The following is a 72089-nucleotide window of genomic DNA, read 5'->3' as shown; positions in this document are numbered from 1 at the left end:
AAGTAATGGATGATTGTTGATCTCAAACTGAGGTAAAATTAAAGGTAAAAAAACGCGACGGTCTCAACGGTGTAACGAACTCAGGAATCCGACGACTCTAGCCCTTGGATTTGATAACAATGAGAGAAGAAGAATCGGCGTTGCTTTGTTTTCTTTGGAAAAAGTTTAGAGAATAATAAGAGTAAAAGAAAAACGGAATTGTCGAAATAGGTTTATATATCTCTTTACGCATTACTATCAAACCCGGCTAAAAACCAGTAAAACACGACTTACTCGATCGAGTAACTAGCGTACTCGATCGAGTACCGCCTACTCGATCGAGTACCGACCAGGCAGAACTTACTCCAGAATGCAAAACTAACTTAATCGACAGAGTAAGCCCTACTCGATAGAGTACCCAACAGCTCATAAATCTGAGGTATTACAGTCTTCCCTCCTTAAAAACGAACTTCGTCTCCGAAGTTCAAACCCAACCTATAAAACATGAACTCCTAATATTAACTCCACCAACTATGGCTACCTCCACAACATGGCTCACGATATCGTATCAACTACATTATAGCCTCTCGACACTAATTCCATACACTACCGAATATCATCCACAAACGCGATAGCTCCATCTCACTAACAAATTATCCACTAGCAATTCCCATATCAAGACAATCTACCAAGCAAGATCAACCACCAAATGGAATGTTACATTCTACCACCCTTAAAATGAACTTCGTCCTCGAAGTTTACTCACACTAATAAACATCATCACCCAACTGTCAACACTATCGAAGTATTTTCACACTCATAAACGACATTACAAGCACTGCCATTACCTTTAATAGTATCAACCACAACATAAATCCATCCATTATTCTGCACCAAGGTTTAAACTTCCAAATATACCGCAACATGTACAACCATCAAACTCTCTTTCTTGTATCCTACTCCTCTTAAGATAAATGTTACGTTCTCGTAACTCACTAATACTAAATTCTTAGTTATATCTTCTCATTATCCTCATCACCACCGTATGTCAATGATAACCGCCTATAACCTCAACACCTACAACCATTCCTATATCCAGGGTTCTCTTTCTCTAACAGTTCTCATACCTCAAATCATTCTGCACTCTATCTAACCTATACCATAAAATCCTCAGCATAACCACTACCCCAACTCTTCAACATTACCGCAAGATGACATACTTCTTTTTACATGCACTTATTGTGACACCCCCATACTCTAAGTGCCTTACCAGGACCACTTAAGGTATGAGAACGTCACCATCTCGGTTATCCGAGGCAATGATAATCAAATGACAATAAAGAAACATACTTAAATAGTAATAAAGTTTAAAGTGATTACATGCCAACTCCAAAACTGTTTAAAGTAAATACAAATGTTCTCAAGCCAAAAGTACTAAACATCTAGTCCAAAAACAGCGGAAGACTCTAAGACTGCATCGTGGTGGCTCATCCCAGCTAACCCAAGCGCATCGTCATCATACCTGCTCAACAACTGCTCACCATCCCCGAATGGATCACCACAATTTTTAAAACATTTAACGGGGTCAGTACTAATTACATAAAACAATGCCACAATGAAACAAGAACACAAACAGCTCAACAAAACCCCAGTCTCCATCACCAATCTCCACATAAATGACTACACACTAAAGTGTGTAGCCCTGCCAGAGTACCCATCGCAACAAGTACTCCACGCCGCCAGTGGGGGACCGCAGCCATACCCACCAAAAACTCCGCTCATCTCCATTGAGCGATAAACCCAAGTTCATTAATGTGCACATCCCTTCTGTGGCAGGTTCCACAGAAGGCGAATCAAGGGCGTGAAGCCACTCCCGCAAGTGACTCCACTCAGCCAGGACGCGCCCCGAAGATCACAGACAGATACAAACCAATCAATAATATGAAGTCAACAACCGACAAGATCAACCAACAATATAATTAACCGTTAATCACAACAACAATCACCACACATTATGTAACTAATACTGAGTAGGGAAAACCCTAGCTGGAAATGCACACACCGACATACGATCAAGCAGCTAAATCAGAATCTCTCCTCAACGAATCCTCCTCCTATACATACATACATACATACAATCACAACCATATTCACATAAACCACCCAAAACCCCCAAATCACCCAATTAGGGTTTAACCAACTTTAACAAAACATTATAAAACTTATATGTAAAGCTTACCCTCGACACAAGAATCACAACGGTGCAAAGAACAATGAAATCCGACACTCCTAGCTTCGGGATTTGCTAATAATGCGGCGAGGATGATTCAACGTAACTTCTTAATCTTCTCTTGAAGGTTATTAGGTTGAAAAAAAAGTGTTTTAAGAAAAGTGACGAAAGTCTTAAATATCAATTCCGCATTATTAACAAACCCGTCAAAAATCACCCGTCAACTCACTTACTCGATCGAGTAAGTCACTTACTCGATCGAGTACCCTACATGCAGTCTACTGTTTTGCGTAAAAGGCTATTTACTCGACAGAGTAAGCCCTACTCGATAGAGTACCCTAAGACACATAAAACCGTAGTATTACAGTCTTCCCTCCTTAAAAAGAACTTCGTCCCCGAAGTTCAAACCACAAACAAAACAAAGCACACTAACACCATCCGGACACAACGACATAAACAAAACTCGATACAAAACTCCAAAACACACCTCCCAAAAAAAAAACTCAACCCGACTCAAGACAACGACTAACTATACCAAAACCAACATAAAACATGCAAAAACTCTATGCGACCATCTCCTACCCCTCTAAAAGAAACAAGGTTACGTCCCCATAACCACACATACCTGATCAAACAGAGACGGGTACCGCTCCCTCATAGCCTCTTCTGCCTCCCATGTAGCCTCCTCAACCTCATGGTTATACCAAAGAACCTTAAGCAACACTGTCTCACCATGTCTAGTTTTCCTAACCTTTCGATCAAGAATCTGTTTGGGTAACTCAAGATAAGACAACGACTCATCCAGCTCGATGTTCTCTACCTCTAACACATGTGATGGATCACTAACATACTTCCGCTGCTGAGATACATGAAACACATTATGCACTCTATCCAAGGCAGCCGGTAAAGCTAACTGATAAGCAACCTCACCCACACGATCCAAGATCTCATATGGTCCTATAAACTTCTGGCTTAGCTTACCTTTCTTACCAAATCTTATGACCCCACGCATAGGAGATACTTTCAAAAGAACCTTGTCCCCAACCTGAAACTCTATGTCTCGGCGATGTAGATCTGCATAACTCTTTTGTCGATCCTGGGCCGCTTTCATCCTTTGCCTAATCAGCTTAACCTGTTCAACCATCTCCTGTACCATCTGTGGTCCCAAAACAACTGCTTCAGCACTATCGTCCCAGCAAATCGGACTCCTAGATCTCCTCCCATACAAGGCCTCAAATGGTGCAATGCCAATACTGGTGTGATAGCTGTTGTTGTAAGAAAACTCAATCAAATCTAACCTCTGCTCCCAGCTACCACCAAAATCCATAACACAAGCTCGCAACATGTCCTCTAAAGTCTTGATGGTCCTCTCCGTCTGGCCATCTTTCGCAGGATAAAATGTAGTACTCATCTTTAAGGTAGTTCCCATCATCTCCTGCAACTCTTTCCAAAGCCGTGATATGAACCTCGCATCTCTATCGGACACTATATCCTTAGGCACCCCCATGAAAACGAACCACATGCTTCCTATAAGCCAAAGCCAACTGTATCTTGGTCCAATTATCTTTCATCGGCACAAAGTGAGCTGATTTCATTAGTCGGTCGACTATAACTCATATCATGTTATTACCCTGCTGACTCTTCGACAAACCAACTATAAAATCCATAGAAATTGACTCCCACTTCCACTCAGGTACCTCAAGAGACTGAATCTTACCTTGCGGTCGTCGCTGCTCCCCTTTCACTCTCTGACATGGCAAACAACGAGCCACGAACTCAGCTATTTCCTTCTTCATCCCCGGCCACCAGAAAGTCTTCTTCAAATCTTTATATAGCTTGTCACCACCTGGATGTACAGAATATGGTGTGCAATAAGCCTCTGTCATGATTATCTTTTCCAAGTCCTCATCACTAGGAACACACCATCTCCCATTAAATCTCACACTACCATCTGTATGAATAGGGAATCTGGACACTGTCCCTTTCTCTACTCCAGCTCTCCACTCCTCAATCTTGGGATCCGAAGCCTGTTTCCTGCGAATATCATCATAAAGGTCTGGCTCCACTGTCAAATCCCCTCTAGCATCCCCTTTTTGGATCATATGTATCCCCATCTTCCCCACCTCATCTCTCAGCCTCGTTAAAGACATAGCTGTGCATAGAGAGTGCACACTCTTCCTGCTCAGGGCATCTGCAACCACATTAGCTTTCCCTTCATGGTAAATGATATCCATGTCATAATCCCCAATCAGCTCCATCCACCTCCTTTGTCTCATGTTCAACTCCTTTTGAGTGAAGATGTATTTGAGACTCTTGTGATCTGAAAATACCTTAAAGGTAGTGCCTCCAAATCTTGAGAGCAAACACAACTGCACCCAACTCGAGATCATGTGTAGGGTAGTTCTCCTCATAAGGATTTAATTGCCTAGAAGCATAGGCAATCACTTTCCCATTCTGCATCAACACACATCCCAACCCATTCTTTGAAGCATCTGTATACACCTCAAAGTTCTCACTCCCTTCATGTAATGCTAAGATTGGAGCTGTGGTCAAACACTCCTTTAATGTCTGGAACGCCGTCTCACAACTTTCATCCCAATGAAACCTGTTCTCTTTCCTCATCAAAGCTATCATAGGTCTAGCTATCTTGGAGAAATCTTTCACGAACCGTCGATAGTACCCTGCTAAACCCAAGAAACTCCTGATCTCTGCCACATTCTTTGGTGCTTCCCACTTCGTAACTGCCTCAATCTTTGCAGGATCCACAGCTACCCCTTTCTTCGAAATCACATGCCCCAGAAAGGCAACCTCCTCTAACCAGAACTCACACTTGGACAACTTTGCATACAACTGATTTTCTCCCAAAGTCTGCAACACAATCCTCAAATGCTCCTCATGCTCCACCTTAGTCTTAGAAAAGACTAAGATATCATCTATAAAGACCACCACAAACCGATCCAAGAACTGACTGAAGACCCGGTTCATCAAATCCATAAACACTGCAGGTGCATTAGACAACCCTAACGGCATCACAACATACTCATAATGACCATACCTCGATGTAAAAGCTGTCTTTGATATGTCCTCTTCCCTAATATTAACCTGATGGTAACCCGACCTCAAATCAATCTTGGAAAAGACTGCTACACCGTTCAACTGATCAAACAAATCATCTATCCTTGGCAAAAGATACTTGTTCATTATTGTCACTCTGTTCAGCTCCCTATAATCGATGCACAACCTCAAGCTCCCATCTTTCTTCTACACAAACAAAACTGGTGCTCCCCACGGTGATAGTGTGATATACTAGGTCTAATGTATCCCTTCTCAATCAGATCATCCAGCTGCTTCTTTAGCTCGTCCAACTCCTTAGGACCCATACGGTACAGTGCCTTAGAGATTGGCCCCGTTCCCGGTTTCAGCTCAACACTGAAATCTATCTCCCTCTTGGGTGGCAACCCCGGAATATCCTCTGGGAAGACATCTGGAAACTCTGCCACCACTGGTATCTGCTCAACTGACGGACTCTCCACTCTATGATCTCTCACATGGCATAAGATCAACGGGCACCCCTTCCTCAGATAGAACTTCAAGGTCACTGCTATAATCAACTTGACTTTGGGTTTGACAACAAACCCCTGATAAGACACACTAATCCCCTTAGGACCTCTCAAATAAACCCTCTTTTGATGATAATCTATCTTAGCCTTATACTTACCCAACCAGTCCATACCAACTATCATCTCAAAACCTTCCAAAGGAAACTCTAACAAGTCCACTGGTAAGTCAACCTGCCCAACTACCATTGACACACCTCTATACAACCGCCCACAAGATACAGACTCACCCGAAGGTATAAAGACTTCTTCTCTTACAGACTCATACTCACTCAGACCCAACCGTTTCGCATGACTCGACGATACAAACGACTGTGACGCTCCCGAATCAAACAAAACATTGGTAAAAACTCCATTAACAAGAAATGTACCTGTGATAACGTGAGCATCATCCTCGGCTGCTTTCTTCTCCATCATAAACATCTTGCCATTGGTCTTCTGCCCACCTCCCTGGACAGTACTAGCCGAGGTAGACGGCTTAGCAGCCGACCCCTGGTTGGTGTTGTTGTTGTTCATCGCCGGTCTCTGGTATGAATTACCGCCATTGCGGTTAGCCCCACCGTTGTTGTTGCTCTGGCCACCCCTGTTGTTCCACGACCCAGTCGGCCTGTTACTAGCATAGCTCTGCGAGGGACCCTGAGAGAAACTCCTCTGCGACGGTCTCTGGAAGCCCCTACTCACAGCACTGGTGCACTCATGTCTCTTGTGGCCCATACCGCCACAGTTATAACAGGTGATACCCCAACTGCTACCACCACTCCCACGACCACGCCCGTAAGAAGCCCCAGCACTAAACCCCGAACCTGACGAGTACGCTCTTGCCTGGTTATGGCCACCCTTATTGTAACTAGATTGGCCACCACCCTCACTCTCAGCTTTCCGCTTCTCTGAAGCTCTCTCACGGCTCTCCTTGGTCATCTTAACTAACCTCTCAGCCCTCCCAGCACGCTCACAGACCTCCTTCACATCCGTAAGAGCTCCTACAGGTAACTTTTCCATGATCTTGGGGGTCAGCCCCTTCTCAAACCTTAATGCCAAGTTCTCTTGGCTCAGTCCCATGTCCTTAGCATACCTCGATTTCTCATTAAACTTGTGGTAGTACTCAGCAACTGTCATCTCGGAAGTCATCTTAAAATCATCAAGCTCCTCCCTCAGCTTACTACGCACATGTTCTGGCACAAACTCATGCCTCATCGCCCTCTTAAACTCATCCCAAGGTATCGCAGGTAACCCCTGTTTCATATAGAACTCCAAAGCACTCACCTTAACCTTGTCCCCACCACTCACCAGCTGCTTCCCTCAGGTAGAACGCAGCTTGTTCCACTCGAAGCTCATCTAGGCAATGAACCAGATTAAGTATATTCTCCATCTCTCTATGCCAATTATCCAGTAATATTGGCGCCCCTGTCCCCATATACTCCTTAGGGTTGAACCTCGCTATGTGCATGCTGATCTTGGAGTGATCAACATCTTTATCCTTTCCCACCCTTTTTAAAGCCTCTGTGAGAGCATCCTGGTGCTCCAACATCTTTACGATATCATTAACGGTAATACTCTCTGCTCTGGCATACAACGCGTATCTCTTTGGCGGCATCTAGTAGCTATATAAGAGGAAGGTAAACATAAACACACATCCCACATCACAAACACACACACGACCTGTACGGAACCTACTCGATCGAGTCCCATAGCCTACTCGATCGAGTTGAGGCCACTCGATCGAGTTTCCCACTTACTCGATCGAGTGCCTCGACTCCAGAACCTGACCAGAAAGCTCCCAAAAACATACTCGATCGAGCTCACTATCCACTCGATTGAGCCGACCCTACTCGATCGAGTGCCCAAAAACTTACTTCTGCCCAGAAACGGAAAACTACCTACTCGATCGAGTCACACCCACTCGATCAACTCTCTCACCTACTCGATCGAGTGCCCCCCACTCGATCGAGTCATGCAGACTTGTATACACTACCCGCACGTTCAACTCACACTCCCAACTTTCTATGCTCTTATGCAAAACGACAACAACAACATATATATACACAACTCTTTATATACTCAAACAAAACAACTTTACTTCCGTATTTCTAACGTGCCACATTATATATCAAACATCATGCTTTCAACCAATTAGCATACAAATCACATAGTCATCATCTTTTACTTCATACCTCCTATCCTCCACATACATGCATCCAACGATTCATACCACACATTACTATATAGATACTCAAAGCACAAAGTAAACACATAGCGATCCCGACACACACACACACCCCCTTAGTGACCGGTTCAAAATTGTAGCGCGAGTTCGCGACTTTAGGACGTCTCCCAAGTCTTTGCATTAGCTCCTACAACTTCTACCCGGGTTCATTTTAGTTTGACTCCCAATGTTCATTAAGTTCATTGGTTACAGGTTTCAAGATCGTCCCTCTGATACCACTTTGTGACACCTCCATACTCCAAGTGCCTTACCAGGACCACTTAAGGTATGAGAACGTCACCATCTCGGTCATCCGAGGCAATGATAATCAAATGACAATAAAGAAACATACTTAAATAGTAATAAAGTTTAAAGTGATTACATGCCAACTCCAAAACTGTTTAAAGTAAATACAAATGTTCTCAAGCCAAAAGTACTAAATATCTAGTCCAAAAATAGCGGAAGACTCTAAGACTGCATCGTGGTGACTCATCCCAGCTAACCCAAGCGCATCGTCATCATACCTGCTCAACAACTGCTCACCATCCCCGAATGGATCACCACAGTTTTTAGAACATTTAACGGGGTCAGTACTAATTACATAAAACAATGCCACAATGAAACAAGAACACAAACCGCTCAACAAAACCCCAGTCTCCATCACCAATCTCCACATAACTGACTACACACTAAAGTGTGTAGACCTGCCAGAGTGCCCATCGCAACAAGTACTCCACGCCGCAGTGGGGGACCGCAGCCGTACCCATCAAAAACTCCGCTCATCTCCATTGAGCGATAAACCCGAGTTCATTAATGTGCACATCCCTTCTGTGGCGGGTTCCACAGAAGGCAAATCAAGGGCGTGAAGCCTCTCTCGTAAGTGACTCCACTCAGCCAGGGACGCGCCCCGAAGATCACAGACAAATACAAACCAGTCAACAATATGTAGTCAACAACCGACAAGATCAACCAACAATATAATTAACCGTTAATCACAACAACAATCACCACACATTATGTAACTAATACTGAGTAGGGAAAACCCTACCTGGAAATGTAAACACCAACAGGCGATCAAGCAGCTAAGTCAGAATCTCTCCTCAATGAGTCCTCCTCCTATACATACATACATACATACATACATACAATCACAACTATATTCACATAAACCACCAAAAACCCCCAAATCACCCAAGTAAGGTTTAACCAACTTTAACAAAATATTATAAAACTTATATGTAAAGCTTACCCTCGACACAAGAATCACAACGGTGCAAAGAACAATGAAATCTGACACTCCTAGCTTCGGGATTTGCTAATAATGCGGCGAGGATGATTCAACGTAACTTCTTAATCTTCTCTTGAAGGTTATTAGGTTGAAAAAAAAAAGTGTTTTAAGAAAAGTGACGAAAGTCTTAAATATCAATCCCGCATTATTAACAAACCCGTCAAAAATCACCCGTCAACTCACTTACTCGATCGAGTAAGTCACTTACTCGATCGAGTGACCCTTACTCGATCGAGTTTCAAGCTTACTCGATCGAGTACTCTAGAGGGAGTCTACTGTTTTGCGTAAAAGGCTACTTACTCGACAGAGTAAGCCCCACTCGATAGAGTACCCTAAGACACATAAAACCATAGTATTACACTTATCTCTACGATCATAACTCAAGATCCACAATTGTTACACACACTCACACTAGATCCTCAAGTTCTTTTCTTTTATTACCGCAAAACTCATCCATAACTTAACATGATACTAACTCCCAACACTCTGTACCTACTGAAGAGTCTATCACACCCAAAATACTCGAGGGGGGGGGGGGGGAGGTGAATTGAGTATTTAAAAACTTATGCCCACTTTTTATTTTATATCAACGATTAACTACTTAAAGTTTATTGATTAAACTTTAACTAATTAATTAAGTAACTATGAATGTAATGAAATGAACGAAAAAGAAAACTGCAAGGACACACGATATTTGAAGTGTTCAGCTTCACACGTCGAAGCCTACGTCCACTATTCTCGATTAATAATTTTAGTACCTTTCCCGGATTACAAAATTATCAACCCAACTCGTATAGCTAACTCTAGCTATAACTCAATTTGAATATCACTAGATATTCGATTTGACTATCTTAAGTTACTAAGAAAGCACTTGATTATTCTTCTAAGTGTTCACACGATTGAACGAGTAAGATACAATATGAAGTAATATTATCTTATAACGTAACCTTAAGAATAATAAGCAAATTAAAGAGCACGACTTTTCGTAAAACATTTTCAAATGCAAAACAATAAAATAACTGATTAGAAATTAACTCAAAATTGTTTTGCAAGGAATTTTGTATTTCGAAAAGCTTATTTTCAATGAAAGGTTATCACGTGTTTTTATAGTAGAGAGGACGATTAGGGTTTAGGCAAAACCCTAATGGATGTCGTGAGATGAAAGATTATTTCACAAGAAATAAATCTTATCTCTTACTTAATTTAATCCATGAGATAATTTAATTAAGCAAATAAGATAAAAATAAATCTTATCTTACCTAAAATTAATCTCTATGATTTTCTGTTAAGTAAACAAATCAAATTAAATATATATTTAAGATATAAGAATATCTTATCAAAATATTATTAGATTTAATTTGATAGATTACTTGTACTAGAGGACTCACAAACCAAAGCGGCTCAAGCCGTGCGGCTGAACCCTTGGCCGTGTCCAGCTAGGTCGAAAATCCATTTCTTGGATTAGGGTTAGGTCAAATAATCAAGCAAACTCTAGGTAAGCCGTTTTACTAACCAGTAGAGAAATGCGAATTATTCATTATAACAACCCATATTTTATCTCTATTATATACACACATGATTTTGAAATACATTTGAAGAATTTTATCTTTTGAAAATGATTTTAAAATTATTAAAATCGTGCCATAAATTTGCTACTCAAAGTTATAGTAGAAGCGGCTATAACTTTAAGTTTGGTAAGTAAAGTTATAGGTGAAGACCTAAAATAGCTATAACTTTACTTTCCCAATATTTCTTCTTAAGATACCGTTATTAGATGAAGACCTAAACTAGCTAATCTTCCTGGAGATTTTCAGAATAGGATCTTCTCTTTATCTTGATCATAAGCTCTTCATCTTGAGCTTGTTAAAGACTTGATCGAGCCTTTTGCTTGAGTGATCATCATCCTTGAAACTTGTTACAATTACTATGACGCTTTAAGAATCTTCAATGTTATAGCTCAAGCTGCTATAACATTACTTGAACGATGCTTCACAAATCTTCAATGTTATAGCCAAGGACGCTATAACATTACTTGCTAAACTTGTAAACCTAAGTCAATCTAACAAAGACTAAACAAATGATTACGAGCAAGAGTATATAAAAAACGAAGCACACACTTGTCATTATCAAAACTTAATCATATATCTATATGGTCCAATAATTGCCCCTTTTTGATGATGACAAGTCTCTTACGATTTGTTACTAAGTGTAAGTTCCCCCTCAACATAATACTATAAAGTCATAGACAGTTGAACGCAAGAACAAGCCACTTATATACAAAGTATAACATCGAAGGACCTTAGGAGATTAAAGGTTCTGACAAGGAGCAAGCTTTGGTAAATACTTAAGTCACGATCATTTTTCTTCTCCCTCTTGACATCATCGAAAAGACGAGAAAAGACATAAAACAACTAGAATAATATAGAACGAGACACGTATTAATCATGCAAAGAAAGATTATAAAACGAGAAAGTAATCTACGATAAGCATGCAAAATATAGCATATGTCTACTACAAACCAAGTAGTCTAATGCAATGGGCCGAATAGATTAACAAGTTATAAAGCCTAATGGGCCGAATAGAAGTGCAAGCCAAAATGGGCCGAATTAAGCAATTATCCAAAATAGAAAGTCTAATAAAAGGAAAGCAAGGAAAGGATGGTGACGGGTTTAAGGATAGTCGCGTTTCACGACATTTGGGTTCACATAACTGGGACAAGTCCTAAACTCAAGAGAGTCAAGACGATCAAAGCACGAGCGGACATGGTTAGCTTGTGCCGTGAGGCACGTCTCCAAATTAAGCACCTTCAAGGACAAGGCTTTAGTAGCCTCGTAAATAACCCGCATGTCCTCATGCATAGCCTTCCCCTTACGCCAAATTGCCCCTCCTTGACTAGACAAGTTAGCCAATGACCCGGAATGACGAACGCACTCCTTAGCCGACCTAGCTGCATAACGAGCCATAGCATCAACACGATCTTCCAACCCATGCAAGTAGGCTAAGACATCGGTATGACCCGAACCATTCGAACCCGAAGCCCCATTCTTTTCTTTACCCAAACCCGAAACCAACTCCACAAACAACTTATTTTGAGCATCCAATTTTTCACAAATACTCGCCATAAACGAGTCCAATTTTTGCTCCACAACCGACACCACATCCGAAACTTTTTCCACCACATTACCCTTTGCCAAAAACACCAAATCGGGTCCAATTGCTCCAATTTTCATAAACTTTAGATGAGTGTCACACATCTTATCTTTTACCATCACACTATAGCTAGAAGACCCAACCACCCCTTTTTGTTCCAAAAGCCGAGAAATCCACATCCCAAACGGCAAGTCTAAGGTAGTATACAATTTCTCCTCGGTGACGGAAATGCTTGTTTGAATGATTCGATGAAAAACAAGATGAGGAAGGCTAACCTTAGTCCCTTCAAGCCACTTTGAGACCAACACCATTTCATAGCTTGACAACTTATCACGACCACCTCTCCTCGAACAACCGTGTTCCAAAGAAAGTTCAAAAAGAATTTTATCTTAGGAGTAAACGGTCCCGCTAGCATATTACTCGACCCCGTAGCATCCACATCAAAATACCTTTTAATTTTGAGCTTCTCTTCCTCTGTCACATCCCCCCATTCCGCACTCGGATTAATTTCGATCCCATCATCAGGAACCAAAAACAGAGTACAAAAATCGTCAAGGGAGATGGTGACTTCGGACTCATTGACCATTGCATGCAACATATTATTTCTCATGGAAACCGAAGAATAAAATTGGATTACCTCAATCGGATATACCGGACCAACGAAAGAGCTAACCTTTTTCCATTCTTGAAAGGTTAAAAAATATTTGAAAAATTGTAAAGCTTCAATTTTTCCGTACCATTTCTCAGAATAGGACCGACCGCCATGAATACCATATCACATAACATTGTTTACCTGGGTCCTTTCATCCGCGGTAAGTCTAACCTTATCAAGACCCGATGATGTTGCATTCGGCATGTATTCACGGAACATGGCTCTTTGAGGACCTTCTTGATTGACTACTACCTCGGTTTCCTCCACCGAACCTTCAAAACCAACAACCTTCTTTTTACCCTTGTTAAGCTTTTGTCTTTTCCCCTCTAGGTTAGGATTAACCCGGTTATGATCGGGATTGGTAGGCTTGTGGTTTGGTTGAGGTGAGGGAGTTTTAGTAGGAGTAAAAAATTTATTGCATGGTTGTTTTGAGGACCCGGTCTGAATTGTGGACCGAGTTGAGGGTGAGTGAAGGCGGGTTGAAGGAGGTGTCATAATGGTGATTTGATTTTTGGAGGTTGAGTGTGGAAAGGTTTGAGAGAGGTAAATTTTTTTGAGAGTTGTGAGGTGATTGTGACGGATGGAGGTGGAGTTTTATGGGTGTAATTAAGATGAATTATGGCAAGTTGAATTTGTGTAGGATTAGGAAAGGAGCAGGGTGGCGTGTAGGATTAGGCAAGTGGATTTTGTGAGATTTTTTTTTTTATTTTTTTTTATACTTACCATATAATACAAGGATAATATAAGTTGTTAGGGTAAATCTTTTTGTGAGATACGGTAGGATATAATTTGGCAAGAGATAGAATTATGGCAAGGAATTTCGGTAAAGAGGATATAAAAGAATAATTTTTTACCGATTTTATGGTTCGTAATAAAACATAAGATATACATGACTAGCAGACGGAATATTCTCGTAATATAATATAACATTTAACACAAATAAACTTGCAACGAAAAATATGGACATAGTCATACAATCTCGTCAAATCTAGTCAGTCATACAGGGAATAAAATATTTGTGACAAGTTTAGTTGCCACCGATTAAACCAATTTCCAACCGTAAAATATCAAAACGTTCTCTAGCCAATGCTTTGGTAAAAATGTCAGCCCATTGTTTTTCTGTACTACAAAATTCCAGTCTTATGTTGCCCTTATCTACATGGTCACGTAGAAAATGGTGTCTAATGTCTATATGCTTAGTTCGTGAGTGCTGCGCAGGTTCTTAGATATAATTATAGCACTCGTGTTATCGCATAAAATAGGTATACATCTAACATTAACACCGTAATCACATAATTCGGCTTCAGCTGTAAATAATGCAACGGAATTTTGCTTCTTTGACCCCCATGTAATAATACACGGTCCAACAAACGTAGCTATGCCGGAAGTACTTTTTCTGTCTAGTGAACAACCTGCATAATCTGCATCTGAATACCATATGATATCGAAATTACACTCAATAGGATACCATAGATATAATTTAGATGTACCAATTAAATATTTCAAGATTCTCTTAACTGCAATCATATGCGATTCTTTAAGGCACGATTGAAATCGAGCACATACGCATACACTAAACATAATATCAGGACGACTTGCAGTTAAATAAAGAAGTGAGCCAATCATACCTCGATAAGTCGTTTCATCGACAGACTTATCGTTTTCATCCAAAGTCAACTTCTTATCTGTACCCATAGACATTGGCTTAGAATTAGAATTTTCCATACCGAATTTCTTGATTAGCTCCTTAATGTATTTTTGTTGGTGTATCATAGTCCCTTCAGCAGTTTGTTGAATTTGGAGTCCAAGGAAGAATTTAAGTTCTCCCATCATGCTCATCTCGAATTCTGAAGTCATTTTCTGAAAAATACTTACATAAACGATTATTAGTTGAACCAAAAATAATATCGTCAACGTAAATTTGTACAACTAATAAATCGAAATTCTCAGTTTTCAGAAATAAGGTTTTATCGACAAATCCTCTTTTAAATCCACTTTCAAGTAGATATTTTGACAACCAATCGTACCATGACCTCGGAGCTTGTTTCAAACCATACAAAGCTTTATCCAATTTGAAAACATGGTTTTGAAACTTGCTATCGAGAAATCCTGGAGGTTGTTCAACAAAAACCTCCTCATTCAAATAACCGTTAAGAAATATTGTCTTAACGTCTATTTGATAAAGTTTAATTCCTTTATGAGCAGCAAATGCTATTAATAATCTAATAGCCTCAAGTCTGGCTATAGGAGCGAAGGTCTCATCATATTCAATTCCTTCTTGTTGATTGTATCCTTGTACAACCAATCTAGCTTTATTTCGTACAATAACTCCTGTATCGTCCAACTTGTTTCTAAAAACCCATCTTGTACCAATAACCGTTCGATCTTTAGGTCTTGGAACCAAATGCCAAACTTTGTTCCGTTCGAACTGTTGAAGCTCTTCTTGCATAACGACAATCCAGTCTGGTTCTGCAAGTGCTTCTTTGATATTTGTTGGCTTAATGGTTGAGAGAAAAGAGTAGAACGAGCAAAAGTTGTTAAGTCTTCTACGAGTTCGAATACCTTCATTCAAGCTTCCAAGGATGGTTTGCATTGGATGAGAGTCCTTATATCTCCATTTCTTAGAAACAGAAGGCACATCTTCATCTGAACTAGTCTCGCCTTCTTTGAATGATTGGGGTTCAAGCCTTGTTCCCCCTGAATCCAATCCTGGGGTTATAACATAATCAGTTATAACATTAGACCTAGTTCGTTGATTTAGAGTTGATGTTATAGCTTCATCAGTTATAACTTTATCCTCCAATTGCTTAGATTGAGAAGAGGTTTTAGTTTCATCAACTAAACTCTCAGTTATCTTTCCTTTATCATTCGAAGGGCTTCTTTGTTCATCATTGTGCCCTCAATTTCTTTATCTTCCTCATCCAATTCTGGAAGTTCATCTCTGGATAGTCGGAAATCAGGTTCATTCAAATCTTCTTCCTCATCCTGTTCGGCTTTGTCAAACATATTATTCTCATAAAAAAAAAGATGAACACTTTCTTCGATGCATAAGGTTATTTTGTTAAAAACCTTATATGCTTTACTATGATTAGAATAACTGACAGACACTGCTTCGTCACTTCTGGGATCGAATTTGCTTAATCTATTTTTGCCATTATTATGGACAAAACATTTACTCCCGAAGCAACGTACATGTGATTTGTTAGGTTCACGTCCCCTAAGAAGCTCATAAGGAGTCTTCTTGAGAATGGGTCTAATAAAAAGCTCGATTATGAACATAGCATGCAGTACTAATAGCTTCAGCCCAAAAATTACGAGGTAGTCCACTACACAATAACATAGTGCGTGCCATATCTTCCAATGTCCTATTCATACGTTCCACAACACTGTTTTGTTGTGGGGTTCGTGGTGCTGAGAAGTTATGCCCAACACCATTCTCCCTACAATATTCTATAAACGCATGGTTGTCAAATTCGGTGCCATGATTTATACGAATGGAGACTAATTTTGATTTGTACTTGTTTTGGGCAAGCTTCATTAGAACTGCAAACTCTTCGAAAGTTTCATCTTTAGAATTGAGAAAGATTGGCCAAACATATCTAGAGTAATCATCAACTAGAACAAAGACATACCTGGATCCGCCTCTACTTCTTACCTTCATTGGGCCACATAGATCCATATGCACGAGTTCTAGTGGTTCCTTGGTACTTACCATTCTCTTGGGTTTGAACGATGATCTCACATGTTTGCATCGAGCACACGAGTCATATAATGTTTCTTGATCGAATTTGATTGAGGGAAGTCCTTCAACCAAATCCCATTTCTTTAGCTTATTAAACGTTGTTGAATTTATGTGAGCAAATCTTTTGTGCCAAAGGAACGGATCATCTGTCGTTGTGGACGCGGGCCACGGGGGCGCTTGGGAACAAGTGTTTGCATTTGTGGAGTCGCCACCAATTTATTTTGGAAAATTAGAAACCGTTCGAATACCTCGTGCCATATGAAGACACAAAGTAGTGACATGAACACCAAGAACTCGTTACCCTTAGCATTCTATGTCTAGAATGACTCTCGTGGATGCCAATGAACACGGATGTTCACAGAGATCTGGAGTAAGGGGTGAGGGTACGTATTAGGAAGCTCTTTTGATCGAACACCTAATCCCGCCCGCCTCGATAGCGGCCTCTACTAATGATTAGGGAAATTGTCTATACTCGATATATTGTCGATTATATTCATGCAATGCAACATCCATTAAATTAATCCTAACATGTGAGAATTAATACTAAGTCGGTTAACACGTAATTTAGCATACAATTGGGTCAAAATAGGAATGTAAGTTCAATTACATGTGAAGGCATGCAAGTGATACAAGAAAAGGAATACAATAATAATACAATAAAGAAGAATTACAATAATTACAACGGGTTTAATGATTTATGTCGAAAATACCTTTAAAATGGATAATTTGAGAAAAGAAAGAATAAAGGAATAAACGAGCAGGAATTAAGGGATAATACGAATAATTGTTAATTAAATACGTAATTAATAAACTAGGTCAAGGCAACACGGGAGTTCAGAGACATAAATCAACCAGAAACAAAGTAGCAGCAGAGTCGCGTCCTTGAAGAGGCGCGGCTTGATTCTTTGCGTCCGTTCCCGTCGATTAGTTTGTGAATTGCAAAGTCGTTAATATTCGTTGGTGATTTAAATGATCGATTATATTATTTACTCGGATGAAAGTGATTAATAGGTTATTTACATATGATTGACGGTCATAAAAGCGATAAACATGGAACAAACGAAATAGGACGAATTATTTACAAGATTAATGAGATTAATAATTAACAAATTAAGGAACTAACTAATTAATTAGGTTAAATATGACGAATTAATGATGGACTAATGATGAATATGATAATAAACAGGTAGGAATATATCAAAGGTCGAATTCCAGAAACCCAATATGAATGAATCGAATTTCTACAACCCGGTTTGACTTTAATGACGAAAACCCGTAAATATTGGTTATTTGGGATTTAAGTCGGGAATTTAATGACGAATTATATGTTAACGATGATGAACGATATGTTAAATTATCACGTGAACGAAATAGGAACAAACAAAGATGAAAGAAAATAAAAGGACGAAACCAACAGAAGACGAAGGAAGAAGAAGAGAAGCAGGAACGGCGGCAACCTCAGGAAGAGGCGCAGCAAGTGCTGCGTCCTTTCTAAGAGGCACAGCAGTTGCTGCATCCCTTCTCGACGTCTGTCTCCTGTTAATCCGTAAAAAAGATTTAAACAAAGGGTTTTAGAAATCGGTTTTAATTGTATTTTCGACATAAACCTTACAATATGATTACAATAATAAATAACAATAAATAAAAGAGATATTTACACCCTCAGACTTACATGTTTGACGAAACGAGATGAACTAAGTTAACGTTTAGTGATGCTCGACTCGAATGTAGACGAAAGTGCCCTCGTAAGAGGAAAAAGACTAAGATTGATTAAGTTGATTATTGTGGAGTTGGTCAAATTGGTCGGTCATGCAAAACAAGGCTGGTACTCAGAAGAATCCGAGCTTACGTGGTCGAAAGTTCAAGCACGTAGACGCCAAAAAGTAAGAACGTGGTCTAGAATGCAAAGGGAGAAGAGAAGGGCGGACACTCGCGTGAGAAATATGTGAGACCGAAGGTCTCTATTTATACTAATCACACGGAGGAAGTAGGGTTTTCAGAGAAACTTTGGAAGTGAATCTCGAAAAGATATGAAAAAGATACGAAAAATACGCAGAAAAGGACTTGGGAAGAGGCGGAGCAGGCACTGCGTCTCTTGGAAGAGGCACAGCACCTGCTGCGTCCTTTCCTAAGTGGCTTCCTCCTGCGGAAGAAAGATTTCCGTGTTTAGTTTATGGAATAACGGAATAATTTGGTTTTCCTTAATATTTTGTGTGAATATTATGGGAAATTGTTTGCCAAAGATTAAAAGATTTATAAAATATGGAATAGAAATATCCAGAACATTCCAGAACATTCCGACTTGGTTTCAGAAAATGAAGAAGGTTTTAGGCCCGGACTCCAAATGTACTCTAATTACTGCCAAAACGACCGTATCGGCACGTAGATGACAATTAAGAGGTAGATACAGGTGTTTGAGCGATCACTTGACGATAAACTTACGAACTGTCACAAATCGTTCCGCGTACCAAACATGCGGCTCAATCATCACCGGATGGTTTGCGGGAGGTGCAGAAATGAGGTATCTACAGAGCCCCCACTTTGACTGAGGCTTGGACAAGGCGAAAGTCAAAGTATAGCCATCAGGTCAATAGAAGATTACAACCTGACGACTATGACGACGCGAGGCGGCTCAAAGGGTCTGAGCCAAGGACCTGTCGTCGGGAACATTTTAGAGTCTGTCGACTATCGGGGAGGGTCGTTTAAAGTCCATTAGACTACGTGAGGAGGCTCGCCAGCCATAAGAAGAGACCATACCTGAAATTCCTTGAAACTCCAGGAGAAAACAAAACGCGATATTGGGAGAAGACAGCAGGACACAGTCTGGAACTGCCGGGAGAAATCTGCTTGTGTTCAGCTTCAAAAAACTTCGGAAGGATTTGGGGTCGATGTTAATCTCCATGTCTCGAGAGGGAATGACTGTCGGTCGTGAACTCTCGCTGGGGGAACATGATCGGGAACTAATCTCCATGTCTCGAGAGGGAATGTCTATCCGTGTACTATAGCTGGGGGAACATAATCGGGAACTGATCTCCATGTCTCGAGAGGGAATGTCTATCCGTGTACTCTCGCTGTGGGAACAGAATAAAGGTGTGTCGAAACACCTGTCAAAGAAGAACCGCTCGTTGTGACAAGCTAGGTCTTGGATAAAAATAAGGCGATAATTTGCTGTTGGCTTGGAAGATGTGGATCCGGGCGAAGAATATACGTTAAACGGACCAAATATGCGATGTAGCATCAAGGAAGAGGCGCACCAAAGATGGGCCCACAAAATAACGAAGTCATAACGAATTTTTGAAAATTCGTTTGAAGGGAAGCTGAGGAAGAGGCGCAGCAAGAGCTGCGTGCCTTGGAAGAGGCGCGCACCTGCTGCGTCCATTCCTGGGTGTGTCTTTTCTGCGTAAAAGCCCGATGAAACAGGGGTTTCATTTCATTATTTCGAAACATAAAATCTCAATTTCTCTCTCAAATTCCAACCATTTCCGTCAAAATTTTATCCAAAAGCTTGCATTTTCCATGACTAATCGAGGTATGTGTATTAATCTTGCATTTATCTTCCGTATTTGATCAAATGGGATCGACAAAATTAGGGTTTCCGACCCTAATTAGTCGAAAATTTTGGGCTTTTCCTCCAAACGACTATGCCTTGCGAAATTGACTTTGTAAATGGCTAATTGGTAATATAAGGATCATAACCATGTATTTGTTTCGAATTTTCGTTGAGTTTCGAGCATTTGAGTGGAATTGAGACGGTTTCACAGCTAAACCGTAAATTGCTTCGAAAATAGCCTTAGGATTGCCCATTTGCGACGAAACTTGACATTTGGAATCCTTGTATGATGGGTAAACTTCTTAAAATCTCTGAATTTTGGTTTGTGACGGCTTTTTCAGGACACTTTTCTAGGGCATAATCGTCGTTATAACGAAATGCTGCCGAAATTCCGACTCGAACCCATGACTAGGCTTCAACTTAGGCTTGACTTGACCCAAACTACCACATGAGTGGACGGGTTTGTGGGAAAATTGCCAATGATGGCGAGAAAAGAGCGATTTCGGAGCTCCGAAAACCCGGAAATCCCCTAATCAAGGCTTGTCGTCACTCGACGCGGCCTAAATTTACTTTAATTCTGTAGGTGACGAGGCTTCTACATCTGGGAGGGCTCCTATGGATGTGGACACTGCTGTTGACCCTTCTCAGGTGCTTGAGGAGGCGTTGGAGGAGGCTTTCACTGCTGCGGTGACGGTTGCTGAGGACGAGGTCCTAGAGGAGGAGGCTGCTGAGGAGGAGGAGGCCCCGAGACGGGCAAACGTTGGACGAGGTGGTCGCCAGCTGAGGGGAGCACCTGCGTGGGCTGAGACTTGGGACAATAGGCACCTACTTTGGGCTGCGGAGGGTCACCTATCCTACATGACGATGAAGAGCTTGGTAAATAGTGTTGGAATATGTGTCCTCCGACAATAATGCGATCATGACTGTTGATCATGATGATCACATGTTTAAGTCTCATTATAAAGAATACAATTGGGAAGTAATATTTTACTGTCAACTGATCAACATATATCGGTAATGATTGGCTGACTAGAGTTTGACATTACTGTCGTGCGACGGTGGTGATCGATTGATCCCCAGGTCATACCTATAGGGCAACACTCTTAATTGATCATTTAATTAATCGTATAACGTTACGAGTTAATTAAATTACTTGAAAATTGACGGACGATTTTGGAGGTAAAATTTACGTATCACATTGAAATTTGATTAAATGAGATACGGTCTGAGTAATCGAATTGTATCATTACTCAGATGAAATTATTGTTTAAGGAAACAGTTAAATTGAATGAATTATTATAAATACAATTTGTTGTGATTTATAATTGGTAAAATATTTTGGTACAAGTAATTATGAATTACTAAGTCGATTTTGTATATGACGTATTTTTAATAATACGTTGATTTTTAATATGTTAAAAATACATAACAAATTTATGTAACATGTGACATGTGACATATTGACAAAATTTGACAAAAATAAAATGGGTTCCATTTTATGAGTGTACCGAAATTAAGAGGGGATTAGGCAAAATATTGTGTTGTTTAAATTAGTGGAAAACACAATCATTTGCATCATAGAGTAGCCTTGCAACCTATTGCTCATTGTAAAGAACAATTTATGCATGCATTGGCTCCCCTTTGCCCTCTCTCCCACCCGGTTTTCTAGAGGCAAAAACCAATTGGTTTTTCCTCTCCTTTTACCTTATACTCAATAATGTTATTGAATTATTCATTCATTCATCTCATAAAATATTTTTAGAGAGATAAAAATATTTTTCCTCTTCTCTTCTCTCTAAACCGTTTTAGAGACAAATACCAAAATTATTTTGGGTCATTTTTCATACAAGATTAATATTGTACTAGTATCTATAATATTAATTTTAATTTAGAGTAAGCTTTGGGTATAAAACTTTGGGAGAGATCCTATACTTGGGTCTTTGTTCATCCAAAAGGAAAGCTCAAGAACAAGAGAGAAAGGTGATCTCTCTTGTGCCCTATAAACCGAAAATACAATGTAAGAATATTGTTTCTTCCTTATTTTGTTTTAAAGTTTGCATGCATAAGATCAATCATTAATTTTATGACAAATTAAATCATAACATATATGAATATGTTAAGTATATAGATCTACTTTTCTTTCAATCGGTATCAAGAGCCATGGTTGTTTGCATGCAAATCGGTTAAAAGTTTTTCCGAGTTATAAGAATAACATATAAAACTTGAATAATTTGTGTTATTATGATATATCACGAAATTAATTTATACATGTTAAAATTTCTGGTCCTAAAATGTTTTTAGGATATTTTGGTTAATTTACGGATTTTTGTTGTTCATATTATACAATAATGGCATTTAAATATGATTTTATGAGTAAAAATGTCATTTTCGGTCTAAAATTAGCTATACTTCGAATTTTCCAGTGATTTTTGGATATGTTGTCACATATATTATTTTGAGATAACCTGTAAATTTTCATAATTTTTGGACATGTTATGCTCGAAAAATGGATTTTTCATTATTAAAATCGGTTTTAGGTGAAAAATAGGTTAATATGAGATAAATTTCGAATCTGGTCATAGAAATTTAGTATGATGTCACATGCAATTTTACAAGATGTGTGTAAAATAATGGGCTATAGTGAAGTCTTTTTGCATGATTTATGGATTTTTGAAGAAAAATGGCATGAATAGTGACTTAATTAATGAAAAATTAATAAAACATACTCTATGACTAAAGAAAAACATCATATATTGCATTTTTTTTTGTTTTCAGATCTAAAATTGAAAAGTTAATGAATATAATTTTTCCATGTTTTTATGATTATTTTGTTAAAAGCCGATAAACCGCAACATTGTTTTTCCGGAAAATTTTCGAAATTCTTAACCTAAGTTTTTGAACATTATGAGTGTCATGGTATTTTTCCAGAATGTTCATGAGTTTAAATTTCAAATTTTGAATTTATTTGAAATTTTATGATTTATTTGAAGTTTATAGCTTATTTTGTAATTTTTGGTCCATTAATGAACAATTTTAGAAATATGAGTTAATTATGGTCAAATAATTAGTGAAGACTAAATTTTGAGTCCTAAGAGGTTGGGATAATTAACTTAGGCATAAATATGAATTTATGTAATTTTGTGATTATAAAATGTTGAAATCACGCAAATCCGTAAAAACCGAGTAATATACGATATTGGCTAATTAAAGGCGATTTAGCATAAAATTGGGCATGTTCATACATATTACAATGCTGTATTTTCCTTATGATTGTCATAATTTAATTTATGTAATTTTTTAATTATGTAATTTTACTTAGTATGGCCTTAGTTTTTAATTGGTATTTCCCGAAATGTATGGGAATATCGATTCGGTTGTAATTTATTGTGATCTCGTATCACCGTTTTGTAATTTAATTAATTAATTTATTTTTTAGTTACAAATGTATAATAGGAAATTATGTAATTTGCTATGTAATTTAATTTATCTCGGAGTTCCCAAAGACGGATTTCTTCAAGATGGCGATACATAAAGACGGTGTTACCTCGAGATGCGTGCCACAACCGAAGTTCAAGGGACCAATGGAGTTGGTTTCCGAATATGTAATAGTTAAATAGTTTTTCTATTTTAGGAAAGGCCATACTAGGATTTATTTTATGCTTGCATTTTATTTATATGTCGCATGCATCGCTAAATCGCCATAACTAAAACATGCATCATCATCTTCATCGAGTTTATCAACCGTGTCAATTAGAATTATCGTAGCTCACCGCTTTAGTTTACTTAAAACGTGATAGATAATAAATTGAGATGACCTCTCGCTAGAATAATAAATTGAGACATAGCCTTACCAAATAGTAGAAACCATGAAAACCTATTTCGCGAGGGAGTGCACTCGGCCCTACCGGGGTACAAAACTTGTTACGTAGAGGGAGTGGGTGATGAATGTCTATCCACCGAATTCATGTTGATAAGGGATGAATCGGCCCTACCGTGCCCGAGTTGATGTGGATTTGGATCATGGACACATTTATTCGAAATTTGGATTGAGCTCAACGGAAGTATTCGTGACCGTAGTCGCATGTGTTCCGGGCTATAGATAAACATTAGAGTAATTTTATCGACCAAGAGTTCTAAAAGTAGAATCGATTAAACGTTAATCCACCGAGTTATATTGATAAAGGATGAATCGGCCCTACCGTGCCTAAGTCGATATGAATTTGGGTCTTGGAATCATTTATCTAGTTGGGTAGAGGTCACTAGAAAAATGCATAAAACTTGTTTAAATTATAATTTTTACGAGTATTATTATTAAAACGACATTTGTTTTACTCCTTCTATTTTGTTTTGTAGACCACTTCTTTTCTCATAACAAATGGCAACACCAACCCCTAATGCCACGCCTCTCGCTAGTTCATCTTGGCTCCGATCCTTCATGGATCGATGTAAACTTGAAAAGAATGGGTCAAATTTCTCCGATTGGGATGCCCAACTCAAATTAGCCGCCCAAGGTGACGACAAGCTTCGTTACCTTACCAAGGCCTCTCCACCCGAACTTACTACTAGGTCGACCGCCGCCACTAGGGAAGCATATGAGGCTTACCAAAAGGAGTCCGCCGCAATGAAAAATGTCTTGATATTTGCGATGGAGGCGGACCTCCAAAGGAGAGCCTTTAAAATGGGCAATGCTAATGAGATTTACTCCAAGCTTGTGACAATGTTTTCACAAACTCCGCGGATCGTCCAATATGAGGCGGCCGCGGCATTCTTTGATCTCGACTTCAAAGAGGGCCAAAAGGTTAGCCCTCATGTGCTCAAACTTATGGAGCTTGTCGAGAACTTGAAAATTCAAAAGGTTTAAATCCCCAAAGAACTCATTGTAGATAGGATTCTACACTCCTTGTCCAAAGTCAAAGCGTATGTTCAATTCCGGGTGAATTTTAACATGCAAGACAAGGATGTGTCTCTTGAAGAATTGCACGAGTTACTTGTGCAAGCCGAGATGGACATGGGGTTAAATGTGAACCCACCAAAAGATGTGCTTAACATAAGCACTAAGAGTAAGGGGAAGTTCAAGAAGAATGGGAGAAAGGGTAAGAAGCAAACTCCCACATTCACCAAAGCTAGGACTTGTGAAGCTAGCACTTCAAAAATCAAGAAGGGTCCTCTTGATAAATGCCATTATTGTAATGGTATGGGACATTGGAAAAGAAATTATTCCAAATACCTTGGTGATATTAAGGCTGGAAAGATTACTCCAGTAGGTAAATGACTATCCTTTCTTTTATGTTTCTAATTCAACTATGGTATTATGATGCAAAGTTGTGATAATGTATCTCCCTTTTTATTGTAAATAGGGCCTCCACCAAGCAAAGACAAGGGAAAGGAAAAGCAAGCATGAGAAACCATCAAGAAGCTAGGGATAGCTTTCATGGAGCTTTGCTTTTCATTGTCTTATTTTAAATTATGTTTTGAATTTTAGAACCTTAAGTTTCCGTGTTTGACATGGAAAGGTATTTTGGATAATGGGTTGTATTTTGGATAATGGTGACTTGGGTTTAAATGCTTGTTCTTAGAAACATATAACTTAAAGTGATCTAATAGACAAATATAATGACGGGTTTCATTATATGTCCACTTGCTTAAGGCTTGTGTATGATCATTTATAAAGCGATTTTGAGTCTATGAACTCTCTTAAAGGAATGTCAATCACCAAGTACACTTACGAAATCTATAACTATTAGTCAATCTATGAGATAGTTCTCCTTATAACTTCAACATCATTATTTGTGTCTCATATGCTATCTTTGAATCTATAGTGTATTTATTCTAGAGATAGAGTGGGAGAAAAATGAGGACACAACACACGTGACAAGATAAATTTGTTAGGTTCATATACCTATTATTAGACTCCTCTAATAGTGAACTAATTAACTTGTTAATTATTTGTTCTTTAGATCTAGTGCATGCATAACAAAATGAAAGATTTATAAGAAAAACAATGTTCCTTACATTGTTAAATGGTTCGAAATTATGGGCACAAGTAAGGTCACCTTCCTTCACTTGTTCTTGAGCTTATAATGATGGATGATATTCCAAGATCCCAAGTATAGAAATCCTCCTTAGATTGCACCCAAGACTTACCCTTAAACTAGTATTCTAATTAACTAGATTATAATACTAGTATCCTTAAAATGATTCTAATATTATTATTACTACTACACTAGTAATATTATTTTGATATTAGAAATGATGAACAAAACTTGTGAATCTCCAAAACTTGTTAGAGAAAAGAAACTAGAGAGAAGTATGAGCAAAAGCTTGCATGTAGATGTGAATGAAATGAGTTAGATGAAAAATGAGGACAAAAGTCCTCATTTGAAGAGGTGAGGCCGGGTAGGATGGAGCCAAAAGGGAATCTTGCCTTTTCCCTTTTGGTCTTCACAATGCATAATTGTGTAAGGCATTGTAGGGTAGGTGTAAGGCTATAAAAGTAAAGCCTATGAATTATTTATCATAAAATAAATCAATCTCACACCATTATAACTCCCTCCATTCGGTCCATGCTCTTAAAATGGACTACCATTTTATTTTGTCAATTTGTCATTTGTCACACAATATGTTACATGTAGTATGATACATGTTATTAATTAATTTTAATGCATATTTATCACATAAACATCATTTTACAAATTAATTAAATTACATACAACAAATTGACTAGTGATACTTGATCATTAAATAAAATGGGTCATAAAATTATAATTCACAACATCTTGTAATTATAATTAACCATTCATTCTTATCTCTATTGTTTCTCAAACAATAAGCAATTTTAGTAATAAAGCATTTTTATTACTAAAATAAATCTTATTTAATCCCATTACAATAAGATATCAATATTCTCTCTGACAAGTAAATTGTTCACTTTTAAAGAATTGATTACCTCGTATCGTCATACAATTAATCAATTTATCCATTAAGGGAATTGTCCTTTAGGTGTGACCTTAAGGGATCAATTGACCACCACCGTCACACGACAATAATGTCAAACTCTAGTCAACCAATCATTACCGATTAATGATGATCAGTCGAATATATATATAAAAATCATCCCTCACGTATTCTTAATTTGAGATTTTAATTATGATATTTAAATCATGTGATCGCACTATTGTTGAGGACACATTTCCCAACAATCTCCCACTTGTCCTCGACAAGTGTGCATCACCAATTCTCTTGTCCTATTACAATCTCCCACTCAATGCAAGGTGTCTTGCAGGTCGTACTTACATTTGATCATATCTTGAGTGGTTTTCTCGATCTGGAGATTAACTGTCTGACCGGAATTATCTATCGAGAGATACCTTCCGAGCGTGGCCACGCATTTCCGGTTAACTACTCCTCGAGTGGCCTTGAGATTTCAAACAACCCCGACAAGGGGTGGACAATTCCTATCGCCCTATTCCCTTCGTTCACCACACCCATCATAACCCAAAATATACCCAGTTTGACCTCATTTACGAAATCGTAGAGTATAAATCAAAGCTAATCAAAAGTTGTGCCAACTTGGGCGAATAGTCTCTAGTCAAAAGAATTGACTCATAAGAATACTATAGTAGCTCTTGCCACGACCAGGCTTTATGAATTACCAGAACTCTATAAGCGGTCACTGCCCGATAGATTGTCCCATACAGTCTGCCTATGTGATCGACTAGTCATCCCATATGACTCTATGGCACTTGAACTTGCCATCAATCGCATCACACTCTAGTCACTTCGAGACGTCACCTCATATAGGTAACTAGGGGCGAATACCATGTCAATCCAGTTCACTTTAATGGGGTTCAATTTGTCTCTACAACCCATTCGGATACGACAAGGTAGCGGGTGAGTTTAATAAAACTCAAACGATAAATGTGATTATCACATATGAACAGTCAATACACTATTACTACTTCATATTTAATAATCTTTAGTGTATTATGACACTAGATAAAATGCAATACAAGCTTGGCAAGTGGATATACCCGATATCCATATATTCCAACTTAATTAATTGCTATTTCCTTCCATTCAATGTCATCTTTTAATGACATGAATTTCTCTAAGTATATGTCTAGACTTCATACTAGACCCGAGCTCTTTAACTTGAAAGAAGCTCCCACTGTTATCGCATAACTTGTGATAAAGTCATTTGTAGAGGGATTCACCCTTAATCCCTACGTTGACCATTTTATCACAACTTACTTAGATTCCTTTTGTAGAATTTGCAATGCGCGAAACTAAAACACATTTCTTAGTTTCTTACTCCTTAGTCAATAACATTAGCTTAGGATTTCATCAAATCCTTTTAAGCTTGGAAACTAAAGTTTGTGCAACCCTTCAACACCTAACTTAGTTTATCATCCAAACATGTGTACAATTCATCAATTGTACTTTAAGGCTTTCACAAGCCCATCTAATGAAATAAATTATTATTGATTCATAATGTTCCTAGCATATGGTACATCACAAAGACGTCGTCTCTGTTGGCATACATAATCGTTCTAATGGCGGAAACAAAGAGTAATCGATTTCATGTAATCAACAACTTAATGGGTTCAGTGAACGACTATGATTCCATCATAGTAATTCCACTTTCATCATCATGAATAAGCCATTCAATTTTGTTGATGTAAAATAAATACAAAAGAACTTATCCTCATAAGACTCTCAACTTTATGCCAATATTCTCTCACATAGATTCAAAATCTAGAATACTTTGCATCCCTTTCCAAGTCTTCCAATTACTCTTGCCAGAAGAGAGCATTGGTACATAATACTCAATAAGTAATATGTCTTCAATATATATGACATGGAAAAATAATTTTAGCTCCCACTTAACTTCATGTATATCATGATTCTTCAATCACGTGAATGAAACAATTCACTATAATCACATCAACGAAAAGTAAAATCCTATAATGCTTGCTTAAGATCATTCTAATGATCATTGAAGAAAGCTACACATAATATGTTAGGATTCTTAGATCTTCATCTAAGATTTTGTGTTTCAAATACTTCCTTCTCTAAATTCCCATTTTAGAAAAGCGAATTTTATTTGTCATTCTTCATTAAACTGAAATGCGGCAATTCCTAACATAATTTATCTTGATCAACATCTTCATGTAAATCTAATGCATTTGTGTACTCTAAAGCTCTATTTACCTTAAGGAGACCCTTTCCTTTAAGTAAATCTACTCTTGAGTAACAATTTTCGGATTGTAATGCTTTGGCTCGTATGTAACAAGGTCATGATACTATCACTTTCACAAAGTAATATTTTAAATAATAAGACATGTGTGATAAACTCCCACTGAACTATGCTCTCATACTATCTTCATAGATAATAGTTCAATACCAACTCCCACTCTATAATTCTATTACTTTCACAAAGTAACATTTCAACTATAAGAGATGTTTGTGACGATTCAATCTTCTCCCACTCTATCTCTCAGAAATACATCTATCTTCTTGAGAGATAGCTTTGTGAGACACAAACATATATATTTAATGGAGTTTAGCTTTCTAAAGGCCATCCTAACATGGCAGCTTGATAATATACGAGTCTTATCCATGTCATCTGTTTAATAGACTCTCTATTCTAGGTATCTCATGGTTGACCATCCAATTAGAATAATATGTCCATTTGGTATCGTGAATTCCCTACTTGATGAGTTCAAAAACTCATTACGACTTTAGAATTGATCTTATATAAGTAAGTTGTTACTTTAAGTAACAAAGGCATAAGGAGAATCAGATTCATAGCTTATGGACATATAATGATCCCATCATCATAATCGTCTATTTGATCAATTTGAGTTATTTATCTAATGTTTCTCTACGCAAGTAATTTATGATGATGATTTTAGAACAAATAACATAATAAAACAAGTGATTTGGGTTGAAAACCAAATCACCAATATCCAAAATACAACCCGTGTTTAAAGGATACAAACCAATTTTCAAGTCACACAAGGAAATCAAAATAGTTCTAAAAACATGAAATACAACATAAAATTAAAGACAATGCAAATAAAAGCCAAGCTTCCATTGATCCATCACCATGGTCGGCTACGCTAGCTTCCCTCGTGATGCTCTAGGCTTGCTTCTCCTTGCCTTTGTCCTTGGTAGGAGCCCCTATTTACAATAAAAAGGGTAATCATCACAACTTGTATCACATACTAATTGAGATTGAAACATAAAAGATAGGGATAGTTATATACCTACTGGAATAACCTTTCCAGCTTTGATGTCGCCAAGATACTTGGAACAGTTTCTCTTCCAATGCCCAACTCCACAACAATAGTGGCACTTGTCCCCGGAGGGGGCACTGTACTTGGGCTTGGAGGAGCTTGCTTCATAAGTCTTAGCTATGTTCCTGTTGGGAGTTCGCTTCTTTCCCTTTTTCCCGCTCTTTTTGAAGGTTCCTTTGCTCTTATGATTGACATTGAGCACATCTTTGGTGGTGCTAACACTTAGCCCCATGTCCCTTTCGGCTTGCACAAGCATTTTGTGCAACTCATCAAGGCAAACCTTCTTATCTTGCATATTAAAATTCACCCGGAATTAATTCGATCAATTACAAGTTCATTAGGAATTTCCACCTTATGCATTTTCAAGGTCTCAACATGCTCCATCAACTTGAGCACATGAGGGCTCACCTTTTGGCCCTCTTTGATGTTAAGATCAAAGAATGCGGAAGCCGCCTCATATTGAATGACCCTAGGAGCTCGTGAAAACATGTTCACAAGCTTCATGTAGATCTCATGAGCGGTGCTAATCTTTATAGCACTTCGTTGGAGTTCGGCCTCCATAGCAAAGATCAACACATTTTTGATCGCGGCCGACTCTCTTTGGTAAACCTCATAGGTTTGCCTAGCGGCGGGGGTGGACCTAGTAGTAATTTCGGTGGGAGATGCCTCGGTAAGTTAACGAAGCTTGTCGTCACCTTGCGCGGCCAAGCGAAGTTGCGCGTCCCAATCGGCGAAATTGGACCCATTCTTCTCTAACTTACATCGATCCATGAAGGATCGGAGCCATGACACATTGGTAAGCGTGGTGGAACTAGTGGATGCGGACGCGTTTGGAGTTGCCATTGCGGTTGTTAAAACAAATTTGACTACAAAATAGGAAATGAAGGAATTAATTTTCATCTATCGTTTTAATATTACTCGTAAATTTAACTACAACTATTGCATTTATATAGTGACCTCCACCCAACTACATAAATGATTCCGAGATCCAAATTCATATTAATACGGGTACGGTAAGCCGAGTCATCCCTTATTAATATAACTCGGTGGATTAACCTTTTAATCGATTCTACTTTTAGAACTCTCGGTCGATAAAAATTACTCTAATTCTCATCTTTAGCCCGAAACACATGAGACTACGGTCAACAATACTTCCGTTGAGCTCAATCCAAATTTCGATGTAATAACTTTTTACTACCCCACTTCGCCAATGATCGGAGCCATTTGGTGTTCACAATTGAGCATATGTGGTCGTTGGTCAATGGTCGATACAAAACACAATTTATACTTCACAAACAACTCTACAATTAGTAAAGAGGCAAGTAAAGGTCGGATCCCAAGGGACGGGTATTGAAATGAAGATTCTATTGTAACTAGCGGTGTCTAGGGGTGTCACAAATTGGGTTGATGTAGAAGGTTACTAAGCTAAAATGGCAATGAAAATAAACTAACAAGGTAAATGAAATAAGGGTGTAAACAATTGATTAAAAGCACTAGGGTGTCATGGGTTCATAGGGGAATCATGGGATATGATCATACAAACATGTTCTCAAATTATAAGCAAGCAATTATTGTTGTGATGGATTGAGTTGGGTTATATCTTACAATCCTAGGAAAGTTTGGGTCCCGGAGCCGAATCTCTTGGATTGTACAACACCTACAAGTCGACTTAATCTTCCCTACTTAACACATGCATGGTCTAACAAGACTCGAGTTGGGTTATGTCTTACAAGTCAAGTTGAAAGGATAGAAGATGATAGTAAATGCAAGGATTCATAGGCTTAGCATTTCATCAAATATAACATGTGCATGCATTAAGATCAAAACAAGCAAGCAAATAAGATATGAAAGCATATTAATTTAAGCATGAATCATTCCCCATGTTGGTTTCCCCTAATCACCCATTAAACCCTAGCTAAGAGACTACTCACTCATTATCATATTGATCATGCTAGAAAGGTTGTCAATCATACTAACATAATAAAACATGATGAATAAATGAAAGTAATTAGCAATAATTAAAAAGGGATTAAGATATTATACCTACTAATGATTCCAATAATAAAGCAAGAATAATAGAAGTACTTGAATCCTAGATTGAGAGGTTGTCAATCTCCCAATAATAACCCAAATAATCTTCAATTACCCAAAATAAAGTAAGAACAAGAGAGAGATTAAGGAACTAAAACTTGGATTAAAACTTGATTAATATTTGATTACAATATTGAAGAGAGATTTGATTGATATTAACTACACTAATTATTGATAAGAAGAACATGCTCCTCTAATTAGACTAATGGGGTATTTATAGTGAAAATTAGGGAGGATGCATTAGGGTTAACTAAGGGCTAAACTAGTAATTACACTTTTTAAGTTGAGCAAGGAGCCTCCGGGATTGTCCGAGAGAAGGGCTTCTTCATTTCGTAGCTTGAAGAACGAAACTGTGCTGTGTTGTGATCCGTGCGGCTGGGAGTCGGGACGGCCGGATCTGGGGTGGACGATCCGAGCGGATCAAGGAACAAGACGCTCGGACTGGGCATGGGGAATCCGAGCGGATTCCTGGTGAGGACGCTCGGATTGGCGAGGACGGACGGATTCTCTACAATCCGTTCGGATTGTAGTTCAATGACTTTCCTTCTTCTTTTTCTTCCCTTTTCTTCATGAATTCCTTGGGGATTTCCTTGGGGACTCAAGGATCCTTTTCTCAACAATGCTCTTCTACTATGCTATGTACAAAGGCCTTCTAGTCTTGTCTCTCCTTGATGCTTGGTCATTGAATATGATCAATTTAGCCTTGTTTTGCCATGAAAATGCAAGATTCTTACTCCTTTCCTACCAAGGGATCAAAATCTCAAAGAATATGCAAAACAAAGAACTAAAGATAAGAAATGACCCAAATAGGCACTAAAAAGCATGAAAACAAGGGTAATTCGGGGGCTAAATATGCGCCAATTATGGTTGCATCAAATATCCCCAAACCGAACCTTTGCTCGTCCCGAGTAAAGAGGTGACAAAGACTAGGACCAAAACTAACCTAAAATAATAATAGTAGCCGATATGAGACAATTAGCGGGTCTCACTCCGCCCCTTCAACTCACAACAAGACAACCATGAGGTAGGATGCCTTCTTGCAAGGCAAGGTGGGTCTTGCCAAAATGGCGACACATCCAAACATTAAGCACACAAAAACACATAATGGATGCATCTACAAAAAGAATAGCCACTTTCCTCATCTAAGTGGCGGAAATTATCTATAAGGGAAGCAATTCAAGGGTACACAATCCTTCATAGATGCAATTTGTTCAAACTACTAGGCCTAGAAGGATACCAATAAATCACCTCCAAAATGTGTCAAGCTAGGGTACCTTTGTCCTCAATCGTTAAATGCTTTTGTCAAGAGTAGACTCCCTATGGTGTTAGAAACACTGGAGGATCGCCGAATTCCCCCTCTTGCCTAGACAAGAAGAAGGGTCGTCCCCTCTCTACCATGCACAAAAATGGATACGATGGATAAAGGGATCGATAGATGTTTGAGTTTCATTTTGGGAGTTTGCTTTTATTTTTGTTTTTCCCCCCAATTTCTTGTGGCATTTTGACTTTTTGAGAATACTTTCTTTGCCATTCTTTTTGATTTTTTTGGCATTTCAATGCTTGACAATTTTTTTGCATTTTCTTTTTGAACATTTTCAAAGTCACCCCAATTAGCAACGAGGGTGCCTTGTATTTGAAGCTTTAGGAGTCTATTTTTGCTCCTCTTTTCATTTGATGCATTTTTGCAAACTTTCTTTCACTTTTCATTTCATTGAACTCAAATTGATTTCTTTTTGTGCCCATTCCCTTTGATGACAAAAATATATGGTAGAACATGGATGAATGATGGAAGTATGCATGGTTTCAAGGGTCACCTTGGAATAAACGGTAGCCAAGGAGTTATCACACCACAAGGTACTCTTGACTAGGCCTTAAACCATGGGTCAAAGGATACTAGCATGACACATCCTATGGTGTTTTACAAGTATTCTAACAAGCAAAGTCTTAAGAATAAAAAGCATCTACTAGGGCCTATATACACTTGTCAAGCTTCCAAAGTAGACGGTTTCGCAAAATTTTTCTAACATGCAACTACATGCCATGATGCAACTAACATATAAACATCCTAATGCATATGATTCTACCAACTAATATGCCATATAAACTAAATGCAATCCTAAGTTCACATTGTTTTACCGCATCAATCAAAATAAAGCCACATAGTCATTAACATAAAGAGGAAAAAGGATATTGGAAAGATCATACCATGCGGTCTTCAATATCCTCATGTCTCGGATGTGGCGTAGTCAATCAAAGTGAACAAGGATAAAACAAACACAATATATACAAGACAATATATACAAAGGAAATGAACTTGTTTTTGGTTTTTTCAATTTTTCAAATTTTTATGATTTTTTTAATTTTTCAATTTTTATGGTTTTTGAATAAAAGTTAAGTGTTAGAATTCCCATCCCCACACTAATATGGGCATTGTCCTCAATGGCCAAAATGATGGAAATTATGCAAGAATGATGCATGATTTCTATACTAAATGCAATTCTACACTAAGCTATACTACATGATGCATGGTTTTTGTTATGACGGAGAGGATAATTTAAATTACCTCCCGTTGCGTATGCATTAACTTCCCCAAACCAAGCAAGACACTATTGCTAATGTCAAAGCATGGGGGAGTTCATGCACATGCTATGCTATGCATGAGACTAGATTGTCATTTTGGATTTTACAAAAGTGGGAACAATAAAGAACACCTCAAAGGAACCGAGGTGTGAGTCCTTTGATGTTGCTAGGACTAAACCAACAATGATCAAAATGAAAATAAAATACAAAGAGATATAGACAAACCGTGGGAGAGTAGGAATCTCCAAGGCTAGTCTTCCATCATGCTACTATCATCACCACTTCCCTCATGAGAAGTGGTCACATTGCCACTTTCCTTGGCACTTTCTTCTTTGCTTTCTTCATCATCATCTTCCTCATCATTATCTTCACCATCTTCACCATCTCTTTCTTCATCTCCACTTGCTTCTTCCTCAATATTATCATCAATCTCCTCATCATTTCCAACAACCTCATTGTCTTCCACCACGTCCCTAGATGCACCCGGAAACAAGGCTTCTCTATCCGCCCAACTAGGCAAAGGACAAGATGGATCAAGGAGTCCTTGCCTAGCTAGATGTAGGAGGGGAGGATATTGAGCCAAATAAGCATTCTTCCGATCTTCATAAGCTTGCTTGTGCATGGTTTGCATAACAAGAGTTACATAGTCTTTTCCAATTTCAACTCCTTGTGGTTTGAACTCTTCATAAACATAGGGGTAAGGTGGTATAACAATGGAAGAGGAGGGGGTTTCATGATCACCCTTTTGTTGTTGAATGATGTACTCGGCTTCTTCGGATAGGGGAAGTAAATAGTTGGTCCGGTGGACACTAAGACGGCAAATCTTTGCGGGTAAAGTAAATGATCGAGCCTCACTTGTAAGCCACCCATACTTGGTATCAAGGGAATTGTGAACAACCCACTTAAACTTGTTAATCAAGGTGGACATATCAATGAGATGGCCACCATCCTTAGCCTTGTACTTGCTATCCTTATTGAAATTAGGATCAAAGTGCTTGGCTAGGACCGTGACAAGGCCGCCATTAACAATTACGGTTTGACCCTTCTTCCCACTATCTATATGGAGCCATCTATCAACCAATAGCCTCAAAGAATTGTAAGGCTTGGTGTGAATTCTTCCAATATTCAAAGTTGATTCAAGGAGAATAAAATCGAGTCCGGTGAAATGATTGGTGTCTTTCCTAGCAATTATGGTATTTCCTACAACTTTGTGCCATATTCTTATGCCCGGATGATGGACCAAAAGAGCACGACAAGCTTTAAAATCTTCAAATTTCTTCCCGGAGATTGCCTCCCAAAGAGGCTCGGGATCATACTTTCCATATTGCTTATAGAATTTATGTTCATCGCTAAGACCCAAAATTGCACCCAATTCCGGAAAGGAAATGCGTCTACTAGTGTTAGCTAGACGAAACTCAATATTTTCCCTATTCTCAACTTTTGTCACTTTTAAAGAACTTAAGAATTCCAAGACAAGGGAGGGGTATGTTACTTCCTCCATTTCAAACAATTTCTTTATACCCATGGCATTGAAAAAGACTCTTGTTTGTTCAAGAACACCCAACTTCTCTAAAGCATCTTGGCATATGAATTTGGTGGATTGAATTTGTCTCATAGCAAACTTGACAAATGTATTTCTATGGGAGTCGGAAATGAATGTTACCTCCGGATAATGCAAGAGTTGATTAATTACCGGAGTAGAGGGCGATGCTTCCATAGGAATTTGTTGAGGTGGTTGCACTTCCAAGCTTGGTGTTGATACCACCATTGCCAAAGCTTTCTTCATTTGTAGAGCTTTTTGCCTTTGAGAGAGAGTTGTAGTCTTTGGTGCCTTTGTTGCCTTTGCTTTTGCTTTTGTTGCTCCCTTTGTTCTTGCCATTTGATGAGCTAACCAAGAAAAAGATCAAAAATCTTCAATTTGTAGAATGCCCAAATCGATTTTGAAAGTGAAAGGCTTTGCCTTTATGAGAACAAAAATCATTTCAAAGGTGAAGATTTTGTTCTTGGTTTTGATTATTAATGAAGATGGAGTGATTGATTTGTTATTTGAAAGATGGTTTGATTTGATTTTGGTGAGTTTTGTTGAGGGTTTTTGTTTTTGAGATGGAGAGGATGAGGGTTTTGATGTTATGGGTAGTGTTCATGAGTGAATGAATGAAGGAATGAAGGTGGGGTGGGTATCTAAAGAACTCGACAATGTTAGGACGCAGGGACAATCCGTGCGGATTAGGCGCAATCCGCTCGGATTCTTCAGCTTCAAATTTTCAAAAATCCCGCCTAGAGACGGGCGGATTCTGGGGAATCCGTTCGGATTCTGCTGAGACGAGACGGGCGGATTTCGCTTGAGACGGACGGATTCTTGTCCAGAGATTTTTCTTTGTTTTTCTTCAGCTGCAAGACGGGCGGATTGTCCACAAGACGGACGGATTACGTGAGACGGGCGTCTTTCCAGAATCCGCTCGGATTCTTCAACATCAAGAATTTTGCGGTTTTCAGCTCACCAAGACGGCGTCTTCTCGGCAGACGCTCGGATCCTCTGTAGACGGGCGGATTCTCAGGAATCCGCTCGGATTGGTCCTTGTGTACACGGATTCAGGTCCATCCGTGCACCAACGTATTCCCTTATCATTCTTTCTTTCTTTCTTTCAAATCTTGTGTTCTTCATTGTGGGGGCACTACTAAGGCATGAATAGCCTAGGCAATTGCCATCCCCACACTAAGGTAAAGCACTACACATCAATTAAAATCATTAGTCCCTCCCTCACTTCTCTCTTTTCATGACAATTATTTTGATCAAAGTAAATAAAATAAATCCAAGAATGACAAAAATGCAATACGAAAATTGAAATGTAAGTTAGGGAGTTAGAAATATTTACAAGTGGTGGTTTAGGGAGGACTCCACCAAACTCTCATTCTTGATGAGATGTCAAGGAGGCATGTTCAAGGTGTTGTTGATGTTGCTCAACACCTCGAAGAAGTAATTAAAAGCTTGTTCATTGTTATGGTAGAGGTCCTCAATAGACCGTGGCCCTTGTTGTTGATCATGATCGATGGCATGCCCAATGTAGGGATTAAAGATCCCTTCAAATTCGTCGTCCCAAAGACCACAAACTTCATTGAGTTGATCATTGAAAATCTCTTGCTTGGATGGAGACAACTCTCCCAATTTCTTCTTTTGGCCAATGAGGCCATCATCTTCTTCCTTGGTTGATTTTGATGAGCTTTGCAAGCTCTCCTTGTCACAATTCACTTGCTCTTTGAATGGAGCATCTTCAACTTTCTTCCTCCATTGGAGTTCCGATTTCTTCTTCTCATCTTTTCGGCTATAATGATCAATCATGAAACATGGTTCATGCAAACGAGGAGCTCTCATGGTCTTGTCAAGATTAAAAGTTATGCTTTCATCTCCCACTTCTAGAGTGAGCTCTCCATGCTTCACATCAATCACCGCACCCGCGGTGTGTAGAAAAGGTCTTCCTAAGATGATTGGAATGTTGGAATCTTCCTCCATATCAACAATGACAAAGTCCACCGGGATGAAAAACTTCCCAATTCGCACGGGGACATCTTCCCATATCCCTAGCGGTGTCTTCGTCGATCTATCGGCCATTTGAAGAGTGATATTGGTACATTTAAGCTCTCCCATTCCCAACCTTTTACTTACCGAGTACGGCATGACACTCACACTAGCCCCTAGATCACATAAGGCTTTGTTGATCGTTGTGTCGCCAATGGTACACGGTATTGAGAAGCTTCCTGGATCCTTTAACTTTGGAGGTGAACTTCCTTGAAGTATTGCACTACTCACCTTAGTGAAGGCGATAGTCTCAAGTTTCTGGATCGACTTCTTCTTTGTGAGGATATCTTTCATGTACTTTGCATAGGCCGGAACGTGATTGATTAATTCCGTGAAAGGAATTGAGACTTCTAAGTTCTTCACAATTTCCATGAACTTTCCAAGTTGATCATCAAATTTAGGCTTGGCTTGTCGACTTGGAAAAGGAAGTCTAATCACAATGGGCTCCTTTTCTTTGGCTTTGTCTTCATTTTTCTTTGAGCTTTCTTCTTTTGATGATTCCCCTTCTTTGGGACCTTGCACCACAACTTCATTCTCACTAGCTCTCACAACTTCATCCTCAACTTGCTCCTTCGGTGCTTCATACCTTGTACCACTTCTCAAGTGAATGGCACTAACCGTTTCATGTCTAGGGGGATTACCTTGAGGTGGTAATTGCCCCTTTTGTCTTTGTGAGCTCGAAGATGCTAGTTGGGTCAATTGTGTTTCCAACATCTTGGTGTGAGCTAGAATGTTGTTGATGGTGGTGTCTTTTGCTTGGCTATCTTTTTGCATTTGGGTGAAAAATTCTTGTTGATTCTTTTGCATTTGAAGGACCGCTTTTTGGACATCAAAACTTTGGTCATTGTGGTGATTGTATGGATTTTGATTTTGGTAACCTTGGTTTTGATTGAAAAAGGGTCTTTGATTTTGATTTCTCATGGGTGGTGGAGTGTATGTTGTTTGAGGGTTTTGGACATTTTGGCTTTTGTATGAGAGATTTGGATGGAACTTGGTGTTTTCATTGTAAAAATTTGAATAAGGGGTACCGCTTTTGTAAGCTTGGAAAGCATTGACTTGCTCGGTTGTTCCCCTACATTCACTTGAGTCATGACCTAAGGTTCCACAATTCTCACATATCCCGCTTGGGATTGATGAGGATGCCGTCATGGCATTGACATGATGCTTTGATGATTTTGAGCTTTCCTCAAGTCTAGCCATAGCTTGTTCAAACTTCAAGTTGATTGTGTCAATGTGAGCACTAAGTTGAGCACCCAATTGAGTAACGGTGTCCACTTCATACTTTCCTCCTCTAGTAGCCTTGCGAGGCCTACTATATTGCGAATTATGGACCGCCATTTCCTCAATCTTGTTCCATGTTTGATTGTCATCAACTTCGGTGAACATTCCATTTGATCCCATATTGAGAATGTTCCTTGAATCTTCATATAAACCATTCCAAAATTGTTGCACTAAAAACCATTCGCTAAGTCCATGGTGAGGACATGAGCGACAAATACCTTTGAACCGCTCCCAAGCTTCATACAAAGATTCTTCATCCCTTTGCTTAAAACCCGTAATTTGAGCTCTTAGCATATTGGTCTTTTCCTGGGTAGAATTTTTGTAGAAAGCTAGAGCTAGCTTCTTCCAAGAATCTATTCCAAGGGTGGCCTTATCAAGGCCCTTCAACCATTGTTTTGCGGTGCCGATTAACGAAAAAGGAAATAAGACCCATCTTATTTGGTCTTGAGTCACGCCCGTTTGAGAGATAGCTTCACAATAATCACAAAATGTTTCCATATGAGAATGAGGGTCCTCACTAGGCATTCCCCCGAATTGGCTCCTCTCAACTAGTTGGATGAAGGCGGACTTGGCAATAAAGTTTCCGGTAAGATGTTGTGGGGTAGGAGTACCATTTGGTAGATCCTCCTCGGTGGGTATAGAGTGTGACGAGAATTTAGGCATTGTAGGTGGATTTTGTGTGGTATTGTTTAATGGGTTCTCTTCTCCTTCTATTGCGAAAGGATTGACAAACTCACTAGTGGGTTGAACAACTTCACCAACACCTCCCAAATTCCTCCTAACAAGTCTCCTATTATTCGTCAAGGTTCTTTCGATTTCACGGTCAAAAGGTAACAAATCTCTTTGTATCCTTCTAGACATGCAAAATATCAAACAACTCGAAAACAATTAGAACAAACCTTGAGGAGTTTTACTTCCCAAGGTGAAAAAGACACAACTAAAAACAATAAAAGAAATCTTAAATCAATTAAACACCGTCCCCGAAACGGAGCCATTTTTGATCGGAGCCATTTGGTGTTCACAATTGAGCATATGTGGTCGTTGGTCAATGGTCGATACAAAACACAATTTATACTTCACAAACAACTCTACAATTAGTAAAGAGGCAAGTAAAGGTCGGATCCCAAGGGACGGGTATTGAAATGAAGATTCTATTGTAACTAGCGGTGTCTAGGGGTGTCACAAATTGGGTTGATGTAGAAGGTTACTAAACTAAAATGGCAATGAAAATAAACTAACAAGGTAAATGAAATAAGGGTGTAAACAATTGATTAAAAGCATTAGGGTGTCATGGGTTCATAGGGGAATCATGGGATATGATCATACAAACATGTTCTCAAATTATAAGCAAGCAATTATTGTTGTGATGGATTGAGTTGGGTTATATCTTACAATCCTAGGAAAGTTTGGGTCCCGGAGCCGAATCTCTTGGATTGTACAACACCTACAAGTCGACTTAATCTTCCCTACTTAACACATGCATGGTCTAACAAGACTCGAGTTGGGTTATGTCTTACAAGTCAAGTTGAAAGGATAGAAGATGATAGTAAATGCAAGGATTCATAGGCTTAGCATTTCATCAAATATAACATGTGCATGCATTAAGATCAAAACAAGCAAGCAAATAAGATATGAAAGCATATTAATTTAAGCATGAATCATTCCCCATGTTGGTTTCCCCTAATCACCCATTAAACCCTAGCTAAGAGACTACTCACTCATTATCATATTGATCATGCTAGAAAGGTTGTCAATCATACTAACATAATAAAACATGATGAATAAATGAAAGTAATTAGCAATAATTAAAAAGGGATTAAGAGATTATACCTACTAATGATTCCAATAATAAAGCAAGAATAATAGAAGTACTTGAATCCTAGATTGAGAGGTTGTCAATCTCCCAATAATAACCCAAATAATCTTCAATTACCCAAAATAAAGTAAGAACAAGAGAGAGATTAAGGAACTAAAACTTGGATTAAAACTTGATTAATATTTGATTACAATATTGAAGAGAGATTTGATTGATATTAACTACACTAATTATTGATAAGAAGAACATGCTCCTCTAATTAGACTAATGGGGTATTTATAGTGAAAATTAGGGAGGATGCATTAGGGTTAACTAAGGGCTAAACTAGTAATTACACTTTTTAAGTTGAGCAAGGAGCCTCCGGGATTGTCCGAGAGAAGGGCTTCTTCATTTCGTAGCTTGAAGAACGAAACTGTGCTGTGTTGTGATCCGTGCGGCTGGGAGTCGGGACGGCCGGATCTGAGGGTGGACGATCCGAGCGGATCAAGGAACAAGACGCTCGGACTGGGCATGGGGAATCCGAGCGGATTCCTGGTGAGGACGCTCGGATTGGCGAGGACGGACGGATTCTCTACAATCTTTGATGGGGTGATGTCGTCACTCATCCAATCAAACACATTTATAAAACTCAACAAACAACTAGCTAGTGGTAAGTCGAGGTCGATCCATGGGACGGTGGTTACTCAATTTATTCAATCTAATTATGGTTATGCTTGGGGTTGTCACAATTATAATGGGTTGATGATTCTAAGCTAATAAAGGCAATAAACAAGCAACAAAAGGAAAGATGTAAACAATTGATTAAAAAGCACTAGGGTGTCATGGGATTATAGGGGAATCATGGGATATGATCATACAAACATGTTCTCAAATTATAAGCAAGCAATTATTGTTGTGATGGATTGAGTTGGGTTATATCTTACAATCCTAGGAAAGTTTGGGTCCCGGAGCCGAATCGATTAGATTGTACAACACCTACAAGTCGACTTAATCTTCCCTACTCAACAACATGCATGGTCTAATGAGACTCGAGTTGGGTTATGTCTTACAAGTCTCATTGAAAAGATAGGAGATGATAGTAAATGCAAGGATTCATAGGCTTAGCATTTCATCAAACATAACATGTGCATGAGTTGAGATCAAAACAAGCAAGCAAATAAAACATGAAAGCATATTAATTTAAGCATGAATCATTCCCCATGTTGGTTTCCCCTAATCACCCATTAACCCTAGCTAAGAGACTACTCACTTATCATCATATTGAACATGCTAGCAAGGTTGTCAATCATACTAACAAAGTGAAACATGATGAACAAATAAAAGTAATTAGCAATAATTAAAAAGAGATTAAGAGATTATACCTACTAATGATTCCAATAACAAAGCAAGAATAATAGAAGAACTTGATGATTGATGGAAGGTTGTCAATCTCCCAATAAACCCAATAATCTTCTAATTACCCAATAATAAACTTGAATTCCTCAATAATAAACTTGAACAATGATTAAAGGAAAGATTAATGTATATTTTGTGGAAAGATTAAATGATAATCTATTCTAATCTACTACTAATCTAATCTAAGGAAAGATTGATTCCACCTAATGAAAACTTGATTCTAATCTAATAAAACTTGATGGTTTGATTATTACAAATGGGGTATTTATAGTGGAAATTAGGGAGGATGTATTAGGGTTAACTAAGGGCTAAACTAGTAATTACACTTTTTAAGTTGAGCAAGGAGCCTCCGGGATTATCCGAGAGAAGGGCTTCTCTTATCGTTGCTTGAAGGAGGAAAATCTCGTGATGTGAAGAAATCTGGGCGTCCAAGGGTGAAGACGGGCTGATTTGTAGTTCACGTAGCAAGGAAAATCCCCCTGTCCAGGAATACGCCCGTCCCGAGCGAAATCCCAGCGTCCTGAGCTTCAACCCGAGCGGGTTGAAATCGACCCGAGCGGGTTCACAGTATCCCGCTCCAGATAGACTTGACCCGCGCGGGTTGAGCTGCTATTCCCTTTCTTTTTGCTTTTAAGCCTAAGATTCCTCCATATACTCTTTATTTATTCTTCCTTGGTCATCATTCTTGCTTCCTCTTCATACTTAGTCCATCAAATATCGTCAATAAGCTTCCAAATATGCACGAAAGACGGGAATTTCCGCCTTATTATCTTCTTTCCTACAAAACATGTAAAATGCACTAGGAAAGCAAATAGGAAGGATTTGACGGATAAAATGGTCATGAAATGTTATAAAAGTATGCAAAATAGGCTCAATTAGGGGACTAAATGTGCGCAAATAATGTTCACATCAAATATCCCCAAACCGAACCTTTACTCGTCCCGAGTAAAGAGGTGACAAAAACTAGACCTTTATTTAAGCTAACCTAATAATATAGCCGATATGAGACAATTAGCGGGTCTCACTCCGCCCCTTCAACTCACAACAAGACAACCATGAGGTAGGATGCCTTCTTGCAAGGCAAGGTGGGTCTTGCCAAAATGGCGACACATCCAAACTTTAAGCACACAAAAACACATAATGGATGCATCTACAAAAAGAATAGCCACTTTCCTCATCTAAGTGGCGGAAATTATCTACAAGGGAAGCAATTCAAGGGTACACAATCCTTCATAGATGCAATTTGTTCAAACTACTAAGCCTAGAAGGATACCAATAAATCACCTCCAAAAGGTGTCAAGCTAGGGTACCTTTGTCCTCAATCGTTAAATGCTTTTGTCAAGAGTAGACTCCCTATGGTGTTAGAAACACTGGAGGATCGCGGAATTCCCCCTCTTGCCTAAACAAGAAGAAGGGTCGTCCCCTCTCTACCATGCACAAAAATGGATATGATGGATAAAGGGATCAATAGATATTTGAGTTTCACTTTGGGAGTTTGCTTTTGTTTTTGTTTTTCCCCCCAATTTCTTGTGGTATTTGACATTTGAGAACACTTTCTTTGCCATTTCTTTTTGATTTTTGGCATTTCAATACTTGACAACTTTTTGCATTTCTTTTTGAACATTTTCAAAGTCACCCCAATTAGTAACGAGGGTGCCTTGTATTTGAAGCTTTTAGGAGTTCTATTTTTGCTCCTCTTTTCATTTGATGCATTTTTGCAAACTTTCTTTCACTTTTCATTTCTTTGAACTCAAATTGATTTCTTTTTGTTTTGTGCTCATTCCCTTTGATGACAAAAATATAGTAGAACATGGATGAATGATAGAAGTATGCATGGTTTCAAGGGTCACCTTGGAATAAACGGTAGCCAAGGAGTTATCACACCACAAGGTACTCTTGACTAGGCCTTAAACCATGGGTCAAAGGATACTAGCATGACACATCCTAGGGTGTTTTACAAGTATTCTACAAGCAAAGTCTTAAGAATAAAAAGCATCTACTAGGGCCTATATACACTTGTCAAGCTTCCCAAGTAGACGGTTTCGCAAAATTTTTCTAACATGCAAACTACATGCCATGATGCAACTAGCATATAAACATCCTAATGCAAATGATTCTACCAACTAATATGCCATATAAACTAAATGCAAGTCCTAAATTCACATTGTTGTACCGCATCAATCAAAATAAAGCCACATAGTCATTAACATAAAGAGGAAAAAGGAGATTGGAAAGATCATACCATGCGGTCTTCAATATCCTCATGTCTCGGATGTGGCGTAGTCAATCAATGTGAAGAAGGATGACCAAACACAATATATACAAAACAATATATACAAGTCTAAACTACAAAGGAAATGAACTTGTTTTTGGATTTTTCAATTTTTCAAATTTTTATGGTTTTTGTTTTTATGAAATTAGAAGACATATTTTTGAGATTTTTCAAAATTTTTCAATTTTTATGTATTTTGGAATATAAATTCCCATCCCCCACTTTATTTTGGACATTGTCCTCAATGTACATGTAGGAGTAGGAATGAAAAAGAAAAGCATGTTTTTGGATTTTTGATTTTTTGAAATTGAAGTACAAATGCAATGATATGGTATGAATGAATGCATGCTCTAACTAAATGCAATTCTATATGACATATATAACAAATGAATGCAATCTAAACTATACTATATGATGCATGATAAATGCTTAAGTCACCTATGATCAAACCTCCCCAAACCGATTTAAACACTATTTCTAGTGTAGAAATGAATAGGTTTGGCCATTAGTAACTAAGCATGAATTCTAGTCTATATGCAACTATCTACATGAATCATGTGGGATAAATACAATGCAAACTAATCTAATCATGTGAGGTATAATACAATGCAAACTATACATGAGAAATAGGGAAGGAAAGGTCTCACAATCACGACCTCAATCAAAGCCTCTATCATTAAGGCTATCATCATCTTCATTACTTTCTTCTTCTTCTTCCTCTCCTCCTCCTTGGTCATCTTCATTCAAGCCTTGGTTTGGAAACACAAGGTGCGGTTGCACCCAAGAAGGCCTAGGACCATTAGGATCAATAAACCCTTGTTGTGCCATATGATAATATTGAGGATAGAGGGCGAAATAGTTGTCTTCTTGCCCTCGGTGCATCCTAACATCCATGTTGCTTATCATACCCATCAATATATCCATGGCCGATGGCGGGCTACTCGGGCGAGGGGAGAAGGTGAAAAGGGTCGGTAGACATGGGGGTATGGAGGTATCTCCGCATATGAGGGCCGAACACCATGAAGGAATGGTGGAAATCCAAGGCTTGGACCTTGGGACGGTGATGGTGCATGGGAAGGAGTAGAAGGTGCCTCCTCACGTCTCCTAGGTGGTGGAACCCTAATCCTCTCAATGGGGAGGAGGTAGCTCGACATGGGTGCAAGGTAACTCGACCTAGGTGTGATAGGAGGAAGGTCCCAACAAGGAAGGGTGAATGTAGTGCTTCCCTTGGTGTACCAATCAATACCTCCCAAATCATTATGTTTGCACCATTTGTGATGCCTAAAGATGACCCTCTCATTAAGTAAAGTATCTCCGGGTAGAGGCTCATATCTCCCATCATCATTAAACCCCGGACATAAAGCATTGGCCATCCTAGTCACAAGACCACCCATCACAATTCCCTTTGATTTTGTCCTACCCTTTGATAGATTTCGAAATCGGATAAGTAATTCAAGAGCGGGATTAAAGTTGTACTTTGGCAAACCTTGGACAAAGTGGTCGTTGGTCAATGGTCGATACAAAACACAATTTATACTTCACAAACAACTCTACAATTTGTAAAGAGGCAAGTAAAGGTCGGATCCCAAGGGACGGGTATTGAAATGAAGATTCTATTGTAACTAGCGGTGTCTAGGGGTGTCACAAATTGGGTTGATGTAGAAGGTTACTAAACTAAAATGGCAATGAAAATAAACTAACAAGGTAAATGAAATAAGGGTGTAAACAATTGATTAAAAGCACTAGGGTGTCATGGGTTCATAGGGGATTCATGGGATATGATCATACAAACATGTTCTCAAATTATAAGCAAGCAATTATTGTTGTGATGGATTGAGTTGGGTTATATCTTACAATCCTAGGAAAGTTTGGGTCCCGGAGCCGAATCTCTTGGATTGTACAACACCTACAAGTCGACTTAATCTTCCCTACTTAACACATGCATGGTCTAACAAGACTCGAGTTGGGTTATGTCTTACAAGTCAAGTTGAAAGGATAGAAGATGATAGTAAATGCAAGGATTCATAGGCTTAGCATTTCATCAAATATAACATGTGCATGCATTAAGATCAAAACAAGCAAGCAAATAAGATATGAAAGCATATTAATTTAAGCATGAATCATTCCCCATGTTGGTTTCCCCTAATCACCCATTAAACCCTAGCTAAGAGACTACTCACTCATTATCATATTGATCATGCTAGAAAGGTTGTCAATCATACTAACATAATAAAACATGATGAATAAATGAAAGTAATTAGCAATAATTAAAAAGGGATTACGAGATTATACCTACTAATGATTCCAATAATAAAGCAAGAATAATAGAAGTACTTGAATCCTAGATTGAGAGGTTGTCAATCTCCCAATAATAACCCAAATAATCTTCAATTACCCAAAATAAAGTAAGAACAAGAGAGAGATTAAGGAACTAAAACTTGGATTAAAACTTGATTAATATTTGATTACAATATTGAAGAGAGATTTGATTGATATTAACTACACTAATTATTGATAAGAAGAACATGCTCCTCTAATTAGACTAATGGGGTATTTATAGTGAAAATTAGGGAGGATGCATTAGGGTTAACTAAGGGCTAAACTAGTAATTACACTTTTTAAGTTGAGCAAGGAGCCTCCGGGATTGTCCGAGAGAAGGGCTTCTTCATTTCGTAGCTTGAAGAACGAAACTGTGCTGTGTTGTGATCCGTGCGGCTGGGAGTCGGGACGGCCGGATCTGGGGTGGACGATCCGAGCGGATCAAGGAACAAGACGCTCGGACTGGGCATGGGGAATCCGAGCGGATTCCTGGTGAGGACGCTCGGATTGGCGAGGACGGACGGATTCTCTACAATCCGTTCGGATTGTAGTTCAGGAGCTTTCCTTCTTCTTTTTCTTCCCTTTTCTTCATGAATTCCTTGGGGATTTCCTTGGGGACTCAAGGATCCTTTTCTCAACAATGCTCTTCTACTATGCTATGTACAAAGGCCTTCTAGTCTTGTCTCTCCTTGATGCTTGGTCATTGAATATGATCAATTTAGCCTTGTTTTGCCATGAAAATGCAAGATTCTTACTCCTTTCCTACCAAGGGATCAAAATCTCAAAGAATATGCAAAACAAAGAACTAAAGATAAGAAATGACCCAAATAGGCACTAAAAAGCATGGAAACAATGGTAATTCGGGGCTAAATATGCGCCAATTATGGTCGCATCAAATATCCCCAAACCGAACCTTTGCTCGTCCCGAGTAAAGAGGTGACAAAGACTAGGACCAAAACTAACCTAAAATAATAATAGTAGCCGATATGAGACAATTAGCGGGTCTCACTCCGCCCCTTCAACTCACAACAAGACAACCATGAGGTAGGATGCCTTCTTGCAAGGCAAGGTGGGTCTTGCCAAAATGGCGACACATCCAAACATTAAGCACACAAAAACACATAATGGATGCATCTACAAAAAGAATAGCCACTTTCCTCATCTAAGTGGCGGAAATTATCTATAAGGGAAGCAATTCAAGGGTACACAATCCTTCATAGATGCAATTTGTTCAAACTACTAGGCCTAGAAGGATACCAATAAATCACCTCCAAAATGTGTCAAGCTAGGGTACCTTTGTCCTCAATCGTTAAATGCTTTTGTCAAGAGTAGACTCCCTATGGTGTTAGAAACACTGGAGGATCGCGGAATTCCCCTCTTGCCTAGACAAGAAGAAGGGTCGTCCCCTCTCTACCATGCACAAAAATGGATACGATGGATAAAGGGATCGATAGATGTTTGAGTTTCATTTTGGGAGTTTGCTTTTATTTTTGTTTTTCCCCCCAATTTCTTGTGGCATTTTGACTTTTTGAGAATACTTTCTTTGCCATTCTTTTTGATTTTTTTGGCATTTCAATGCTTGACAATTTTTTTGCATTTTCTTTTTGAACATTTTCAAAGTCACCCCAATTAGCAACGAGGGTGCCTTGTATTTGAAGCTTTAGGAGTCTATTTTTGCTCCTCTTTTCATTTGATGCATTTTTGCAAACTTTCTTTCACTTTTCATTTCATTGAACTCAAATTGATTTCTTTTTGTGCCCATTCCCTTTGATGACAAAAATATATGGTAGAACATGGATGAATGATGGAAGTATGCATGGTTTCAAGGGTCACCTTGGAATAAACGGTAGCCAAGGAGTTATCACACCACAAGGTACTCTTGACTAGGCCTTAAACCATGGGTCAAAGGATACTAGCATGACACATCCTAGGGTGTTTTACAAGTATTCTAACAAGCAAAGTCTTAAGAATAAAAAGCATCTACTAGGGCCTATATACACTTGTCAAGCTTCCAAAGTAGACGGTTTCGCAAAATTTTTCTAACATGCAACTACATGCCATGATGCAACTAACATATAAACATCCTAATGCATATGATTCTACCAACTAATATGCCATATAAACTAAATGCAATCCTAAGTTCACATTGTTTTACCGCATCAATCAAAATAAAGCCACATAGTCATTAACATAAAGAGGAAAAAGGAGATTGGAAAGATCATACCATGCGGTCTTCAATATCCTCATGTCTCGGATGTGGCGTAGTCAATCAAAGTGAACAAGGATGAAACAAACACAATATATACAAGACAATATATACAAAGGAAATGAACTTGTTTTTGGTTTTTTCAATTTTTCAAATTTTTATGATTTTTTTTTTTAATTTTTCAATTTTTATGGTTTTTGAATAAAAGTTAAGTGTTAGAATTCCCATCCCCACACTAATATGGGCATTGTCCTCAATGGCCAAAATGATGGAAATTATGCAAGAATGATGCATGATTTCTATACTAAATGCAATTCTACACTAAGCTATACTACATGATGCATGGTTTTTGTTATGACGGAGAGGATAATTTAAATTACCTCCCGTTGCGTATGCATTAACTTCCCCAAACCAAATAAGACACTATTGCTAATGTCAAAGCATGGGGGAGTTTATACACATGCTATGCTATGCATGAAATTAGATTGTCATTTTGGATTTTACAAAAGTGGGAACAATAAAGAACACCTCAAAGGAACCGAGGTGTGAGTCCTTTGATGTTGCTAGGACTAAACCAACAATGATCAAAATGAAAATAAAATACAAAGAGATATAGACAAACCGTGGGAGAGTAGGAATCTCCAAGGCTAGTCTTCCATCATGCTACTATCATCACCACTTCCCTCACGAGAAGTGGTCACATTGCCACTTTCCTTGGCACTTTCTTCTTTGCTTTCTTCATCATCATCTTCCTCATCATTATCTTCACCATCTTCACCATCTCTTTCTTCATCTCCACTTTCTTCTTCCTCAATATTATCATCAATCTCCTCATCATTTCCAACAACCTCATTGTCTTCCACCACGTCCCTAGATGCACCCGGAAACAAGGCTTCTCTATCCGCCCAACTAGGCAAAGGACAAGATGGATCAAGGAGTCCTTGCCTAGCTAGATGTAGGAGGGGAGGATATTGAGCCAAATAAGCATTCTTCCGATCTTCATAAGCTTGCTTGTGCATGGTTTGCATAAGAAGAGTTACATAGTCTTTTCCAATTTCAACTCCTTGTGGTTTGAACTCTTCATAAACATAGGGGTAAGGTGGTATAACAATGGAAGAGGAGGGGGTTTCATGATCACCCTTTTGTTGTTGAATGATGTACTCGGCTTCTTCGGATAGGGAAGTAAATAGTTGGTCCGGTGGACACTAAGACGGCAAATCTTTGCGGGTAAAGTGAATGATCGAGCCTCACTTGTAAGCCACCCATACTTGGTATCAAGGGAATTGTGAACAACCCACTTAAACTTGTTAATCAAGGTGGACATATCAATGAGATGGCCACCATCCTTAGCCTTGTACTTGCTATCCTTATTGAAATTAGGATCAAAGTGCTTGGCTAGGACCGTGACAAGGCCGCCATTAACAATTACGGTTTGACCCTTCTTCCCACTATCTATATGGAGCCATCTATCAACCAATAGCCTCAAAGAATTGTAAGGCTTGGTGTGAATTCTTCCAATATTCAAAGTTGATTCAAGGAGAATAAAATCGAGTCCGGTGAAATGATTGGTGTCTTTCCTAGCAATTATGGTATTTCCTACAACTTTGTGCCATATTCTTATGCCCGGATGATGGACCAAAAGAGCACGACAAGCTTTAAAATCTTCAAATTTCTTCCCGGAGATTGCCTCCCAAAGAGGCTCGGGATCATACTTCCCATATTGCTTATAGAATTTATGTTCATCGCTAAGACCCAAAATTGCACCCAATTCCGGAAAGGAAATGCGTCTACTAGTGTTAGCTAGACGAAACTCAATATTTTCCCTATTCTCAACTTTTGTCACTTTTAAAGAACTTAAGAATTCCAAGACAAGGGAGGGGTATGTTACTTCCTCCATTTCAAACAATTTCTTTAAACCCATGGCATTGAAAAAGACTCTTGTTTGTTCAAGAACACCCAACTTCTCTAAAGCATCTTGGTATATGAATTTGGTGGATTGAATTTGTCTCATAGCAAACTTGACAAATGTATTTCTATGGGAGTCGGAAATGAATGTTACCTCCGGATAATGCAAGAGTTGATTAATTACCGGAGTAGAGGGCGATGCTTCCATAGGAATTTGTTGAGGTGGTTGCACTTCCAAGCTTGGTGTTGATACCACCATTGCCAAAGCTTTCTTCATTTGTAGAGCTTTTTGCCTTTGAGAGAGAGTTGTAGTCTTTGGTGCCTTTGTTGCCTTTGCTTTTGCTTTTGTTGCTCCCTTTGTTCTTGCCATTTGATGAGCTAACCAAGAAAAAGATCAAAAATCTTCAATTTGTAGAATGCCCAAATCGATTTTGAAAGTGAAAGGCTTTGCCTTTATGAGAACAAAAATCAATTCAAAGGTGAAGATTTTGTTCTTGGTTTTGATTATTAATGAAGATGGAGTGATTGATTTGTTATTTGAAAGATGGTTTGATTTGATTTTGGTGAGTTTTGTTGAGGGTTTTTGTTTTTGAGATGGAGAGGATGAGGGTTTTGATGTTATGGGTAGTGTTTATGAGTGAATGAATGAAGGAATGAAGGTGGGGTGGGTATCTAAAGAACTCGACAATGTTAGGACGCAGGGACAATCCGTGCGGATTAGGCGCAATCCGCTCGGATTCTTCACCTTCAAATTTTCAAAAATCCCGCCTAGAGACGGGCGGATTCTGGGGAATCCGTTCGGATTCTCCGAGACGAGACGGGCGGATTTCGCTTGAGACGGACGGATTCTTGTCCGAGATTTTTCTTTGTTTTTCTTCACCGCAAGACGGGCGGATTGTCCAAAAGACGGACGGATTACGTGAGACGGCGTCTTTCCAGAATCCGCTCGGATTCTTCAACGATCAAGAATTTTGCGTTTTATCACCCAAGACGGGCGTCTTCTCGCAGGACGCTCGGATCCTCTCGTAGAGACGGGCGGATTCTGGGGAATCCGCTCGGATTGGTCCTTGTGTACACGGATTCAGGTCCATCCGTGCACCAACGTATTCCCTTATCATTCTTTCTTTCTTTCTTTCAAATCTTGTGTTCTTCATTGTGGGGGCACTACTAAGGCATGAATAGCCTAGGCAATTGCCATCCCCACACTAAGGTAAAGCACTACACATCAATTAAAATCATTAGTCCCTCCCTCACTTCTCTCTTTTCATGACAATTATTTTGATCAAAGTAAATAAAATAAATCCAAGAATGACAAAAATGCAATACGAAAATTGAAATGTAAGTTAGGGAGTTAGAAATATTTACAAGTGGTGGTTTAGGGAGGACTCCACCAAACTCTCATTCTTGATGAGATGTCAAGGAGGCATGTTCAAGGTGTTGTTGATGTTGCTCAACACCTCGAAGAAGTAATTAAAAGCTTGTTCATTGTTATGGTAGAGGTCCTCAATAGACCGTGGCCCTTGTTGTTGATCATGATCGATGGCATGCCCAATGTAGGGATTAAAGATCCCTTCAAATTCGTCGTCCCAAAGACCACAAACTTCATTGAGTTGATCATTGAAAATCTCTTGCTTGGATGGAGACAACTCTCCCAATTTCTTCTTTTGGCCAATGAGGCCATCATCTTCTTCCTTGGTTGATTTTGATGAGCTTTGCAAGCTCTCCTTGTCACAATTCACTTGCTCTTTGAATGGAGCATCTTCAACTTTCTTCCTCCATTGGAGTTCCGATTTCTTCTTCTCATCTTTTCGGCTATAATGATCAATCATGAAACATGGTTCATGCAAACGAGGAGCTCTCATGGTCTTGTCAAGATTAAAAGTTATGCTTTCATCTCCCACTTCTAGAGTGAGCTCTCCATGCTTCACATCAATCACCGCACCCGCGGTGTGTAGGAAAGGTCTTCCTAAGATGATTGGAATATTGGAATCTTCCTCCATATCAACAATGACAAAGTCCACCGGGATGAAAAACTTCCCAATTCGCACGGGGACATCTTCCCATATCCCTAGCGGTGTCTTCGCCGATCTATCGGCCATTTGAAGAGTGATATTGGTACATTTAAGCTCTCCCATTCCCAACCTTTTACTTACCGAGTACGGCATGACACTCACACTAGCCCCTAGATCACATAAGGCTTTGTTGATCGTTGTGTCGCCAATGGTACACGGTATTGAGAAGCTTCCCGGATCCTTTAACTTTGGAGGTGAACTCCCTTGAAGTATTGCACTACTCACCTTAGTGAAGGCGATAGTCTCAAGTTTCTGGATCCACTTCTTCTTTGTGAGGATATCTTTCATGTACTTTGCATAGGCCGGAACGTGATTGATTAATTCCGTGAAAGGAATTGAGACTTCTAAGTTCTTCACAATTTCCATGAACTTTCCAAGTTGATCATCAAATTTAGGCTTGGCTTGTCGACTTGGAAAAGGAAGTCTAATCACAATGGGCTCCTTTTCTTTGGCTTTGTCTTCATTTTTCTTTGAGCTTTCTTCTTTTGATGATTCCCCTTCTTTGGGACCTTGCACCACAACTTCATTCTCACTAGCTCTCACAACTTCATCCTCAACTTGCTCCTTCGGTGCTTCATACCTTGTACCACTTCTCAAGTGAATGGCACTAACCGTTTCATGTCTAGGGGGATTACCTTGAGGTGGTAATTGCCCCTTTTGTCTTTGTGAGCTCGAAGATGCTAGTTGGGTCAATTGTGTTTCCAACATCTTGGTGTGAGCTAGAATGTTGTTGATGGTGGTGTCTTTTGCTTGGCTATCTTTTTGCATTTGGGTGAAAAATTCTTGTTGATTCTTTTGCATTTGAAGGACCGCTTTTTGGACATCAAAACTTTGGTCATTGTGGTGATTGTATGGATTTTGATTTTGGTAACCTTGGTTTTGATTGAAAAAGGGTCTTTGATTTTGATTTCTCATGGGTGGTGGAGTGTATGTTGTTTGAGGGTTTTGGACATTTTGGCTTTTGTATGAGAGATTTGGATGGAACTTGGTGTTTTCATTGTAAAAATTTGAATAAGGGGTACCGCTTTTGTAAGCTTGGAAAGCATTGACTTGCTCGGTTGTTCCCCTACATTCACTTGAGTCATGACCTAAGGTTCCACAATTCTCACATATCCCGCTTGGGATTGATGAGGATGCCGTCATGGCATTGACATGATGCTTTGATGATTTTGAGCTTTCCTCAAGTCTAGCCATAGCTTGTTCAAACTTCAAGTTGATTGTGTCAATGTGAGCACTAAGTTGAGCACCCAATTGAGTAACGGTGTCCACTTCATACTTTCCTCCTCTAGTAGCCTTGCGAGGCCTACTATATTGCGAATTATGGACCGCCATTTCCTCAATCTTGTTCCATGTTTGATTGTCATCAACTTCGGTGAACATTCCATTTGATCCCATATTGAGAATGTTCCTTGAATCTTCATATAAACCATTCCAAAATTGTTGCACTAAAAACCATTCGCTAAGTCCATGGTGAGGACATGAGAGACAAATACCTTTGAACCGCTCCCAAGCTTCATACAAAGATTCTTCATCCCTTTGCTTAAAACCCGTAATTTGAGCTCTTAGCATATTAGTCTTTTCCGGTGGGTAGAAATTTTTGTAGAAAGCTAGAGCTAGCTTCTTCCAAGAATCTATTCCAAGGGTGGCCTTATCAAGGCCCTTCAACCATTGTTTTGCGGTGCCGATTAACGAAAAAGGAAATAAGACCCATCTTATTTGGTCTTGAGTCACGCCCGTTTGAGAGATAGCTTCACAATAATCACAAAATGTTTCCATATGAGAATGAGGGTCCTCACTAGGCATTCCCCCGAATTGGCTCCTCTCAACTAGTTGGATGAAGGCGGACTTGGCAATAAAGTTTCCGGTAAGATGTTGTGGGGTAGGAGTACCATTTGGTAGATCCTCCTCGGTGGGTATAGAGTGTGACGAGAATTTAGGCATTGTAGGTGGATTTTGTGTGGTATTGTTTAATGGGTTCTCTTCTCCTTCTATTGCGAAAGGATTGACAAACTCACTAGTGGGTTGAACAACTTCACCAACACCTCCCAAATTCCCTCTAACAAGTCTCCTATTATTCGTCAAGGTTCTTTCGATTTCACGGTCAAAAGGTAACAAATCTCTTTGTATCCTTCTAGACATGCAAAATATCAAACAACTCAAAAACAATTAGAACAAACCTTGAGGAGTTTTACTTCCCCAAGGTGAAAAAGACACAACTAAAAACAATAAAAGAAATCTTAAATCAATTAAACACCGTCCCCGGCAACGGCGCCATTTTTGATCGGAGCCATTTGGTGTTCACAATTGAGCATATGTGGTCGTTGGTCAATGGTCGATACAAAACACAATTTATACTTCACAAACAACTCTACAATTAGTAAAGAGGCAAGTAAAGGTCGGATCCCAAGGGACGGGTATTGAAATGAAGATTCTATTGTAACTAGCGGTGTCTAGGGGTGTCACAAATTGGGTTGATGTAGAAGGTTACTAAACTAAAATGGCAATGAAAATAAACTAACAAGGTAAATGAAATAAGGGTGTAAACAATTGATTAAAAGCACTAGGGTGTCATGGGTTCATAGGGGATTCATGGGATATGATCATACAAACATGTTCTCAAATTATAAGCAAGCAATTATTGTTGTGATGGATTGAGTTGGGTTATATCTTACAATCCTAGGAAAGTTTGGGTCCCGGAGCCGAATCTCTTGGATTGTACAACACCTACAAGTCGACTTAATCTTCCCTACTTAACACATGCATGGTCTAACAAGACTCGAGTTGGGTTATGTCTTACAAGTCAAGTTGAAAGGATAGAAGATGATAGTAAATGCAAGGATTCATAGGCTTAGCATTTCATCAAATATAACATGTGCATGCATTAAGATCAAAACAAGCAAGCAAATAAGATATGAAAGCATATTAATTTAAGCATGAATCATTCCCCATGTTGGTTTCCCCTAATCACCCATTAAACCCTAGCTAAGAGACTACTCACTCATTATCATATTGATCATGCTAGAAAGGTTGTCAATCATACTAACATAATAAAACATGATGAATAAATGAAAGTAATTAGCAATAATTAAAAAGGGATTAAGAGATTATACCTACTAATGATTCCAATAATAAAGCAAGAATAATAGAAGTACTTGAATCCTAGATTGAGAGGTTGTCAATCTCCCAATAATAACCCAAATAATCTTCAATTACCCAAAATAAAGTAAGAACAAGAGAGAGATTAAGGAACTAAAACTTGGATTAAAACTTGATTAATATTTGATTACAATATTGAAGAGAGATTTGATTGATATTAACTACACTAATTATTGATAAGAAGAACATGCTCCTCTAATTAGACTAATGGGGTATTTATAGTGAAAATTAGGGAGGATGCATTAGGGTTAACTAAGGGCTAAACTAGTAATTACACTTTTTAAGTTGAGCAAGGAGCCTCCAGGATTGTCCGAGAGAAGGGCTTCTTCATTTCGTAGCTTGAAGAACGAAATCGTCTTTGTGTTGTGATCCGTGCGGGCCGGGAGTCGGGACGGCCGGATCTGGGGTGGACGATCCGAGCGGATCAAGGAACAAGACGCTCGGACTGGGCATGGGGAATCCGAGCGGATTCCTGGTGAGGACGCTCGGATTGGCGAGGACGGACGGATTCTCTACAATCCGTTCGGATTGTAGTTCAGCAGCTTTCCTTCTTCTTTTTCTTCCCTTTTCTTCATGAATTCCTTAGGGATTTCCTTGGGGACTCAAGGATCCTTTTCTCAACAATGCTCTTCTACTATGCTATGTACAAAGGCCTTCTAGTCTTGTCTCTCCTTGATGCTTGGTCATTGAATATGATCAATTTAGCCTTGTTTTGCCATGAAAATACAAGATTCTTACTCCTTTCCTACCAAGGGATCAAAATCTCAAAGAATATGCAAAACAAAGAACTAAAGATAAGAAATGACCCAAATAGGCACTAAAAAGCATGAAAACAAGGGTAATTCGGGGGCTAAATATGCGCCAATTATGGTTGCATCAGCCAACGTAACAAGGTTTGTATTACGGTAAAGCCGGCTCAACTCCCTTATGAAATTGGTACTTCGTGGGTTTCTACTATTTGGTAAGGCTATTTCTCAATTTTTAATATGTGAGAGGTCTTGTCAATTTATTATCTATCACGTTTTAAGTGAACTAAAGCGGTGAACTACGATAATTATAATTGACACGGTCGATGACTCGATATGATATGCATGTGTTGTTATGGCGATTTGGCAATGCATGCAACATATTAAAAGAAATGCAAAGCAATAAATAAAATTCCTAGTATGGCCTTCCTAAAAATAGAAAATCAAAAAATCTATTACATATTCGGAAACCAACTCCTTTGGTCTCTTGAATCTTCAATTGGCACGCCTCCCAAGACACCGTCTTTGTCGGATTACCTTTTCGAATGGCACCGTCTTTGAAGATGCTCCATAATTACAAATAATAATAAAAATACAAAGCTATTCCTATTATACATTTGTAAAATGGAAAAACTAATGAAAATAAAAATAAAAATGATACGAGATCACATTAAATTACAACCGAATCAATATTCCCTTTCATTACGGGTAATATTAATTAAAACTAAGACCATACTAAGATAAAATTACATAATTCAAAATTATATAAATAAAAGACATTCAACAATTGAAATATGCAGCATTATAATATGTACCTATCATGCAAAATCATGTGCCAAATCGCCCTATTTAACTTATGTCGTACATATAACCCGGTTTCATGGAAATGCGTGATAATAACCTTTTAAAATCACTAATTAACACTTAAATCACATCTAAGCTCAAGTTAATTATCCTAACACATTTTAGGACTAAAAAATCAGTCATCACTAAATTTTTGACAATAATTCAACTTGATTTAATTTTATGCTCATTTTTTACCTTAAAAACACAATATTTAGGAAATAAATCTAAATTAAATCATAAAAGTTTCAAAATTTGAATTTTAAATTTTTGAACATTCTGGAATAAATCCATGACACTTATAATGTCAAAAATTATGGTTAAAATTTTCGAATTAATTTTGAGAAAATATAGTTGCATATTTATCGTATTTATCTCATAAAATGTATAAAGTATACGAAAATTAAACCAATAATTTTTACAACTTTAGATCTGATTATTGGGATATTAATGCAACTTAAAATAATTTTCTCAAACCATGCAATACGTTTTAGCTAATTTTTGCTAAAATAGTCACTATTTATACCATTTTTACTCAAAAATCCATAAAACATGTTAAAGAAGATATTTAAATCTAGAAATTTACATACTCTCTGTAAATCTTTCATGTGACATCATATTAAAAGATCATGGCTTAATTCGAAATTTAACTATTTTTAACCATTTTGCCTCTTTTAATCCATCTTTATCTCATAAAAATCATAAATCATGCAATATTAATCAAATTAACTCGTCCTTTTACACACAACTTGTAAAATATACATGTGAGGTCATATAAATTTTCTAAGGTCAGAAACGAAATTTAACTATTTTTAGCATTTTAATTCCCATTTTAGTCATAAAAATGTAATAAAATGACCAAAAATCCTTAAAATGAGCAATAAATTTGCATGGTGATTTCGTGGCTTATACTTATAAATCACAAATTTTTAAGTTTTATATGTTAACCTTTTAACTCGGAAAAACAATAACCGATTATGCATGCAACATCGTTATGCTCTCATACCACTTGTTAGGTTCATATACCTATTATTAGACTCCTCTAATAGTGAACTAATTAACTTGTTAATTATTTGTTCTTTAGATCTAGTGCATGCATAACAAAATGAAAGATTTATAAGAAAAACAATGTTTCTTACATTGTTAAATGGTTCGAAATTATGGGCACAAGTAAGGTCACCTTCCTTCACTTGTTCTTAAGCTTATAATGATGGATGATATTCCAAGATCCCAAGTATAGAAATCCTCCTTAGATTGCACCCAAGACTTACCCTTAAACTAGTATTCTAATTAACTAGATTATAATACTAGTATCCTTAAAATGATTCTAATATTATTATTACTACTACACTAGTAATATTGTTTTGATATTAGAAATGATGAACAAAACTTGTGAATCTCCAAAACTTGTTAGAGAAAAGAAACTAGAGAGAAGTATGAGCAAAAGCTTGCATGTAGATGTGAATGAAATGAGTTAGATGAAAAATGAGGACAAAAGTCCTCATTTGAAGAGGTGAGGCCGGGTAGGATGGAGCCAAAAGGGAATCTTGCCTTTTCCCTTTTGGTCTTCACAATGCATAATTGTGTAAGGCATTGTAGGGTAGGTGTAAGGCTATAAAAGTAAAGCCTATGAATTATTTATCATAAAATAAATCAATCTCACACCATTATAACTCCCTCCATTCGATACATGCTCTTAAAATGGACTACCATTTTATTTTGTCAATTTGTCATTTGTCACACAATATGTTACATGTAGTATGATACATGTTATTAATTAATTTTAATGCATATTTATCACATAAACATCATTTTACAAATTAATTAAATTACATACAACAAATTGACTAGTGATACTTGATCATTCAATAAAATGGGTCATAAAATTATAATTCACAACATCTTGTAATTATAATTAACCATTCATTCTTATCTCTATTGTTTCTCAAACAATAAGCAATTTTAGTAATAAAGCATTTTTATTACTAAAATAAATCTTATTTAATCCCATTACAATAAGATATCAATATTCTCTCTGACAAGTAAATTGTTCACTTTTAAGGAATTGATTACCTCGTATCGTCATACAATTAATCAATTTATCCATTAAGGGAATTGTCCTTTAGGTGTGACCTTAAGGGATCAACTGACCACCACCGTCACACGACAGTAATGTCAAACTCTAGTCAGCCAATCATTACCGATTAATGATGATCAGTCGAATATATATATAAAAATCATCCCTCACGTATTCTTAATTTGAGATTTTAATTATGATATTTAAATCATGTGATCGCACTATTGTTGAGGACACATTTCCCAACAAAATTTGTGTACTTGTGTAAATGAGATCTACGCAAGGTATAATGATTTGAATGAAGGTATATCTATTTATATAGTATACCAAATAGATGAGTTCTATGGTCTCATGTAAGTTCTATATGACAAAAGAGACCAAGTGAAGTAATCGAAAGAACATATTCTTAAGATAACTACACGAGGAGACCAAAAGAAAGTTTTGGAACAAAATGACTAATGTAAAGTCTTAACAAGATTTTTGACTAAGTTTATGAAAATTTTGACCAATAGTTTCAACCTTGAGATTTACTTAAGAGCCTAAATGAATCAAAGTAACATACTAGTTATGATCGAATTGCAAAGATTGATATACCGATATCTTCAATGGCCAAGTTTTAACCACGCAAATGTCATACTTAACCTCATTATGAAATAGTTAAACCTCCTTCCAAAAGGGTATTTATATTTGAATAATGACATCGCTACACATCATTATGATATGTGTGAGTTAGAGATTAAAATCATTTTCCATAAGGTTAAGATGAGACCACTTCAAAATAGGTATTTTGAAAGGATATGATGGGAACATATATGGTTTTATCTTAATAACTTGGCAATGCAATTTATACTTCAATTCTTGAAAAGTTTCGATTGAGAAGTCAATTTCGAAATATGTGGAATTGAGTGGGTGTTAGGAAATTATCATGTGAAGACATGGAATTTAGTGGGAGCTATCATCCTTTGAATGTTTACAACTCACCACTCATTGAAGAATGACGAGCTAATACCTTCCCTCATAGAGGAAGTTTTGAGTTTTCAATTCTGGATGAAAATGGACTATGATGAATCCAATTACATCAAGGGATGTTGGATAAGTATTGGGAGATACACATCGTATCAACATTCACATAGGTTATTCATGTAAATGAAAATGGAATTGCCATTAGCAGTCATGGTCGTTCCTTGAACCTAAATTTAGTTGATGACATGATTAAAAGTTACTAATGTTTCCGCCATTAGAATAATCATGCACATGTCCAATGGTGAATCATATGCATAAGAGCATGATGATTCATTGATAAGCCATAATAGAAACGTCATGAATTCTCGAGTAGAATTCGATGAGCGATTTCGGTGTTTGACGGAACGCTCTATTGTGCATCAAGAAGTTGCACATATTATAGAAAATCCGAGCACATGCAAGGATTTATGAGAATCCTTAACCTTTCAAGCTAGAAAGAAAAAAAAGAAGTTTTGGAAAGATACTTAGTTAAAGAATAAGTTGCTAAAGACTAATCTTTACTAATATGCTAGAACTTGTAAGAAGTGCTAGGCTAATCATCTTGACAAATTGTTGCAAGACTCTACAAAACATGTACCTAGTGCAAACATGTACCTAGTGCATTGTGTGTGGATGGAGTACTTGATCAGTACAAGCTATATCATTCACCACAAATTCGTTCGTTATGTGATAATCAACAAAAAGGTTCTTTAAAGATAAAGAACCAAAACCAAGGTCGGGAACCTTGATGTGTACTTGGTAAGATTCATGCTATGAGAGAACATGAATGTAAAGGAAAATGCAAGTGTAAGAGGTTTGAACACATGGACACATGGCATGTTAAACTTCTATTGCAATCAATAAGTGTTTACACTTACGATATACATCACAAGGTTGAAATATGGTATTGACTACCCGAGTGTGATGTCGACATTTGTCGTTTGAGTTATTATTAACTCACCGTACACTTTGTTACATCCAAACGGGTTGTGGAGACAATTGAACCCCGTTAAAGTGAACATGGATTAACATTGTATTTACCCATAGTCACTTATATGAGGTGACGTCTCGAAGTGACTAGAGTGTGATGCGATTGATGGCAAGTTCAAGTGCCATAGAGTCATGTGAGATGACTAGTCGATCACATAGGCAGACTGTTAGGAACATTTTGTCGGGCCTAATAACCGCTTATAGAGTTCTGGCAAATTTATATAGCCTGGTCGTGGCGAGAGCTGCTATAGTATTCAAATGAGTCGATTCTTTTGACTAAAGACTATTCGCCTAAGATGGCACAGTTTCAGATTAACTTTGATATGTGTTACTACGACCTTCGTAAATGGGGTCAAATGGGCATAGTTTGGGTTATGATGGCTGTGGCTAGTTGAAGGGAATGAGTGCGATAGGAATTGTCCACCCCTAGTCAGGGTTATAACAATGTCTCAAGGCCACTCGAGGAGTAATGAACTGGAAATGCGTGGCCACGCTCGGAATGTATCCATGGTGGATAAATCCGGTCAATCAGTTATTCTCCAGATCGAGGAAACCACTCTCGATATGATCACTTGCAAGTACGACCTGAAAGACACCTTGCATTGAGTGCGAGATAGTAATAGGACAAGAGAATTGGTGACGCACACTTTTCGAGGACAAGTGGGAGATTGTTGGAATATGTGTCCTCCGACAATAATGCGATCACGACTGTTGATCATGATGATCACATGTTTAAGTCTCATTATAAAGAATACAATTGGGAAGTAATATTTTACTGTCAACTGATCAACATATATCGGTAATGATTGGCTGACTAGAGTTTGACATTACTGTCGTGCGACGGTGGTGATCAGTTGATCCCCTAGGTCATACCTATAGGGCAACACTCTTAATTGATCATTTAATTAATCGTATAAGGTTACGAGTTAATTAAATTACTTGAAAATTGACGGACGATTTTGGAGGTAAAATTTACGTATCACATTGAAATTTGATTAAATGAGATACGGTCTGAGTAATCGAATTGTATCATTACTCAGATGAAATTATTGTTTAAGGAAACAATTAAATTGAATGAATTATTATAAATACAATTTGTTGTGATTTATAATTGGTAAAATATTTTGGTACAAGTAATTATGAATTACTAAGTCGATTTTGTATATGACGTATTTTTAATAATAAGTTGATTTTTAATATGTTAAAAATACATAACAAATTTATGTAACATGTGACATGTGACATATTGACAAAATTTGACAAAAATAAAATGGGTTCCATTTTATGAGTGTACCGAAATTAAGAGGGGATTAGGCAAAATATTGTGTTGTTTAAATTAGTTGAAAACACAATCATTTGCATCATAGAGTAGCCTTGAAACCTATTGCTCATTGTAAAGAACAATTTATGCATGCATTGGCTCCCATTTGCCCTCTCTCCCACCCGGTTTTCTAGAGGCAAAAACCAATTGGTTTTTCCTCTCCTTTTACCTTATACTCAATAATGTTATTGAATTATTCATTCATTCATCTCATAAAATATTTTTAGAGAGATAAAAATATTTTTCCTTTTCTCTTCTCTCTAAACCGTTTTAGAGACAAATACCAAAATTATTTTGTGTCATTTTTCATACAAGATTAATATTGTACTAGTATCTATAATATTAATTTTAATTTAGAGTAAGCTTTGGGTATAAAACTTTGGGAGAGATCCTATACTTGGGTCTTTGTTCATCCAAAAGGAAAGCTCAAGAACAAGAGAGAAAGGTGATCTCTCTTGTGCCCTATAAACCGAAAATACAATGTAAGAATATTGTTTCTTCCTTATTTTGTTTTAAAGTTTGCATGCATAAGATCAATCATTAATTTTATGACAAATTAAATCATAACATATATGAATATGTTAAGTATATTGATCTACTTTTCTTTCAAATAGGATTCATCACTCTTCATTCATCTTCTTTCATTCCTGTTTGTCACTCCTTTTCTTCTTCATTTGAGCTAAAGATAGCTTTTGTTTCAAATCAACATACGAGGCCGGGAACATCAGGTCGTTCTCGGGCTACACGACGGCGATGGGGTGCTACGAGAGGCTGTCGGCTGAAGAGCGAGTCATGATGGATCGGGGAGCGTTCGGCGCCCTGGTGCAGGCTTGGAAGGACATTGCGAGGAGGAAGCTTCGGGCTAACCTCAGTCTCGTCCGAGCTTTCTTGGACCGGTTTTGGGACACGACCTCCACGTTTCACATGCCTTTTGGTGAGGTGGGGGTCACGTTGGAGGATTACGGCATGATCTCTGGTCTGTCGTGTGGGACTGAGGTGGTGGATTGGCCGGAGACAGCCATGAGGGTTGATTCGGCGGAGGCTGATCGGCTGGAACTTGGCGCCGAAGGCGGCTGCGGTACCTGGCTTGGTGCCTAGTTCTTACTTTCGAGACTACTTCGCGGGGAAGACCCCGGCGTTGGTGGTGATCGAGGGGAGGGAGACGGCTCCTCCTCCCTGCACCGCAGAGCAGAGAGTCCGCTTGTGGCTCTGGTGGTTTCTGTCTTCGATCTACCTCGGAGACAAGGGAGAGAGGCTTTCGACGAAGCTTCTTCCCTTTCTTTCTTACCTGAGCGACCTAGGCCATTGGGACTGGGTCACTGCTAGTTTTGCGGTCCTCATCCGCTTCATGAGGGCCATGGTTCGTCCGGAGTTGATGGAGAAGGGGACTTCGCCTGCTGCTGTCGGCCCTGGACTGCTGTTGGAGGTATGAACCTTCCCATCATTTCACGAAAGATCATTCCATTTTCTTACCAAATCACGAAAGATCGTTGTTGATTATCATGATTTACAGGCGTGGGTGTACTCCTACTTTCCGGGCCTTGCGCCCAAGAGGACGGAGCCGGTGGAGAAGGCATATCCCGTTGTGAGGGATTGGGTGATGTGTCGCACGAGGAGTCGGCGTTCCTTCCACGACGTTTGTCGGCGGGAGGTGAACGCTCTTCAGCTGGACGACGTGAGTATTTCACCTTACATTTGTCTGTGTTTCTTTCTCCTACTTTTGAACTGATCATAGGAATGACCCTTCGTTTGCTTTTCTAGTGGGTGCCTAGGCCTTGGGAGGAGTATGCTGGCGCTCCACCTTTCGTGGCTGAGGTCCTTCGACCTAGGAGCTCGAGCCGGCTACTGTTGAGGACGTCAATGGGTCCTGTGTGGTACTTGGGTGAGCGCTTGGCTCGTCAGTGCTCTCGGGACGTCTTGACGGTTCCCATAGATCCTCCTCGGACGATGTTTAGGGAGCCTTCTGAGGCTGAAAGGGAGGCTGACTTGGCTGGCGTCGGCAGTGACGCCCTCCTTCTTCCTGGTGAGGACTACTCGGCGTTCCTCTACGGGAGGTTGGCGTACTGGCCGGTTGTGGTAAGTGCTTTACCCTCTTTCATTTTTGATTGTTTGAGCATGTGATAAAAGATCATCGGTTAACGGAAATCATCTGATCTTGCAGGAGGTCGAGGCGGCGGGCATCGAGCCCCCAGAGTACCCCGAGACCCTTGAGTACACCGACACGACGGGGATGACGACGATCTCCGAGCTACGTGACTTTGACGTGGCAGTGAGAGATGCTGGCTTGGACGATTGGCAGCATCTGATTCGGAGGGTAAGTCTTCTAGCTTGTATAGTTTTCGTGTAAGAACACATTTGCTCGAGTTTGCTCAATTGCTAAACCTTTTCCTTTTGAAATGCAGGTCGCGCCATCCCGGTTCGTGGCTTTGTGGAGGGTAACCAACCGGCTGTGGGCTACTGCTGTCGAGGCACATGCTGGTGGCCGAAGATGTCAGGTATGAACCTTCCGTTTACTTTATTTTCTACTCTTTCTTTATGCTTGAGATGATTGGCATGAGCCAGTTCTTGTTGTTTGTAGAGGGAGCGCGAGCTGGAGCGAGAGCTTGCCCAGTCCCGAGAGGAGACAGCTCGCCTTTTGAGGGAGCTCGAGGTTCGTGACGCCGAGGTTGCTGCTCTCGAGGCGAGAGTTGCTGAGCTAGACGACGATCAGCAGTAGCTTCCGCGTTGCTTTCTTGTTTTTGGCTGTATTTTTGTACATTTATACATTTTGGACCTACTTTTGGACATTTGGATCTTGTTTTGGGGCTCGAGCCCCCAGTTTGGTGTACATATCCCTTTTTGGTTGTATATATGATGGCCTGCGTGCCTTTGCTGCTGGGTTGCTTTGTTTGTACCTGCAGGTTAGCTTTGGACAGGTTTGGTAGATGACGGTTTACGCCGTCATGCTGCCGAAATTTACACAGAAACCTCATAGAACATATATTTGTACACATGGCCTAAATTAGCGCCAAACAATGACTCGAAAATGCAAAAAAGTATGACCAGAAATGCAAAATTTTGGTCGGAAATGGCAAAATTTTGGTCGGAAATGACCGGACAGCAGGGAGGGTTACCCCCTAAAAAAAAGAAAAAATAAAAACATATAAGTTTGAAATGGAGAGTGAAATGATTCCCCAAAAGGAAAAAAGAATGGAAAGAGAAATGTAAAGTTCGAAAAAATGATATAATTAAATTAGATACGAAAAAGTAAAAAAATGAATAAATAAATTAAATTGGTGAAATGGTTCCCCAAAAAAGAAAATTAAAAAGAAATGTACAAGTGTGCTAAAATGACGAAAATGTTGATATCGTCTCGAGATGCGTGCCCGCGAAATTAGGAAACACGAAATATGGTAACCAGACGTAGTTACCAAAATAATAACCCGTATGTATAGGAAATTATTCGTTGAGGAATTTAGGAAAGATCCAACGCGGAAAATCACAGAAAAAGAGCTGAGGAAGAGGCGCAATTCTTCAGTGCGTCCGTTCTAAGGAAGAGCTGAGGAAAGAGCTGAGGAAAATTATGCGCCTGTTCCCCAGTGCGTCCGTTCTGACGGATTTTAGAAAACAGCTTCTAGTATAAATAGAGACGTCGAGGATGTTTTATTCACACAATTCTCCCGTCTTTCTTCGTCTCATTACACAAAACTCCCAAAGTAAGCCTACATCATGAATACTCTTGAAATTCGTCTAAAAGAATGGACAAATGAGTTCTCTAGTGTGGAGAAGCATGACATAGGTGCTTATAATTTTGGAGCACTTTTGAGCTTGAAATTGATCAAGGTAGTCAAACCGTTCCTGGATGCTTGTCTTGACTATTGGGACCCTAATTATCACGTATTTGCCTTTCCTGGAGGCGACATTTGCCCATTTCCCGAGGAGATTGCTGCGATTGGTGGTTGGGATCCGGAACATTTGCCTGCTATTCCCTCCACTTCTCAAGGGTATAAGAATAAGTTTAGAGACTTGCTTGGATTTGCCAGAGTTGATGTTGACCGTCTTGTGACCTCTAAAGGAGTGCGAATGTTGGACTTCATTGATCGCTTGATCAATAGGGCTGATCCCACTGTCTCTTATGTTGCAAGGCGAATGGCATTCGGATTTTGCCTATTACATGTGTATGTCCTTCAAGGGCATGTCGATGAGGACATGAGGGGCGACCCTCGTCTCTTGAGCCTGATTGAGCAAATGGATCTGCGCAGGAGCCCAGCTTGTATGTGCTTAGGAGAGATCCTATTGGGCTTGGATAACAGGAAAGCCGATCGCGACCTACCTTACTTGGGAAGTCCCATTATTTTGCAGGTAAAAGAACACTTTTCTTTTTTTCTTCTTTCTTTTTTTCTCGTTCTCTTTTTTTTTTTTTCGTTCGTTTTTTTTCTTTTTTCTTTTTTTTTTCGTTCTTTTTTTTTGTTCCTTTTTTTTGTTCCTTTTTCATTTCTAATACCCGCTTTTGGTAGGTCTGGCTTATGAAGCGTCTTCGATTGATCGAGCCCCCAGCTAATGTTCCTGCTTATCATGCTCGCTCAATTGCAATGAGGACCAGGCTTTACATGGTGGACTTCACTCGAGTGTGCAATTACTGGGAAAACAAATTGAAAAGTGAAGATGGCCCTTTAATTAGATGGATCGTACCATGGTGGCACCTCAAATCTGTCACTGGAGTATCTTCCCTGGATCCTACCCGATCTGTTCGCATTCCCGGCTTGGAGTTTATGATATGCATTTTTCCGGAGAGGTTGATGAGGCAGGTTGGATTGAAGCAGAGGATCCCGAAGCTTGACACTGCTTCCAGACGCCGTGGCCCTTACTACGAGAGTCGAAGAGAATGGGCCATCAAATGGGCTCGAGGAACATTTGGTTCTTGAATTCTTCCGCGATCAAGTGCTCTATGGGTGTCAGATTCCTATATGCGGTGGAGGAAAGCTACCACTCCGGAGGAGCGCGAGAGACTGAGGAAGCGTGAACCTGTTGACTACAAGGTTCGCGAGGTGGAAAAGGAGAAGGAGAAGCATCTGACTGAGGGAGAGGAAGAAGCCGGGTTTCGAGTTATTCATCCTTCAAGAAATCAAGACTTCTCCCGCCGTCGAGATGGTGGTTGACAAGAATGGCAAAGCAAGACCACGAGAGAGACCATTGGTGATTAGGTCGGAAGTGGCGCAAGAGCGTCCGGCTCGAGGTCGTGACAAGAAGTATGATAAAAATGACAAAGGCAAAGGGAAAATGGAAGAGTAGCCTAAGTCTTTATTATTATTATTATTATTATTATTATTATTATTATTATTATTATTATTATTATTATTATTATTATTATTATTATTATTATTATTATTGTAATAAGAAGGTGGACTTCTTAGAATCCTAGCCTATTTATTTTTATTATGATTTTATTATGTAACGTATTATTATTAGGAATGAAATAAAAGAGGTTGATTGGTTATGAAATCGTTGTGGTTTTGTTTTCATTATTCTTGTCGAATTTCAAATGCATTTGCAAATGTCCTTCTATTTACATTAAAAATAATTAAGTGGGTTGTATCCCGTGAAGGATTGCCTACGTATTCATTAAAAAAATGAAATCAAACCCTTGCGCATAGTTTGAGTAAATGTAAAAGAATAATTGTTCTAAGCAAGAGCTTGTAATGAACTTTAGAAAATAAGCATGTGCTTTACTTACTCCGAAAATGCAATTTAGTTTATTTGATGATATGAGAATGACAAATTGTCAAAGTGCAAGAGCAAGATGACATTAGCTTGATTCAGCTTGGCCAGGGGCCGTTTATTTCGTGCCACAAGAGCGACACGTGAGGCTACGCGAGGCGCGTTTTTGCTCCTATTCTAGGCATAGTAACGTTTTAATTGGTCAAGGTTTGTTGGGTTGGCAAATTCGTTCCTGTCTAGGTCTGTGATCCTAACCGCACCCCCTGGAAGTATGGACTTGACTAGGAATGGCCCGGCCCAATTGGTTTTGAATTTTCCTCGTGGATCGACAGGTAAAAGAGCCCTAATTGATTTGAGGACCAAGTCTCCTTCTTTGATGTTCCTTGGCTTAACCCTTTTGTTGAAGGCTCGTTTGATACGCGCCTGATGTGTTTTGTAACACCCCTGATTTTCGGCTAAATTAAAACTTACTTTTACATACAAAACTGGCCGAAATACAAGGATATTATAATTAATATACAAAGTGTCTTATTACAAATCCTTTAAAAATAAAATAATACAAAATGGAACCAAAAACTTATACAAGCTATAATATAAATCTTGACTTGAAAACATATCCTTTTGAACAGCAGCGGAAGACCTGAAAGCAAAACCAGAAGACAGAAAGGAACTACCCCCATGACCAGTAGCCCCGAAGGGAGAAAACACGTCAGCCGGAAAGCTGAGTAACAGATAATACCTCAATATAAGCAGCTTAGTTTTGGTCATGGCGTGGAAACATACACACGTAAAAATAAAAATAAACAAACAGAATAATAAAAACACTCCCCGGGTAACTAATCTCAAACTCAAACCAACTCCTTCTAATTCCATAATATAATATACTTTCTCAATAATTAATTCAATTTCAACTCTCTACTCCATCTCACTCATTACTCCGTCTCATAATATAATACCCTATAGTAACCAGATATCGTATTCTCATCGTCGACCCTAAGACAAAGACAAGGGGTGAGTGAACTGGCGGATAAAACCGCGAAACAATATTTCCATCTCAATATCGATTTCAAACAATAACTCAATAACCATGGTCACTCCGGACCGTAAACATAACTCGGCTCAAAGGCCCCATAACTCATAACTCATAACTGAATTTTTTTCTAAAATGGGCTTTTTTAACAAAGTAATAAACAAAATAGGTGCGTTTTCAAAGTTATTGTCGAAAATGGGTCCACGTAGACTCGGTTTTTGCGAAGCTGGAGAAAAGGTCAAGTCGCTCACCGGGAGAGCGACTTAACTCTTTGCCTATATCGCACCTCTCTTTCCTTCCCTTACCCCGTAGTCATTATCAAAAAAAAAAAAAGTACCAAATCAAAACCCTAACTCAATTTCTTCGATTTTTCCTCCAAAATCTACTCTACATCAGTCAATTGGTTTGATTAAAACACAATTTACTACTCTCTAAGCCATATCAAGCAAATATTTGGGTATTTCTTGGGCAAATTCGAAACATATTGAAGGTATTAGTTTACTTATTTTCTTAATTAGTACTTGATTAGAGTAGCTATTTACTCTAGTTTTTGATTATTATTCCATATATTTCATGTTTGTGTTGAATTTGGGTGGTTGTTAGTGTTGTAGTTCGATTTTTTTTAGTTATAGCTATGGAGAGGAGTCATTTTCCCTTATTGTGTTATTGGAATGGTGAAATAGTTGAAGGAGATGGGTGTGTAAGCTATGTAGGTGGAAATGAGTCTTTTATTTTTGCTAATAGTAATATGAGCTTCAATGATCTACACAATGAGGTATACACAACCATTGATGTTGATAGTAGTAAGTATAAATTAGTGTTGAAAATGAAGTTTCCTAGTCTTGGATGTTTTAAGGTTGTTTCTCTCAACAATGACCGTTCTTTACAAGCGATGTGGGCTAGTATATGTCATTCAAAGGCGGGATCTATGGACATTTATGTTGAGTTGATACCAATTCAACAACCTCAAGTGAGTAATGCAAATGTAGTACCCGATGTGTCTT

General features: G+C 38.6%; 1 protein-coding gene and 2 non-coding genes across 3 annotated transcripts in view; all 3 read left to right on the top strand.

The window, feature by feature from the left end:
- Window positions 1-40425: 40425 nt before the first annotated feature.
- Window positions 40426-40532, top strand: LOC141616390 (small nucleolar RNA R71). Its single transcript, XR_012530741.1, has one exon. It is a non-coding gene; the product is annotated as a small nucleolar RNA R71 (small nucleolar RNA).
- A 15153-nt stretch (window positions 40533-55685) lies between these two features.
- LOC141616362 (small nucleolar RNA R71) lies at window positions 55686-55792 on the top strand. The gene has a single exon (XR_012530714.1). It is a non-coding gene; the product is annotated as a small nucleolar RNA R71 (small nucleolar RNA).
- Window positions 55793-71719: 15927 nt separating this feature from the next.
- Window positions 71720-72089, top strand: part of LOC141613724 (uncharacterized) — a 2053-nt gene continuing 1683 nt past the window's right edge. Inside the window, exon 1 of the mRNA XM_074432468.1 lies at window positions 71720-72089. This exon is cut by the window's right edge and continues 434 nt beyond it. Coding sequence (XP_074288569.1) covers window positions 71720-72089 — 370 coding nt within the window.

The sequence above is a fragment of the Silene latifolia genome, chromosome 11, assembly GCF_048544455.1.
Source record: "Silene latifolia isolate original U9 population chromosome 11, ASM4854445v1, whole genome shotgun sequence".
In the NCBI taxonomy this organism is placed as follows: domain Eukaryota; kingdom Viridiplantae; phylum Streptophyta; class Magnoliopsida; order Caryophyllales; family Caryophyllaceae; genus Silene; species Silene latifolia.
The sequence above is the reverse complement of the archived record's forward strand: the minus strand, read 5'-3'. Positions and strand labels throughout refer to the sequence as shown.